The sequence below is a fragment of the Agelaius tricolor genome, unplaced genomic scaffold, assembly GCF_023055355.1.
Source record: "Agelaius tricolor isolate 1412-34295 unplaced genomic scaffold, bAgeTri1.0.p SCAF_10, whole genome shotgun sequence".
Classification (NCBI taxonomy): Eukaryota; Metazoa; Chordata; class Aves; order Passeriformes; family Icteridae; genus Agelaius; species Agelaius tricolor.
The window spans coordinates 27321747-27393563 of NW_027269270.1; the positions used below are offsets into that span (position 1 = coordinate 27321747).

A 71817-nucleotide genomic window follows, 5' to 3' on the forward strand; every position below is an offset into this window, starting at 1 on the left:
AGGATGACAAAAACACAAAGGATTCTCTTTCCCCCCCACCCTTTCTCCCCTTCTCAACTTCCCCGGTGCCCGCACACCGGCCCGGGGCAGGCCGGGACCCTCCCTCCGGTGTCGCCTCCCGGGTCCGGGGCCCGTCCCGCAGCCACGGCCCGGCCCTGGGGGCGCGAAGTGACAGAACGGGGAGAGAAATATTGTGGAGAAGGGCATGGGGCTGGGTTCCTCCCCAAAGCACCGACGGGGAGAGAGCCCTGAGCTGCCTGCCGACCGGAAGGGGAGAATCGGTGACATCCATGTCCCCCGACACCAGTGCTGTCGTTTGGACCTCGGGGTAAAAATCCTAAAGAACACCAGGTCTTTGCAGGAGAACCCCAGCTATCCCTGCAGGCAGGCGCTTGGGGAGGGCTGTGCACCTGAGAGCCGAGGAGAGAACTCCGTGCGGGACCATTCCTCCACGCCAAGAGTTGGGCAAACTTTCCACGGCGGCGAACCCTTTGCTCCCGGGCAGGGCACAGGAGCGGGGCTGGCAGGAGGAGCCCCTCGGGGCGGCCCTTGGGCAGAAGGGGAAGCCAGGGAGTAGTGGTGGAGGGAGGAGGTGCCCGTGTGCGATCTCCGAGCTAACAGCTACAGCCATTTGCACACGCGTGTGTGCGGAGCGATATTCCCCCACACGCCCGCTGCACACGCGTTCAGCTGCACAAATGCACCCGCAAACCCTCGCAGGCAAATACAGAGGGTGCACAAGGGTGGGAGACACGGCGGGGCTGCGTGGAGCTGGAGGCAGACAGCCCCTGCCCCTACAGCCATGGGTGGGCGCCAGTCCCGCGTGTGCCCCTTTGTCACCCAAATCTCCCGAATTCCGTGAAGGGAAAAGCTTTACTCCCGCGAAGAGGCAGCCCTGCACCCACTAGAGCTGGGAAAAGTCTCGGGGATGCCGTTCCCAGCGCGGGGACCCGGCACCCCGATCGGGCAGGGAGCCCCCCCTGACCCGGCAGAGCCCCGCGGAGCCGCCCCGGGCCCGGGCCCGGCCCCGCCGCCTCCCGCGGGGTCGGGCGGCGAAAGTTTTCCCGTCTCTTCCCGGGGCTCCACGGCTCCCGGAGCCGAGAGGGAAGCAGGGCGAGACATAGGTGGGAAGAGCTGGAGGAAATTGAAAACATATTTTAAAATGTAAACGGGTCCGAGGCAGCCCGAGCGGGCGTGCCGGTGACTAAGAGCACGGCGGGACCGGGACCGGGACCGGGACCGGCCCGGCACAGCAGAGGCGGCTGCGGACCCCAAACCCTCCGCGGAACTTTCAGCCCCTCTTGGTAACGTCTTTAGCGAAGGGACAGGGGTATCTGTCCCGAAGTGGAGTAAAGCAGCGCTCAGAAACATCCACAGTAACTTAAACCAGATTGTCAGGGAGCAGCCGGGGCCGGAGGCAGCCGCCGGAGCTGCTCGCCGGGCAGGGGATGCCGCTGCCCTCCGCGGGTGCTGCCCCGGCCAGCCAGCGAGGAACATCTCCGGGAGCTGGGACCTTGTGAGACAGCCGATCCAGGTGACTTGTGCAGCTCGCAGCGAGGTAGGGTGGGCTGCAGATGTGGGTGGGAGGCGGGAGGGGGCTTGGGAAGCAAATGGGAAGGGGTTTGCAGCCAGGCCACTGGAAAGCACCGAGCTCTTCTCTTTTCTTTTCTTTTCTTTTCTTTTCTTTTCTTTTCTTTTCTTTTCTTTTCTTTTCTTTTCTTTTCTTTTCTTTTCTTTTCTTTTCTTTTCTTTTCTTTTCTTTTCTTTTCTTTTCTTTTCTTTTCTTTTTTCTTTTCTTTCTTTTCTTTTTTCTTTCCTTTTCCTTTTTCTTTTGTTTTCTTTTCTTTTTCTTTCCTTTTCCTTTTTATTTTCTTTACTTTCCTCGTCTTTTCTCCTTTTCTCTCTTTTCTCTTCTCTTATTTTCTTTCTTTTCCCTCTTATTTTATCTTTTTTTCCTTTTGTTTCCTTTCCTTTTTCCCTCTCTTGCTTCTTTTCTTCACTTTCCTTCTCTTTTTCTCGTTTTTACGCACTTTCTTATTTTTTCTACCTTTTCAGGTTTCTTGACTCTCTTTTCTTTTCTTTTCTTTTCTTTTCTTTTCTTTTCTTTTCTTTTCTTTTCTTTTCTTTTCTTTTCTTTTCTTTTCTTTTCTTTTCTTTTCTTTTCTTTTCTTTTCTCGTCTTTTCCTTTCTTTTCCTTTTCTGTATTTTTGTTTGATTTTTTCCTTTTCCTGATAATTTTTTCTTTATTTCCCCTTTTTCTTTCCTCTTTTGTCTTGTCGTTTCGATATTTTCTTTTTTATTTCCTTTTTTGTTTTCTTGTAGGAAAAGAAACAAACCAATAATATCGCCAAGAATAACAAAGATAGTTTTCTCCCCTCAGAAACTTCTGCTGGGTGTTTTCGCCTCCATCCCACTTGGGAAGGGAGAACAGACAATGAAGTAAATAAAATTAAATCTTTACTACAGTTTCCCGTGACTCGAGAGCCGGGCTGCATTGCTGGGGTGGGGGTGGTCCTGGATGGTAATTGATTCATAACTCTACACCAGGACACCGGGGCACAGCATCCGCGGCTCCCCGGGAGCATCTCGGGGGAGCGGGGCGGCCGCGCTGCCCGCCCGGGCCGGGTGCGGGGCTGCAGCTCGGGCCGGCCGCGCCGAGCTCTGCCCGCAGCCCGGCCCTCCTTCCCACAAAAAACATCCCTTCCTCTCTCCCCACTCCCCTGCGTTGCTACAAGGAGAGATTTTGACTCTCAGAGACGTAAACCTGTGCCCCGAAAAAAGTTTCGAGCGGAGCTGCCTGCAATACCTATTTACCAACGAATTACACCGCTATTATTGCTTTCAATGAAGACTGAATCCCCAAGCGATAATTGAATTAGTCTATTGAAGAGACTGTCAGGTACAATGACGTGGTATATCCCGCGCCTTTCCCAGGGTCTATAGGCTTTGGGGACCCGGAATGTATAGTCTGACCTTACAGCTCATAATAATAATGCTGCACTTGTAGCAGAAATCTATTCGTATTCACTTTTAACAAAACCTCTGGTCAGCCAGTCCCTGTAGGAAGGATGAAATCTATTGTATTAGAACAACTCATTTATGTCCTTCAGCAAAGGCCCCAATGAGATCTGATCTAGACGTAGAAATAGGATTACCACAGCGTATATTAACCACGTTTCTATACTTCCTCCTTCCTATAAGGGCGCCGAGAAAACAAAAATGCAAAGGATTTTTGATCTAATTTTAACTTTATTTTTATTTTCAATTTTAAAACTTCCTTCCTTTGGCGGCCTTCCTCAAAAAGAAGAAAAAGAGAAGAAGAGAAGAAAAGAAAAAAAAACCAACCCAACAAACAAAATAAAAGCAAATACAACGAAATCGGTGAAATTATTCCGCCCGGTTTCCGAAGAGGCTGCGGGCGCCGCGGGCTGGCATCGTGAGCAGAGCAGCGCGGCCGCCTCCGCACAGCCCGACGGTGGGCACCGGGCGTCCCGGCCCCGCTCCCGGCTCCGCCACCCCCGGCTGCCCTCCGCCTCCCGGAGCGGATCCTCGCCTCCCGCCCCAAGCCGGGACGGCTGACCCCAGCCCAGCGCCGAGAGCCGCTGGGGACACCAACCTGCCAGGACTCAGACGGCACCGCGGCACTTCCGAGGGGCAGCAGAGCACGGCCCCGGGCCCGCAGCACGTCCGGGGAGCCCTCGGTGCCCCGGCCCCTCTGGACGAGCCGACGGCTACGCGGGAGCGGCCCCCCCGCCACGGCAGCGTGAACGGGGCTCCGAGGGACCGGGCCCCCGACGGGCGCCCCGAAACCCAGCGGCACCCACAAGTTACAGAGGGAACTTTTTCCTAAAAAGGGATTTTTTAAAGCTGCCGTCCTTAAGCCACCGTGTGTAGACATATTACCCCGATTACTGTAACTACCTGCGAGCCGGGGAGTAATATTTATCTATTTAGATAGGAAGGGGCGCGATGGAAAAAATATCCAGCCTGGAAATATACATCGTCTTTTCCTTTAACCCCTCCTCATTCATCCAGCCGATCCCCCACCCCCTCCGTACACAAACCTATTCAATTTATAGAGAAGCCTTTACTATCCAGAACAGTTTCTAGAAGAAGGGAGGACTCCAGATGAAATAATCCCCCTCCCTACACACACGTGTACACACACACACACACATGCACATAGACACACTTCCCCCCCGGGCGTGGTCAGGAAGGCAAATTAAATAGTTAAAGGCTTCGATTTCTCTCTCTCTCCCTTTTGTTACCCAATTTTGGAACATTTAAGGATGGGTGTGTGTATTGTATTCAATAATAAAAGCTATAGGGCCGCCAGGACATTTATCATCCTATTACTGTAACAAATCCGGGCTCCCAATACATGAAAGGTAAAATGAATTACCGACGTTAAGCCGTCAATAAAGTCATTTCTGTAAATGGTGTCTCCGAAGGACTGCAGCATTATTCAACTAGCTTTATCAGCAGCTGGGAAATTACGTGAAGAAGCTCGCAGCGTGTAATATGGCCCTGCTTACTTTGATTAAGCGTCTTGCCAGGGAATAGTGACAGTGCTTTTGACCAGGTTTTATTCGCCGTCCTGTGATGAACGCCAAGCTGATCAGGCGGAATGAAGAGTAATTAAAACCTATAAATTATCTTTTGCAGCCCTTCTCAAGGCGTCTCTTGCAGGAGAGATAAGGCAGCGAGCCCCCATTTACAGCTCTGAAAGGGACCGCGGCTCACAAAGGCTACGTGGCTAAATGGGATATTGATAGTGTCCTAATTAGAATTTAATTAAGTACCCACGCTCGCTTTTGGGATAAAGATTTCAATTTTGCTAACTTAAATATAAATAAACCCAATTTCGGTGCGAGTAAATGATATGATATTGTGAATGCAGGGGGGGTTTAACATTCATTTAATTGCGGATGAAGCTCTTGATTCCAGGGCTGATTGTGTTCTGCCAGCTATTATTTTAGGGGATTATTGTGTGGCTGGAGGTAACAATTCGGTAATGTTTCTCCGGTACAGAAAATAACCGAACGTGCCTCGGAGGTGCGGGCACACACACGCCTCCCGGGCAGCCGGGGAGCAGCTGACGGACACCCAGAGATGTCTCCTTCGATTCCCGGTGCCGGTCGCCTCCTGAAAGCGGAGCCACGGGCCGGGCCGCTTCCCCGGGGCTGCTCCCGGGGAGGGAAGAGCGCCCGGCCGGGGCAGCACGGCGGGGCGAGGCGGAGGAGCCTCGCTGCTGCCGGCACCGCTGCTCGGTCCGCCGAGGTGCGGACACGCACAGACACAGAGCTATAGGTGTGTTTTGAGCCCGGGCACATATAGGATCCATAGGCGGCGGCACGTGACGCGGCCCGGCCCCGCGGAGAGGCGCGGAGAGGCGCGGAGAGGCGCGGAGAGGCGCGGAGCCCCTCGGACCCACCGCCACCCGGCCGCCGCTTTGGGGAGGGGGTGAACGGGGGGTTCGGTTACGTCAGAATGGGAAAACGCCAGGAATTGCCCTTCCCGCAGCTCCGGGACTCGGCCGCGGGCAGGAGAGCGGCTCCGGCCGGAGCAGGTGCCTGCGGCCGGCCGGGAAGCGCCGCTGCTCCGCCCGAAGCTCCTCCGCTGTGTAAAATGCGGGGTGTCATGGGACCCCCATCTGCACTGCTCCTCCGTGTGAGCACCAACACTGCCCTTACCGCGGCCACTCGGCTCCCGCGGCCGGGAGCGCCTGGGGCCGGGCAGGAGACACCGGCTACGGCAGAGCCGCTCTCAGTGCGCTTGGCTGCGGCCCCAGCAGTCCAGCAAAACCAGAACTGGGACCACGGTAATTTTATTTATTTTCTCTAAATTCATTTTTAGACAGCTGCATCAATCCTGAAAAAGAAGCTTTATCTTCCCATCCCTTAAAATCCTTAAATTTTCCTCAACACACGTCCCGAAGTGCTCGCTCCCTGCCGGGCAGAAAAAACCAAAACAAAACCGAACACTTTATTTTTCACTCCGGTGCGAGTGAAAAAAAAAGAATCAAACCGAAACCAAACAAGCAAACATCAAAAAGCAGACGAGGAAACATTATACGAGTTCAGCTGTGAGCCGGAGCTGATCTGCTTCGTATTCCGAAAAAAAAACCCCAAACCCAGTAAAGGAAGAAACCAGAGAGAGGCTTCGGCCGTAAGACCAGCTCGTCCCGGCAGTGCCTCCTGCCTTTATTGCTATTTATTGTTGTTATTATTATTACTGTAATTTTTATTCCTCCAAACCAAAAAAGGTTCGATTCCAGGGAGCCTCCACCCGGCTCGCCATCTCCCCGCGCTGCCCAGCGCCGCCGCGAGAGAATAAAAAGCAAAAAAACCCAAACCAAAATAAAACAAACAAACAAAAAAAACCAAACAAAATCAGAAACCAACAAAATAACAGAGGGGGAAAGCGCACAGATTTGGAAGAGGGGGTGTTTATTATCGCTGGGACAACAGCAAAGTGGCCGATACCGAATCCCCGCCACCCGTGGAGCACACGGCGTGGCTGGAAGTTGTTGTTTACGGGGCTCGCAGGGGGCCGGGGAGGAGGGGGGGGTCCCGGTTCCCGCGCGTGGGCGCGGTGCGCTGCCCCCGCCCCGTCGCGGCGCTGCCGCCGCCGCCCGCCCCGTCCCGCCCGGTGCCGTCCGCCCCGTCCGGTCCCCACGCGGTATTTATGGCGGCGGCCCGGCGGGCGCCCATTGGGCGCGGCGCGGGGTGTCAGCGGCGGCGGCGCCGCGCCATTGGCCGCCCCCACGTGCGGGGCCACCTCACGTGCTTCCGGTGCGAGTGAAAAAAGTGTGGCTGAGGGATTTTTTAGGGAGAGTTTGGTGCACGGACCGGCGCTGTCAGAGATTTGGCTTTTTTTTTTTTTTTTTTTTTCTTAAAAAAAAAAAAAAAAGGAGAAGGGAAAAAAAAAAAAAGAATTAAAAAAGGAACCCTAAGCGGGCGCGGGCGGCGCAGCACCGGGCTGGCGGGGACGGGCTCCGGCAGCCCGCGGCGTGGGCAGAGCGGAGCGTGACAGCGGGGCAGCGCGGAGCCGCCGCGGCGGCGGCAGCAGGGAGATGGGCAGATCGTGACGGGTTTTCGGGGGGCGGGTTTTTTGGGGGGGCCGTGGTGCAGCCGCACACCTTTTTGGTTTTTTTTTTTTTTTTGTGTGGTCTTTTTTTTTTTTTTTTTTTTTTCTTTTGGTGGTGGAAATATAAGCTGATCGGGAGAAGGGGGAGAGAAGCCCTCCAGTATCTCCCAGGTTTTGGATCCATCCGTGAGAGGGAGAGGAAAAAAAATCTCAGCTCCAGCCCAACAAGTGGATTTTAATATTTTTCTTTTTTTTTTCTTTTTCTTTTTTTTTTTTTTCTAAATTTTTCCTCCCCCTTTTCCACCCCGCCACCCACCGTCAAAGTGGGGTGGGCGTAAAGTGGGTGGGTGGGGGGGAAAAGAGGCAGCGATCTCCGTGGCGGGGACTGAGCATGGAAGAGCCGCCGGAGGGGCACGGCCACCGAGACGCGGCGCCCGGCCCGGCGAGCAGCGGCAGCGGCAGCGATGGCGAGAGCGTGCCCGTGTCCCCCAGCCCCGCGCCCGCCTCCCCTGCCGCGCCCTGCCCCCTGCCCCTGCCCCGCCGCCGCCACCCGCCGCCACCGCCGCCGCCCCCGCCGCCGCCGCCCCACCGCACCACCAACTTTTTCATCGACAACATCCTGAGGCCGGACTTCGGCTGCAAGAAGGAGCCGCCCGCGCCGGCCGGTGGCGGAGGAGGAGGCAGCCGGGAGCGGGACGGAGATCGGGGGCAGAGCTCAGGTAGAGAAAACGTCAACCCGCTGCTGGCCCGGCCGCCCAACCCGCCCGCCCTCCTGTGCCCGGACTCGAACTGCCGTCCCGACGGCTCCGCGCCGCCGCCGCCGCCCGCCGCCGCCGCCAAAGCCGGTCCCGCCGCGGCAGCAGCGGCGGCGGCGGCGTCGGGGGCGGCCAAGGCCCCCGCCGACGGGGGCGAGACTCACCCGGCGAAGTACGGGGAGCACGGCAGCCCCGCCATCCTCCTCATGGGCTCTAATAATGGAGGACCTGTTATAAAGCCTGACTCGCAACAGCCGCTGGTGTGGCCTGCCTGGGTCTACTGCACTAGGTATTCAGACAGACCGTCCTCGGGTAAGGAACCGCGGCGCATCTGGGAGCTGTTAAATCGTGACAAGGTCGCCCCCCCCCCCCCCCCTTTCCCTCTTCCCCCTTGGCTTTGGCTCCCGGCTTGTTGAGGACCTCGCGTGGGGGGGAGGGCGGCCTGGGTCACCCGGGGCGAGAGGAAACGCGTCCCCCCCCATCGCCACCACCCCTCCTTCCTCCTCCGAGTCTCCCAAATTTGAATGTGACGCCGGGCCCCGATTCGGCAGCAGTTCGATGCGGAGAGCCGGCGGGAGCGACCCCTTCCCGCGCCCCCGCCCGCCCCGCCTGCCGCAGCCCCGGGTGTTCCGCGGCGCGGCCGCGCGGGGTGAGAGCGTTGCGAGAAAAAGGCAGCGGGGTCGGCCGCTCCCTTCTTCTGAGGCTTCTTCTCCCCTTACTTTATTTTATTTTTTTTTCCTCGCTGCTGCTGGAGGAGCGAGGGGGCGAAGACCCGAGGCACATGTTGAGGGGCTGCTGGCGGTGCGGGGGGAGGAGGTAGTGTTTTCTTGGAGGCGAAGGAAAAAGGGCTTTATCGAAGGTGGCGGAGGGGCTGTTTAGCCGGGCCTCTGCAGCGAGCCAGGCAGGCCCTTAGGCCGCGCATCGCCGCCGGAGCCGGTGCTCCGTGCTGCGGTCGGGGCCCAGCTCCGGGGTGGGGATAAGCCTCTGCCCGAGGTCGTCCCCGTGGGAGCCGCCGCCTCGGCCCTCCCGGCCCTGTTTTGCCGCCCCTTCTACTTTACATTCCCCAGGTGCCCTCAGGCACCCCTTTATTTATCACCGTTAGTTTTTGGTTTTCATTGCCATGTTTGTTTTTTTTTTAAGAAGCCGAGGATGAGGAGATGGGGTTCCCCCATGACACCTCCAGCCAGCAGCCAGGGATCGGCCAGCGCGGCGCGGGGCCGGGGTTGGGCTCCCCTGTGCCGGCCCGGGGCCGCTCCAGAGCGCGGGGAAGGCGGAGCTGCCTCGCCCCGGCCCCGCTCCGCACTGCCCGGCCTGGTGCTCCGAGCCGGCCGTCAGCGCGGCCGAGCCGTCTCCATCCCCCGTTATTGACACGTCCAGCGACTTCAAACTCAGAAAAGCCTCTTTGATTGACTGGGCTGATTGATGGGGTGATAGAGCTGTCAGACGGCACGGCCTCGCTCCCGGCCGGCCCGGCCGCGGGTGTTGTGTTGCCGATTCCCAGGGCCACCGAGCGCCCGGCGTTCTGCACTTGCGCCTTCATTTCCTTTCCTCCCCTTTCTTCGGGCAAAGGATCATTGCTGCATGTCCTCCTCCCCGACGCTCCCTGGTCGCTGCGACCCGGAGGGGAGAAGGGCGAGGGGAGGCTGGCTGGGCTCGGCCGCTCTCTTTGTTGTGCTCGTAGCTGCCCGCCGGCCCCGATTGCTTCTCTCGGCTCCAGGGACGAGCGGGCTGCGGCGGTCGGAGGCGCCGGCACCCCGCTGCAAGGTGCCGGGACTCAGCAATTCACTCCCCGCGCCCTCCACCCCCCTCCGGTCCAGCTCGGGAGAATCCCGCTGGGCCCCGTCCCTCTCCCCACCGACAGCCGCTGCCGAGCCGGGGGGAATCCCCCCGTTCCGGGGAAAAGCTGCGCCGGGAGAGGAGCTTTCGGCCTACTCGGCGGCAGGGAGGCCTCGCCGGCTTCGGCTCCGGCTGCTGCTGGCGGGGGGCTGCGGGCCTGGGACCGCCCGCCGAGCCCGGCAGCTGTCGGGGAATTTTCGTAGATCCCATTCTTCACGGTTCCCTCCCCGCTCCTCTTCCCCGTGGCCGGGCCAGGCCGGCGGGCAGAGGACCGGGAGTACCCCTCCTTGTCCAGGCGCTGCCCTCAGGATGCGCCCCGGGACCCGGTGGCTTCCCCGGCGAGCTGTGTTGCTGTGTTGCGCTTAGGCTGGCCCCTTTGCGGCCTGGATTTGGCTCTGCTTTTGGCTGGCCTTCGCAGAGGGAGCTGCAAACGGGGCCGTAGGTCCCCGGCAGGGATCGGCCGCCGGAGAGCCCAGGCGACCCGGGCGGTGTCGGCGGGGCTCCGGAGTGGAGGCGGAGAAGGGCCCCTCAGGACTGGGCTGGCTTTGCGGAGAGGGTCGTTGTCCCCCGAAAGGAGACCAGGGCAGCCTTCTGCCAGGCTGCTGCTGGCGGCGGCTCCCCGGTGCCTGGCAGCGGGAACCTTCGGTCCCCGCGCTGCCCGGCGGAGTCGCTGCCCGGCCGGCAGGCCCCGGTCCCGGGCCGTGCAGGAGAGCGGCCCGGCCCTGCAGGGCGGGCGGAGCGGTGCCCCGACGTGTGCCGGGACGGGGGGCGAGCGGGGCTCCGCTCCCCTCGCCCGCGGGGCCGGCTCGGCGGGGCCGGGGCAGCGGGTGATGCGCGGGCGCGCTCGGCCCCGGCCTCCCCGTTCCTTCCCCATCCTTCCCTCCGCCGTGCCGGGGCGGCGGTGTCGGGGTTGGGGGGCTGGGGGGGAACACACGGAACCAGCACAAATTCACCCGTCGGCCATTTTTCCTCGGCCGGCGGGGCGGGGGCGGCGGTCGGTCGGTCTGTCGGTCGGCGGCGCGGCCCTGCCCAGCGGCGTGTGTGTGCCCTGCCCGCAGGCCCCCGCACCAGGAAACTGAAGAAGAAGAAGACGGAGAAGGAGGACAAGCGGCCGCGGACGGCGTTCACGGCCGAGCAGCTGCAGCGGCTGAAGGCGGAGTTCCAGGCGAACCGGTACATCACGGAGCAGCGGCGGCAGAGCCTGGCCCAGGAGCTCAGCCTCAACGAGTCCCAGATCAAGATCTGGTTCCAGAACAAACGGGCCAAAATCAAGAAGGCGACGGGCATTAAGAACGGGCTGGCGCTGCACCTCATGGCCCAGGGACTCTACAACCACTCCACCACCACGGTGCAGGACAAAGAGGAGAGCGAGTGAGGCGGGCGGCCCCAGCCCAGCCCTGCGCCGCGGCGCCGGCCCGCCGGCCGGGAGGCGGACAGGTGCGATTTAAAAGCAGATCTATTGTCTATCCATAGTATAAGGACTCCGATTAAGAAAAAAAAAAATATGAACACTTAAGAAAAATTATCTCTATATAGCCAAACAGCATATGACCTTGTATATATTTAATTTCAGGTAAGAAATATGTGTAGCGATCTCTATTTGCTGGACAGTTTCTCTCTTCCCTTCTCTCTGTTTCTCCTTTCTTTTGTTCGTTTGTTCGTTTTGTTTGCTTTCCTTTTTTTTCTTTCCCCCCCCCCCCCATGTCCGTTGCTCCTGTTTTACAGTAAAGGTCGGACTTTTCTCATCTGTCGTTTAATCTTATTTTATTTTTTTGTGTGTGTGTGTGAATTTCTGTCTCTCTCTCTTTTTTTTCCCGAGGAAAAAAAATTCTGATCCACAGACTGCGAGACTGAACCCGCCGCTACAAGCCAAAGATTTTATTATGTTCAGAAATCTGTAGTCTGAAATAAAGTGTAGACTGTGTTCAGGATCCAGGCTGGCTGTAATTCTTTATTTTAGTGTATGGATGTTTGCATATATATATATATATATATATATACATAAAAATATAATAAATAAATGTATATATACATACACCATACGCTGTGTACATAGTGCCATTTTGGTGGCATATTTAGGTTTTGCTTTCGATAGATGCAGCAATTTTTGAACTACTCATCCCTTGTTCAAAACCCTTAAACCTTCGATATTTTAAAAATTATTTTTAATTTTTCTACCCTTTAAAAATAATTAATTCACTTTGGCAATTGCGGTCGTGCTTCATCTCCCGCATCTCCCTTTTTAACCAAATTAAAACCACCTCATCATAATGGTGATACAAGTTCCCGCTGAAAATTTGCCTGAAATTGTCTGGATACTTAGGGCTCCGGGATGTGTTGGAAGGATATTTGTCTGACAGCTCCTTGCCTCTCTCCGAGAGGATCTGCTCCCACGCTGTTTGCAGCGAGGACCTCTCCCGAGGCTCGGGCCGGAGCGATCGCCACTCGGCGCCGGGCGCTGCGCCACCGCTCCGGGAGCGCTCCCGGTGCCGGTGCCTGCCCTCCGCTCCCCCTTGCAGGGCTCGGGCTCGCGTTTGCCGTGGGACGCGCGGGGTGGCGGAGGGCCGGCGGCACGGCAGAGCTCCAGGGGGCTGCGGCCCCGCTCCGCTTTCCCACCCGCCCCGGTTAAAAGCCGGCCGTGCCCAGTCCCGGCTCGGCTCTCTTGGCCGCCGGCCGGAGGACACGGACGGGCCGGGACCGGGCCGTGCCCACGGCCTTGTCCTCGAGCCGTCGAGGACCGCCGGGCCCGAGCCCAGGCGGGCCTTGCGTGGGGCCGAGCCGAGCCGAGGGCAGGCGACGGGATTCCCCTCCGCCCTGACCCTGATGGAACCGGGCACCGGGGCGGGTGGAGAGCTGCCCGTCCCCCTCCACGAGGCCGTCTGTCGGCTTTCCTTCTCCTCTTTCTGCTCCTCTCTATCCCTGCCCTAGGCCCGCGGCCGGCAGGGCGAAGAGGACAAGCGAGCAGAGCTGGAGCCGGGGGGATGGACCCTTTCTCCTGCATCTCCCCGGAGGATCGGGCGATGCCGGGGCCATGCCCAGGTCAGTGGGACTGGGGGCGGCGGGAGGGGGCAAGCAGCATCACTCTCGGTCGGCGTAGCCTGCAGCTCCCCCCTCCTCGTCCCGTCGGAGGCATTAGGGGTTTTCCATCTATTTGAGAAGGGCAGCAGTGGGGATGATGGCTTCTGCCATTTTCGTGCTTTTTAACTTTCCCTGCTTAGAGCTGCGGTTCGCTATCACCGTCCGGGGATGGAGGCGCAGGCTGGGGACAGAGCCCCTTTCCCTACGTGCCCGTTGCCGGTGGGGCAGGACCCTTCCTACACCTCATTCCACTCCAACCTACCCCAGCGTATCCACCCCATCCCCGCCCAGCCCAGCCCGCCTCTGCCCGCCGAGGGCTCTTCTCTCTGCAGGCCGAGGAGCCGGGAATACTCGGAGGGCTTAAATAAATGTTGTACAGCGCCATCTAAAGTTGTGTATTTCTTTCTCTCTCTCTTTCTCTCTCTCTCTCTTTTTTTTTTTTTTTTTTTCCGATGGGATTGGAACGTGAACTCAAATCTTCAGCACTGAGGAAAATAAAGCCGTCCTTCAAAGTGCGAGTTCCACCGCTCGCAGGGAAAGTGGTCGGCGAGAGCCCGGACCGGCGGGGCAGCTGCAGAGTTCGGGGGCCGCATTCAGGCTCCCCCCGAGGCCCCCCTTCACTTGCCGCTGTCGGGGGGACACAGGGAGATTGCTCCCCTCCTCCCGCCCGCTCCAGTCTCAGTTCAATCCTCTGCCTTTGCCATACACGCCGTCTCGCACTCCCCTGGAGCTGTACAGGCGAAAAATGGCATTTCTCCTTAAAAACCGAGTAACGATCCTCCCCAAGAGCATTCCCGGGGCGGATCTGGCCCGGACCTGTTGAGGGCACCGACCCGCTTGGCTTCCCCTGTCCGCAGGACACGGGTGATGCTCAGGTTGGCTCTCGGCGTGGGTCGAGCAGGGCTGCCGGCCCCTCCTGCTGTCCCCCCCGCCGCCAGACCCCGGGACCTGCCCACCTGCAGCCGGGAGCCGGCTCCAGAGTGCTGGGGTTGCCCGGAGGCTTGGGGGCTCCAGAGGAAGAGGAAGATGAAGAAGAGTTTCCTCAGCCGCGGGTTGTCCAACCAGACTCAGTTGAGCTGGACAAGTCAGGAATAAAGCTGATGAGGGAAATATAGGGCAGATTAAAGGAAGCCTAAAGAGGATTATTTGAACAAATCAGACTTTTTAGCGTAATTACGCTTTTAGGATTTCTCATGGAGAGCAGCTGAGCGGGGCATATTGGTGAATCGGTGCAGGCCGGCGAGGTCCAGGTCTGTCCTCGCTGGCTCCACGAGTGACCTCGGTCCCCTGTGGGTGCCGAGGGCAAACAGGCCGGCGGGGAATGGGGGGGAAGACCTTCATCCGGGGCTCAGCACCAGCCCGAGCTCAGACATAGGAGCAGAAGGCGCAACATCCTCCCCGTAGGGAAGGGACCAGGTGTGCGCGGAGAGGCGGGGGGAGGCGAGGGACGCGCACCGGGCCCCGGCCGGGGAGGAATGCTGAGGGCTGGGCGGACGGGTGGGACTGGGGAGCCCAAGTGCCAGGAAGAGCACCCGCTAGCCCAGGCGGAAAAGCCTGGAGGCAAAGCGCTACCCTGCCCCTCCTTCCTGCGTGCCCCGGGGGTCTGTTCCCCCACACCCCGGCTCTCGGGAGGCAGCCGCGCCTTTGTGGGATGGGAATATCAGTGAACACCCAACAGACACCCCCCAGCACCCCCGTCCTCCCTCCGCTGGCGGAAGGACCGACCCTGATTTCTCCATCCAAGGCACCCCTTGAAAGGGGCACGATCATTCCAGGCCCCCGGCCCTGGCCCGACGACCACCCCCCGGCGGCCTGCTGATTTGCATATGCAAATGAGGCACGGGGGAGGAGGGGAAGGCCACGCGTGGTCCCCCCCGTCGGTCCCCTCCGGCCGGGGCGCAGATCCCGCTGCCTCCTGTCACGGAACTTGTTCCTTTGTGCCGCCTTTCGAGGAATCAAAGCAGACACGGTTGTGACACGTAGCCCGGAGGGTCAGAGGTCAGATTTCACAATCCCAATTACAATGATTTCTAATGATGTTTATCTTGCGGGTTCCGACGGCTGGGAGCTTTACAAGAGAGCTTCGCTCCCCTCCCCTCTGCTTGGAGGGCCGTGGGTGCGGGGGCTCTCGCCTCGGCTCCGGCCGGGGGCAGATGCGCTTCCCCCGGGCACGGAGCGCCGCGTCCACCCCGCCGAAGGGCGCTGGGAGCCGGACGGCGGTGCCGGGGGTGGGAGGCCAGGGGTCCGGCCCCGGCCCCGGGCTCCCTCCGTGCTTCCCTGCGGTGGTCGAGGCCACGCCGGAATTAAGCGAGTGAATAGCACAGTGGTTTACAGTGAATACTGCCAAGCACCCACCTCTCCCTCCCCGTCGGGTAAGGTCCGAGGCAGCGCTAGCGAGTGGCTGAGCGGAGGTAGGAGCTCTGCCCGTCGATCATTTGTCCGGAGTCGGTCGCGGCTGTGGGGGCTGTAGGGACCCGGCCTTGCCCCGGTCACCCTCCCGCCCCCGAGCCGCGTCCGCAGCCGCCGGCGGAGTCCCGGGGAAGGCGGCGGGCGGTCCCTGCCGGAGCTCCCTCCGCGCCCGGAGAGGGTCCTGGCAGCGGGAGCACGGCCCAGAACACCTCTCTGCCCCAGGGCTCCGACTTCTTGTCGGCGAACCGGTTCGATGTAATTTTTTTTTTGTCTTACAAGAAATAAACGCAGAGCGGCGATCGGATCAAAACACAACTCAAACGGTTTCCTTTTAAATCTAAAACCGTTTTGAAAAAGATTTGTCGAATGGCCACGGGCTGAAATTTTGAAAAAAGGTAATAAATGTTGAGTAAAAAGAAAAATCTTAACTTTTCTTCTGTTGGGGAGTTGGACACGTAGCACCCGAGCCCCAGCCTGGGGCTGGCTGTTGACAGAAGCGCGCAAGGTGCATCTTTATGCTCTACATCAAATGCCTTTGACACAGACTTAAAAAAGTCTATGTAAAGCAGCTAATGGTGCTCGCTCTTCCGGCTGAGTAAGTCGGGGAACCAGATTTTGCTGGAAGTAGGAGTCCTTTGCTCTGAGAACTGATCTTTACTGCATCAGGTGAGCAACCCTTACATTAAAAAGACTTTTCTTGTTTGTTTTTGGCCACTTGATCAGTTTGGAGATAACGAAGATGCGAATAAAAACTTTGGTGGCTGCGGCAGCAGCAGCAGGGCCGTCGGGGGGGCTGAGGAGGCAAGGGCTGCGGAACCCGGGGCGCTGCGAGTGGGGGGCCTCGGCCGGGCCGGTGCCGGTGCCGGTGCCGGTGCCGGTGCCGCAGACGTGGGGGCTCCGCGGGGTGGCGGGGGCGGACGCTGGGAGCAGCCCCGCTTTACCCCCGCGCTCTGCCGCAGGGCTCGGCTCGAGTACGGGAAGGAGCCGCTGCTCCAGGGAGATGCGGGGGTACAGGCGGGTCTGGGCACTTTTTGGTGGTTTTTTTTTTGTTTTTGTTTTTTTTTTTTTTGTTTTGTTTGTTTCTTTTTCTTTTTTTTTTTTTTCTTTTTTTTTTCTTCTCATCGGGGTCACACCAGAGGTAAAGGCAGCCCCGACCCCTCGAGTGCTGCCGGGGTACCATGGGCTCTGCTCTTCCACGGCGCGGGTGGGGTTGCAGCGGGGCCAGTTCCTGCCCGTCGTGCCTCCAGTGCCGACGGAGACGCTCCCCGACTCCTGTGTTTGCGAGGACATGCTGCCGCTCGAGAAATTACCGCAGGGACCCGAGAAACGGTGGCAGTAATGGGGCATTTTTATCTCCTCTCCCTTCCTTTGATTGCCAGACGAAAAGGGCACCCCACTTGTTACCCTGCCCCCGTCCATCACAGGCTCCCCCCGGCGGGAGCGAGGCTCGGGGACCCTGTGGGGACATCGGCTCTCTCAGGAATCCTCTCACGCCAACAGACCTTTTAAGAACTAGGTGGAGCAGAAACTGCACCTGCATGGCCTCGCCGGGCCCAGGACAGGCTGGGGTATAAGTTCAACTTAAACCCCAAATTTGGAGCAAATGGAGCCAATGAGGACTGTACTCTGGTGGGTGCCTTCAGTTATGAAAAGATTGAAGAAGGCATGAGAAATAATATTAACTTTAGGATCAGCCCCATTTTTTTTTTCCTTTGAGAGAACAATGCATGCCTTATCTCCCTCTGAATAAATAAATCATAATTGTCCGACAGTTACCCGTCACAATAAACTTGACCAGATCTTCCAACAATTAGTTACGCCTTCTCTCTGCTCTGGTAAAAGTCTTGTTAAATGTGATGAATGTTAAAATAAGCTACCCTTGAACGTACTCTCCAAGATCTTTATTGGAAAAGTACAAGTATGTAAGCCTCTTAAGGAGACCATAATGAAAGAGGGTGACTGGTGAAAGATAAGACTAGAGATAGCACTAGATATTCAGATACAAATGAAATACTGATTGGATCATGCCTTTTTAATGGGGTTTGATGTATTCCTGGTGCTGCTTTAAAAATTAAAGGAGCAAAGCACTGACTCCAGCAGCAGTTTTGCTGGAGAGCACTGCCAGCTTGGCCCTTTCCACGGGCAGGTTCAGCTGCCTAGAATATTGCCTGGGAGAATCACACCTCAGTTATTGCAGTGCTCTTCTCCTGCAGGGCTGCTGCAGCAGTACCTGGACCCCAGGTGAGAAGGTGCTTCCCATTAGGCCAGGCTGGGGCAAGCCCATGCTGTCTGTGAACCAGCCAGTGGTTTGGATAGAAGAGGGAGGCTTGCAAGATGTGAGGCTTCCCCAGCTTTCCTAGCAGAAAGGGAGTGGGAAGTGTTTTGAAGCCTTCTGACTCAGGCACCCCATCCACCAGATACCCACAGGAGCCCCAGGGCAACTTTGTAATCAGGGGCATCCAGAGAATCTGCCCCTAAGACATGGAATTGGAAGGCAAGAGCAGAGCAGCAGATTTGAGCACCTGCACACGAACAGCCCCAAGAACTGGCCCCAGGTGTATCCTTCTGGCTAAGGAACCAGGGCAGACCTTGGTACATCTGAGGACCTTTAATTGGATTAGGAAAAGGACCAATATATTTTTTGTTGTTCCCAAAAAAGGTCTGATCTTTTGCTTGGGATTGCCCCATCTGTGTGTTTCTAAGTGATTAACCCAGCTGTACCAGTGTGATGGGTCCTTGGCTGGAAGTGCTGCTCCTCCCTTGAGAAAAACAAGGAGAAAGCTGCACTGAGGCTCCTCTCTGCAGGTAGTGTGAGTCAGGGTCAGGCCATGGAATGGGCAGAGTGATTTCTTTCTGTCCCTATTAGTGCAGAGCAGGACGCTGAGAATTTCCCCTGAGCCAGGCAAGGTTCCTGGGCCACCTACACACCCAGAGATAGCACAAGGAAATTCCTTGTGTGTTTTCCAGCTACACCCTTTGCACAGTGATGGATGCCTTGGTGCAGCCCAGGTCTGGACATTTATAGCACTGTGTGCTATGATCTCCATGCTACTGGAGGAGCTGGTGAAGGTCCATAACTCCAGAAAAGCAGGTAGGGAATTTCATGGTGGAGGTTCATAGCTATGAGCAAGAAGGGATGTTAGAGTAACAACCTACTGGTTTCACTTGCAGCCTTTAACTTCTATAGGTCATTTTACATGCAGGCTCATATATTTAAAGTGGATTTCTGGATTAATGTAAGGTTGTTTGAGGCTCCCTCCCTTAAGTAAAAACACACGACACCCTTGCTTTCTTGTGGAAATGAACATAAATATGGATCCATTTCTGCAGTGGTTTAACATGCAGCTGAATTTACCCCAGAATGTCTGTTATAGGATGCATCATATAAATATATAATGAGTCACATTTTAGATACTGATCATGTCCTCCATAGATAATAATATCAGTTGGAGGTTATTACAGGTTCTGTGATGTAGCTGTTTCATATTTGACTTTTTAAAATATGTTCCACTTACTTGTAGACCACACAAGCTCTGTGGAGGACACCTGGTATCTATTAGATTGTTTCAGCCTGTGGAACAAAGCTAATCTGATATGACTAGGGAAGTTGGGAGTTTTGCCATTGATTTCAATGGCAGCAGGATGGGACTCAGAAGGCTGAACTGTAAAAACACAATTCCATATGATTTTATTCACATCTAGCCTGTCAGGAATAAAACCCCAGCAGCCAGAGGTCAGGGGAGCTGCACTGTGCTAAGTTGCACGCGTGCAGGATTGCAAGCACAGACAAACCATCTGCACGTGTGGATTCGCTGCTTTCACCTGAGGTTTAATTTAAAAATGAGCATCAGCTCAGCCTGAGCTACAACAATAGACCAGTGCCCTGAATATTGCTGTAGATGGGATAAATCTTGGCAAAAATAATAGGCACCTAGCAATGCCAGAGGAAAGTAGATCATTCCTCTTTGCCTTGCATATTGTAGCTTTCTGAATATCCAGGAGATGGTACAATTACTGTTCACAGTGCCAAGCACCTACTTCTCCCACCTGAGGACATTCCTGAGTGCTGATTCCAGCAGGATTGCTGAGCCCTTGTAAACTGCTTGTACAGTGTGGTCAGTCACAAGTCAGCAACAAGCTCTAACTTCCCAGGGAGTTCAGTAGCAAAGATGGAAGATTTTTCCCCAAAAGTGTGAAACCCAAGGTGCTGTAGAAAGCTTCAGGGTCCTGCAGATCCTCTTTATTCCACTAACTCTTGACCACTGCCCTGAAATTCCTTGCTGCGCCCCAAATCCATCGCAGAATTGCTTTGGAGGCAGTGTCCTGCATGGAGAGCTGGGTTAAGGTGGTTGAGCCCTGCTGGTGCCACTGCAGTGTGACAAGGTGCCTGCACACAGCACGGGCTCCCTTCCCTTGCACCAGCTCCACATTGGTCCCTGCAGTGCTGATGCTGAGACAAGAGCACCCAGCTCTGCCTTTCAGGCAGGCTTGCACCTCTGCTGAGGGTTTTTGTACTTGGATACACATTGCTCAGTCAGTGGGTTTTACTACCCCGAGCCTGCAAAGCTTGAAAAGTTACTTGTAAGCTTTATTTAAAATTACAGCAGCTTGTCACACTTCAAGCTCCTCTTTATATCTAATAAATTATTAAAAATGATTTATGAGAACACGTAAATGACTGAACATGAGTGACATCACTGTTGTTATTAATGCATATCAGGGGCCCAATTTCATTGTGGTTTTGTTTATTTTTTAAGGATTCCTTTATTTTAGATTCTTCCTAAATCCACACTTACAGCAGTAGTGACTCTGAGAATTGAACTTACCATTTTTTTATGTCTGGCAAAATCATCCTTGAAATCACCAGGAATTTTGTGTGTATGAAGCTAAAAGTAAATCAGGGCTTCAAGGTCTGTTTCCAAGCAATTCAAAAGAGTCTTAGGGTTTTTATTTAATTTGGATGGAGTGAACTTGAAGGGAAAGTTCAGTCACTAAAAATAAATATGGCTCTTCCCTATGCATTGAATTAAAGAAGATGGACTTGGAGAAAACTTCATGAGACATCTGACCCAGCCCTTTGCATCACACACAGTAAAGGTTGTACTAAGCCAGCCCTAAACTCCATTTTTATCTTGTGCATCTCTACTGGTGCCTTAATTATCTCAATAGGCAGTTACTGTGTTTGCCAGGAAAGCTGTCATCAACTGTACCACTGCAATAATTTTTATGTTTCTGTTTCTGCAAAGATTCTTTCGTTTAGAAGAAGTCACAGGAAAATGTTCATGTGTTAAATGGATTTTCTGGTCAGATAGATTTATAAAAATAATATGGCAGTGTAGGAATTCCAGTGGCTCTTTAATATTTAGTTAAATAATAGAATCAACTTGGTTCTAATTTTTGTCAGTGCTAAAGCATGCACTGAATGGTAAATGATTTAGAATGATTTCTGGGTAAACTAAGACAAGGACTAGAAGAGACTTGCATATCAAATTTATTAGAAATCCTTCTTTTGAACTATTTTGGGTAAGGGAGTATAAAATTAATCCAATTTAAGTTTATGTAAGAGTAGCAAACTAATTTCAAATTCACAAAATTAATTGCCACAGAGTTACTGAAATTGTTACATGACTATTTCAAATAGTCCTGGAAGGAAGAAAAGTCTCTAAAGCCAGAGATCAGAGCTGCACCAATTTTCAGCAGCACTCAGGTCCTGAGAGTACAAAGCCATCCCCAGAGCCAGCCCTAGTTCAGAATAACTACAGCTCCTGCATTCCTGGCACACCACAACAAAAGACAATAAACGGAGTCAGGTTTTGTCCGGTCCAGTCAGCCCTCGCTACTGTGCTCAATGCTTTGCTTCAGTCGAATGCAGGACTGGACTCAATATGTGCCTGCTTTCTTTTTTTCTTTTTTTTTTTCTTTTTTTTTTTTTCCTTTATCCTGCCCCTCTGTCCCCTCCTTTTCTTTCTAAATGTATGTAGAAAGAAAAAGTCCCTCCACAGTTTCCAGGATCAACCCCTCCCAAATTGCATCTTACGGTGCCTCTTGGCTGTACTGCGTGTTCCCCACCATAAATACATCCCCAGCACATCAGGTGCAGGGCAGGGGGGCTGCAATATTGGTGAAAGGGACATTACAGGAGAAAAGTTGAAAACCTCAGGGCCTGATCCTGACCCCTTTGAAATGAACAGGAGCTGTTGCGTGGGCTTCAGTGGGAGCAAGCTCGTGTGCTCTACGTGCAGAAGCATTAAACTTAAAAGCAAGCTGTTTAAAAGGCTGCATTGTTTCTTGCTTGTACTGATAGTTTCTCATGTAAAGTTCTATATATTCTTTCACAATAAATACATGAAACAGTTAATCCAATGTTATATTGTTTGGTAATATTTTACTTGCAAATGACCGTCATTTCTTCTCTGCTCTGTTTGTTCTTCTGAATGTCTGTTTTATATTCTGGAAATAGAAGAGCTGTTCTTTTAATGCCCATTTCTTTCTGATGATAATAGTTCTTTCTGGCAAATGCTGTGACTTGCAGCTAGTCTATATTTTCGATCAGTAAATATTGAACCACAATGGCAAGGAAGGTCTGAGCTATGATGCAGCTAAAACAAACAAATAGAAAGCAGCCCACTTTTTTTTTGGACTATATTTCTATTATTTTCTGTACAGATGTACCCTCCTCTAGGGTAGTTCTAACATATTGGCTGCCTTGTCCCAGAAGGGATGCAGGGCAGTCTGGTTTTGGGCAGTAGCTGCAGTGGGAGGACAGGAGCCTGGTGGGTCAGTGGCTAACACCCTGCCAGCTCCCTGCCTGCCCCGAGGGGCAAACAGCAGGGTCCTGGTGGCTCCATGGAGATATCAGGGTGGTGGTCCAAGGGGTGATGCTGGGCATCCTTCAGCACCCCACACTGTAGCATGGGGCTGGCACTGACAGTGGGGTTTTGCCACGAGCTTTTGGGGCTGAGAGGGAGGCAGTGCCCGAGGTCTGGGGCAAGGCAGACCCTGCTGCAGGCTCGGTGCTGGGGTAATCCCTTCTCCTGGTGATGCCCAAACAACCAGTGGGCCAAATCCCCAGCCCTCACCAAAGCAAAATGCCATTGACTTTAATGAGCGTTTGCAGGCAGATTTCAGATAAGTCAATGTGGACTTTTGTCTGCGTGAGGACTGAGGGATTTGGCCTACGGTCTTTTACAGTATGAAGTTAATCAACATGCGGGAAATTCCCACACCCTGTAAAGGGCTCTATTGTACCTCTGCTCGACAGAAATCTCTGTTAAATCACTGGATTCTCTGCTAAAAAGCTGTGGGTATGATATGAACCAAAGTAACTCCAAGTCAGTTAACAGGATCTTCCCAGGAATGTATCAAAAAAAAAAAAAGCTTCCACAAAAAAAAAGAACCTGGATAATTCAATGGGAGCCAGTGGGGAAGTACCCGCTCCTGCCCTCATTAACATCAATGGGAGTTTCCCCATTGATGGAGCCCATTCAGTGGGAGAGGAACTGGGCTTTACAGTAGCACTTTAAATTATATTCAAAGGTCACTTAAATTATATGGTCACTTTAAAACTGCTCTCCAGAAACCTGAGTAATATTCAGTTATGCTGGGCACTTGCCTGAAAGTGTCAATTAGGATCTCTTTGGATACATTCACTTTTGAAAAAGCCAGTTGGCATCAGCAGCTTGTTGTAGGAGCTGCTGCAGTCTAAGGTGCTAAAATGAAGCATTTGTTTTTGAAATGACCTATAAAGCCTGTCAGCATTTGCAATCCAGGTTGTGAGTGCTTGTGCAAGGCAGACTGTTTGATGTCCAGGCGGATAGTTTGCGACCTTGGGCAGGATCCAAGTTTTTCAGGGAGCTGAAATGATCACCAAACAGTATAGAAATACAGGCATTTGACAACATGAAGTATAGATAGAGACACCATCCTATAAATAATCTATTCCTCCTTCAGTTATATGCTATCCTGGAAATAATACTCTCTGTTATGAAGGAAAGGTGTCGAAGAATAGGCTAGAAAATGTGAACACAGCCAAATGGCTTACCTGCCAACACAGGCACAGCTCGCCCTCTAAGTTAGCTGCGCTTTCCTTGTCTGGCAAAATATCTACAAGAAGCAATAAACAGTCTAAATAAAGCATTAATTCTCAGCCTTATCACTTACGGATCCATTACGCCTTCATATAATTTACTAATATTTATCTAGATGAACTAAATGTTGCTGAAAATTTAAAGGTGGTAAACATGCTGTCTGCTGAATTATTCTGTGTGTGCTGGGAAAGTAGCTCATGGCAGAATTGAATTATTTAATATTATTTTCCAGTATCATGTAGACGAAGTATAAGCTTCATTTTTGGATTATGATTTGTATTATGAAATGCTTATCAAGTGTTTTGCAAAGATTAGTTTGGTTTTAATTAAATAAACCTTTCTCAGGAGAAAGCTCCCAACTACTCTTCGTACCCAGAGGCTACCGTACTTGTTGTTTTTAATTATTTTTCACTGTTACCCAAACTGCTTTGGGTACTCCTGCCCAATTAAATCACAGACATGGGCTTCTTATACACAATATGTTTAATATTTAATTTTAATTAAATTAATTAAATTGTTTATTTAATTTTATGTGCATTATTGTGCATGAAGCAATGCAAAATTTATGATAGGAAGAATTTGTGGGAGCTTTCAAATAAGCTAATTACTGAGGTAAAAAGAGACTTATTCTCTCTTTCTAGGGAATAGGCATTCGACCATAAGGAGATAACAGAAGTTGTTTGGATAAAATAATAGGTGGTTGCGCAGCATTAAGAATTATTTGTTTTACCTTACTTTATCTTGTAACCATTACTTGATCATATTATAATGGATTTGACAACAGCCTTCTCCTGCAGTTGTTGCAGGCAGGTAATCAAGAATTTATCAGGGTAAATAAACCTAAAGCTACAATGTAAATGTACTGGTAGCATTAAAAATCAGCAGCTCACGTGCCACAGATACACATTTTTGGTTACACCCCGAGTCTTTTTTCGTCCAGCAGAACAATTTATCTTCTAGGTAATCTTTATGAGAGCCTGCTGTTTATTAAAAAGAGTAGCAAATAAAAAGCCCATCCCTTTTTTACTAGTGCAGGTTGTTGTGATAGACTTTTTTTTCCTAATGAAGATTTCTTTCCCATCTGAAAAGGGGAGGCAGAGTATTTTTGATGCTGTTTTAATCTGGTGGTGTATTGTTTTGAGAAGGTCGCTGGTGCTGGGCATAGACAGAAAGCTGTTTTACATGAGTCTGATGCATGCTATTTCAGCAGGACATTAATAAGCAAGAAAAACATAAAAATGCCTTTTTGTAAGGTTAGTTTTTATTATTTGTATAAAGGTAGCTCACGAGCCTCTTTTGTACCCATGCAGAGGCTGTGGGGACCCATCCCAAGCCCTCTGGATTCGGTGGGGTCTGTCAGTGCTGGGGGGCTGGAACAAGCCCTGTGGGGCTGATTTCTTAACTCTGGAGGAGGCAAACCTGTGGCTGTGCCACAGCTCCGGGGACGAGGGGGCAGGATCAGGCCCCTGGGCTGCCAGGGGCTGGGAGAGGGTCCTGGAAATGCAAAACCAGGCTCGTGAGGAGAGCAGCCCTGCCTGCTCCTGCAGTTGCTGCGCCGATTGCAGCTGCGAGCATGTTCCCGGCGGAGGGAGATGCAGGTTCTTGTGGAAAAAAAAAACATTCAGGGAAGTTTTTTTGCTTCTCCCCTGCCCTCTTCCTGCCCCATGGAAAAGCAGAATGCATTTTGTGAACTCCCAACGTCTGCGAAGTTGTGGTGGGCATTTTCCCTTTCCTTGTTTACGGGTTAAAAGGGAGTTCAGAGTGAAATAGAACATGCTATTCTCTGAGTATTGTGACAATTAAAACAAATATAAATAAATGTATTCACAGGAGTTATTAATATAATAATTAACAAGTCCTCAGCCCCAAGAGCAGAACAGCTAAAAACAATTTTTCTTGAATGTTAGAGATATTCATAGAGCAATAGTTTTATTTCAGCAGATTAAATAGTATCATAAAAGTAGCTGATGATGCAGTAAATTAAAAATCAGACTGGGGTCGACTTTACAGCAGCTTTTTTTAGTCTAATACAATTACCCATTACTGGCTAAACATTAGTTTTAAATCAACAGCAGTTGTCACAAAGCATTTTCTCTTAAAATTATTACTAGAAGAATTTAAAATGAGAGCAATATTACCGGATACACAAGGCCTGAAGAGATCTTAATACTGAAGGAACACACATCATAAAGACTCATCTAGATATAATTTTTCCCCTGCAGTCTCTATTCCTGCACAGAGCCAGGCAGAGCGGTGCCTGAGCACAACACGCCTCCCACACCGGGAGAGAAATCCACTCGAATTCACAGAGATTCAGCCTCACCTCGGAGTGCTTAGACTTAAAGGAGAGCTGTGAATGAGGAATGAGGCTGGGGCCAAGCCCTGTGTGGCAGCTCTGTGGCACTCGGGGCTCGCTGCCTGCCCCTGGGTGCTCGGTGCCACTCTGGATTTCCGCGCGCTCGCCGTACGCGGTGCTGTTAGGGGAGCGACAGCACCCAATTATTTCCAGCCCTTTTCCAAGGTATTCTGTGCAGTATTGGAAAACTCCGAAGTTCAAAGCCTTTGCATGCTAATGGGAAGAGGGTTTAGCCATGAATAAAATGGGAAAGGGCCACATGATGCTGGAGACTGTCGGTGGGGAGAGGGGGGAGGTTTGGGGTGCCACGTGCAGCTCCCCGTAACCAGCACCAGCACAGCACTCAGATTGCCCCCATCCCCAGCTGCTGTGACAAGAATGGGTGCAAAACTGGCATTTTAGGTTGCCTGCTTTTCCTTCCCTTCTCAGGAAGACCTGGGTTCTGAGAGAAGGCTGGAGAAACAACAAGTGTGTCAAGGCAACGTGGCATATTTAGAGCGGGACATTTCACAAGGATAAATAAATCCCTTTTACCAGCCACAAAGACACACAGATGCTCTGCTCTGTGCTCCCATGCTTGCAATAAGGCGGGGAGAAGCTCGGATGTAAAGTTCATGATGTAAATCAGGGCAGGCAACTGCAAGGAAGAAGTAGCTATATGATTTACAGAGTAAATTACTGGCTCCACTAGATTTCATTATCTTCCCCAAACTGTTCTTTATATTTCAGCGTGTTTATATTTTATTCAGAGATCTTTTCAGGGCAGGAGGCTGAGCATGCACACCGTTGCCATTTCCTGAGATGCGTGCAGGGTTCCAGGAGTTATTTATAAAGGCAAACTTTGACTTTTATAGGCAGGGCGAGATTATTTTCCCTAGCTAAATATATGTTTTAGTAAGTGTGCTAAAGGTACTTTAATATATGTGCCTGTTATCTGATGAGCTTACTGCAACAGCTGCTGTTTATCCATGACGGCATACTGCTGTAAGATTGATGGGTGGAGGAGTCCTAGGAGCCAGCTCCTGGGAGCCCCTGCCCTGGCACCCCAGGCTTCCCCAGCTGGTGCCCCATGCATGGCAAACACCGGCGTGTCAGCCTGTGGGCACCATCGGACCACACAGCTCTGCTGTGGCTGTCCTCAACCAAAATGGAGCTGTGGGAACCCTTTCTGGCTGATCCCAACAGTACTGTTTTTTGCATGGGGTCTCCAAGGGAGCTGGTGATGGAGGGAGGGAGGATTTGTGCACAGCAGTGGGGAGAGACATGCTAGGAGTTCTCCCTAGGCTCAGAATTTGAGTAGAGGCCACTCAGGAAAGGAGGTGAGGCCAAGGGAGCATGAGAGGGCGGAAGGTTTGGTGTCAAATCTGGAGACTGTTTACTGCTGGGACAGCTCATGCATTTGTGGTGGTCACTCCTGTGAGCTCAAATACACCATATGCTGATGCTGTGTTTAATTTCTTTTTAATCCAGCACTGGCCATTTTCCTTCCCTTTGTCCATGGCATCTGCTGCAGCATTATCTTGCTTCACCTGCACTTTTCACAGAGAGATCCCTTGCCCCTGGCGGTGCCCATTTCCCCAGGCTCTCTTGCACCTACAGCTTCACTCCCACAGCTGTGGTCACTGAGGGGGTCACCTCCTGGTGCAGGAGCAATCTAAGGGACAGGGAGAACTTCCAGGCCTGTGCCCTGTTGCTTGGTGCCTCCCCTTCCCTTCCTCATGCTCTGGGATGTGAGGATGAAGGCAGACATCCTGGTGGTGGGGTGTCGTCAGCCACAGGCAGCTATTTTCTGCCACTCTTCATGGGGGTGGACAAGTTTCGTGTGACTTAGTATCTGAATCAGGAATGTAGGTCTTAAGGAAGGGTAATCTTGACCTGACAGAGCAAAACATCTCCAATTGTGCCGTTCAAAGCCGTTACAGGAGCTCCATCAGCTCCAGCATGGCCATCCCAAACTGTGTGGTCAAAGCCTGTGTGTTGTACCACACAGGAAGTCTATATTATTATTTTAACAGAAAATAGTAAGAAAAGAGAAAATAGAAAAGAAAAATGTAGTGTTTTTAAAGAAAAATCTGTTTGATGACTGTAGTTTTAAGAAAACAAACTTTAAAACTGGTTTAGAACAGAACTTCTGGACTTCAAAACACCCTGAATTTAGAGGGGTACAAGTCTCCCCTTAGTAGCTCTGTATCTCTCTGTCCAGCAGGTGATCATCACAGACACTTCAGTGCATTTTGTAGTGCATTTATCATTACAGGTGTTTGATGAAGTAGAGCAATTTAATTATTCCCATTTTTCAGCAGTGGAGCTGAGGAACAGGAGAGTTAAATGATTTGCTCAAAGTAGTATAAGAAACCTGTGGCAGAGAAAGGCTCTGCCCTGGGGCTTTCCTGCAAGACATTGTTAAGACTCAACTTCAAAGGTGGGACATTTTGATACATAAAAATCTGGCTACTGCTCTAGGATGGAGTTTTACCTTGGCTGCCTCAGCTTCAGGCCAGCATGTTGTGTGGTGGTTGAGTGTAAATTTGTCATTCTTGAGGAAAGGAAAAAAGTCTCCAAGAAGTAGAGGCTGAGATTTGTCTAAAACTGAGGAAATTGATGGGAAGGAGTTAGAAGATGGTTTTATTTCTTCCCTGTGCAAGCAGAACTTGTAAAATATATCTCATGAGGTTACTTACACGTGTGTAATGTGTGCATGTTTGCCAGCGTGTGTGTGCTGCACATGCATGTTGTGTTTCTGTTCATGTATTTGATCTATTTAACCATTATTTATTTGATCCATTTAACCATTATTTATTTGATCCATTTAACCATTTTGGACACGCTCTTTATATTCCCAGCAACAAATAAAATGTCGCCCCATAGGCAGAAGTCTTGCACACTGGGTCTGAGTCTAGAAGTAATTTTCCTTTGTTCACAGTGGAGTTATTAAGCTCTCGCAGTACAAGTTTACAGCCGAAGTGCTGACAGACTTCATTTCAAGAGCAATGTGATTAGGGCAAGGCACAAGGTAGTGCTGTACCAGTGCTTACCTTTATTAGCTGTGACAGTGGCATAAGTCCAGCCAGCTGAGGGGAAAAACAAAACTGAGGCAAACAAACAAACCTCCTCCAGCAGCAGAGACAACTCTGGCTTTTGGAGGCGTGCTTTAGGGAACGCGTGATTCCAAGCAAATTCCAAACTGGGGGAGACTCACATGTGCTTTTACTAATATTTATTTTATGACACATTATAACTACTGTGTGTTACTGTTGCTATGAACCCTTGGGAAATAAAACTGGGAGCCGTGCTGTGGTGAACCTAATAGTCCACAACTTTATTAAACATGGAAGGCGATGTACACGGCACGGGCAGGAGCTGTCCGTGTCCCAGCCGAAGGCAGGCAGTGGTGTGGCCAGGAACTCTCCCCAGCACCTCCACATCCTCCTTGCAGGGCCGGGCTGTGCTGCTCCCACGGGTCCTGCTTTGCACCTGCTCGTGTCCACTGAAAAGAGCCCAAATGTCACTGTGCCAATATTAGCTGCACGCAGGGAGCTGCACCCCGATCAGCTGGAGAGGGGAGATTACTCACAGATATTGCTCTGAGGAAAGCTGAGCAGGGAAAGGAAAATGAAAGAAAAACAACATTCTCTATAAAAATTCTCTGGCAGCAGTAATCAGCTGTGTGTTTGGTTCCCAGTTATTTGCCTGGCTCTTGCTCCAGGTTGTGTTTCTGCTTTGGCATTGCGAGGCTGCCAGGGCTGCCGACGCTTGGTGGGCACCTCCTCAGAGACACCCGTGGTGGGAAAGGGAATGCAAACATGAAACCTGCCTTCAAAACATCCTTCGTTTTTTTTATGAGATGGCAAAACCCAAATCTAATGAGTTTGTACAGTCTGAATACCGATCTCATTAAAATGCTCTTTTCCATTTCTTTTGGATCAAACCCTGCTATAGTCCTTCCCTAAATATTAATCATTTGTCTTTTGGGACCATGTTCATTTTCCATTTTCTTCTTCTACCAGCATTTTTAGGGACTGAATAATTGCTCTCTGGAAACAATTATAAACCCAGTTAACTCTTCCCTTTCTCATCTTCTCTTCCAAGTGCACTACATTGTCCTGGTTTTAAGGCACATATGGGTAGGGTTCCTTATTCTTTCTTTGTCTGGGATTGAGGGCTTGTGTGTAAAAAAAAAAAAAAAAAAGAGGAAGGTAAATTAATAACTTTTTCACCTTTTTTGAATTCAGTGGCTTTCTTTGTGAATTTCCATGAGATGCTGGATTGAGAAATGTGAGTCAAAACTAAACAGCATTCAAGGACTGAGTGTCTGGTTGGACTGGTGGGCTTGTGCTGATATTTGTTTCTAGGCAGGTGTGAAGAGTATGTCACAAAATTTTGAATCAAATGCATGGCCAGAAGGAGAAGATGTAAACTTCATCCTCCTGTCTTTAGTTTTCAGCTCTAATATAGACATATTTTCCCACAGTTACAAGAGAACAGCGATGTGAGGCATGATTTGGTGGAAGAGGTCTTTGCCTGAGCGATACTGAGAATATCTTGCTAAAAGATAACAGGTTATTCTTTTCTCCTCACTGTAGCAAAGGCACGTGGTATTTGTAAAAGTGTGGAGTTAAATGCCCAAAATGAGGAAGTGTGTAGCAAAAAGCAGTATGAAGTTTCTGGCTCTTCAGGGGTCAGACCTTAGAAGCCAAAACTCAGATCCAATAAAGGGAATTAGGAATTTCAATACTAATGAACTATTGTGGGACACAACAGCCAACTCCGGGGGTCCTGCTATCCTAGGGCATCAAAGGATGCTACTGCTTTAGTTTGTTGTCCCATTAGGAGAAGGGTATCTGTGCACTGACAGAACCTTCTTTTGATATTTTGATTAAAATTTATGAAGTTCTGTAATCATCTCTTCTTGCCGCTCATTGCCGTTTTGATCCCTAAATGCCCTCGTCTGTGATTTTCCCCTTCTCAAAACTTTTTGTGGCATTCAGATCATCTCTGTCTGACAAAGTGGGAGGACAGAACATTTGTGAAGGCACTCTAGCTCCTAATTGGAGTGATAGTAGCACAAAGGCTCTGGAGACAATGTGTAGTGCTTAGGAAGGAGGCCAAGAAGGGCTGCCATGCCCCTCAGCAGTGTCAGCCAAGTCGTGAACAGCACAAGGCTTGTGAGCAGTAAACAACCTGGCTCATCAAGGCTCTTCACAAACTGTGACAGTTGAGCTTCTCTTACTGTGGGGATTTTTCCAATTACTGTCCTGACAGGATCATTCAGCACCACACTGGCTTTTACTTTCTTTCTGGAAGTGGAATAAGTTCATGAAGATCAAATGCAGTCTTTGCTGCCATTTCAGACTGTAGGTCCTGCAGGAGGTCAGGCAATACTTGGGACTCTGAGACTCCTCTGAGCTCTGTGCAGATATCATGCAGGATCCAACACATGCCAGCAACTTAAGATTGTCTTTGGAAGAAGCAGTTGTTAGAATCTTTCTAACCAACTTTTCCTGCCTCCTTGAAAAGTCTCAGCTTTAAGTAAGACTTTTGAGAAGATTGTAGCAAAATAATTGGATAGCTTTTGATTCTGCTTCGTTTCTCCCTGACACTAGCAGGCTAGCCTGAACTGTAGTGGTGACACAGAGCTGCTCTAGCATGCTAAATTCTTCTTCAGTCTAGATGGCATTTTTGGCCAGCAAGGCAGAAATCGGTTCTAAGATCTAAACACGACTGGACATGTCACCCTCAGCTATCACCACAGTGCACATGATCAGCTCATGGCAGCAAAATATGGTGCTGGATACACAGACACAGGTAGAAGGGGTGGTAGGTGGACTTGTCAGCGTGGGTAGACCCAGGGGAGGTTGGCTAATTCTGCAGCTCAACTGAAGGCTTTCACCTGGCCTCTGTTCATATAGGTGAGACTATTTAGGGGACACAGAAGGGGTTTTGGGCTTTTGAAGTACCCATCTATTCTGGTTACTTGTGCATGGCAAGCACCCTGTTATTCATCACACCTTGCTTTGATTGCCTATGTATTTGTCACCTTAAAAAGAGAATTTTTATGAGGATCAATCTTTTTATCTCACCAGGGTTTGTGAGGAGCGTGTGATGTGGTGGCCTAGCCAATAACATTTCATGCAGAAAGTATTGCACTGGACTTGACTGAGCAATTTAAAAAGCTGAAGTTTGGTAGTGTGTGGTGCAGTCTTCAGCTACACAAGAGATCTGACCTTTTGTCTGGTAGCTGGCAGAGGAAACCTGATGGATTTGGTCAAACTGCTTTGATGTGGTACAACTGGGTAACAGGACCCTCTTTACCAGGAAGTGCTGGCATGGGAGTTAATATTCCCCTAGATCTTCAAACATCTGTCTTCAGTTGTCTGAAGTCTCCCAAATTTACCAGTGTGACAAGGATGGTGTGGGCACAGCCTGAGGACCTGGGGGACAAGAGGGTGGACAATTTATCTTTGCAGAAGGCAGCTCTGTGAAACCCTTGAGGAGGATCAGGTAGAGGGTTACAGATACTAGCAGGTACAATCCTGAGCTTGTCCAGTTACAGGAAAAACATTTTCAAAATCAGCTGTCTCACTTCAGCCTTCAAACCTGTTAACTGCAGTTATCTATCTAATAGATTTTGTAATGATTCTGTGTTTATGTGTTGGACCTGGAGAACATTGTCTCCATTGCTATGTGTCTCCAGAGCAGCTGAGGCGGTGCTTGCTCCCTTTTACTTGCTCTGCATTGTTTCATTGCATCACTTCCTGTTGATACTTTCTGTTCATCTTCATAAACAGTGACTTTCGATTTGGTCCCATATTTCCGTCCTTTTCCACCATTTTTTGGTGGAAGAATCAACAGTCATCTCTTGAAACTCTCTAAATTCAATGTATCTCATCTAGTACAGCCTGAATGCTTCTGCATGTGGGAAACCAGGGCCAACAGTACCAGTCCACAAATCCAAAAAAAGTTCCTATTATATCACATTATTTTAATATTAAAGAGAAATTAAAACTTGACATTCTTATTTACAACTTTGTTTTTTTCAGACCCCTTTAGATTTCTTGTTTGCCTAAATGGAATGATTTTATGGCTGTGAAACAACAGTGGGTAGTGTTGATGCCATTTATTATGAAATAGGTCTTCATGGATCATGTTTTGGGAGTATTTCAGTGTCTGTATCCATTCAGACTTTAGCTTCTCTGCAAGACTTAGAAGAACCCAAATGTTGGTTGTGCACACATAATAACTTATTCATAACTTCTTTATATGCCACTGTTCTTCCTCATAAATATACTAATAAAACTCATTATAGAAATCAAAGCTAGCTAATGCAATATATCTGATGGACAGCTGTCTCTGGATGCATGAATTATAATTACATGAAGCAAGATGGTCTTATTATGCCAGGATATCTCTGCTCTGAATAAATTCCTATTACTGGAGTGTAATCTTTTGACTCAGGCCAGATGATAGGACCTTGCCCAAGTAAGTCCCTCACAGCATTACTATTGAGCTGTGCTTTCACTGGTAGAATTACAATTAGATAAGTGGTGCTGGAAGTTGTGTCTTTGAGTACCAGTGGCCTGAGCGAGGTGGAAGGCTGGGGGGGAGCAAGAAGCATTTATCATCTGAGCTGGTCTTACCACTCCAGCTTTCAGGCTATAACTTAATGCCATACACTGATTTAGATGTAGCACTTGTCAGCCAAGAATAAGACTATAAGACACAGACATTCGAGGACTTGACCCACAGTTTATTGTGAATACGAGATTGAACTCTGAGCTGACAGACAGACAGAGACAACCACTAGTGTGAGAAAGAGAATTTGTTCTGCCATGTAAGATTTCAAAATATCTTAAACTCAGATCTGTATTTTAAGCTTAGACCACTCTTAGCGGATTTCTCAATAGAATTTGATGAGCTGAGTGCTTTTTCTAAACTTTTTTTTTTTTTTTTTTACTGCTTTTTGTTCTGTACTTTGCTAATAAAAATGGCAGCATCTATTTTTGAGACACCACTTGGGACACTCTTTATTTCAAGGGATTTCTCTCCTCACATCTCCAGCATTCATATGAATGAGAACAAACTGATACTGAATGTTGAAGGCACAAACCTTTAATGGATGCCTTTGCTCTAAATTTAAGATAAGTCAAGGCATTTACATGACAGCAATGCAATACCAAGTTTCTCCTTAGGCTGAGCTGCAAAGGAAAGGACTAAAAAAGGCAGACCATCCATGCATACTTTCATTTCTCTCCCTGAAAGTGTTCTGACCCTTCTTCAGGAAGCTGAGCTACCACTGGTGAGTTCTGGCATGAGAGACCTCATGAAAAAGAGTTTGTGTCCTCCAGAAATGCAGGGAACACATACAAATAGGAAACTTTGAAGAGAGGGAGTTTATTGCTATGCCTGACCTATCAGGGAAGGTGCAGCACATCATGACAGTCAGTTCTGTTCTCCTCTGATCTGCTGCAGATGTTGAAGCAAGGGAGAATCACAGCTATTACAGGACAGAACAAGAGTAAATGAGCATGCAACCTCTCCCCCAGTCCTACCCTGGGAGGTTGTCTCAGGTATTGGGCAGAATCAAGAATATCCAAAGGACTAATGAAATAGTCAGAAAGTAAAACAAAGCAGCAGAAGAAAAACCTCATTTCTTGACTTTTAGAATGCATTAAAATAAAAAACAACTGTTCTCCAATGCTTTCTACTCAAAGATGAATAATCAGTTTTATATTTAGAGATAATGAAGGCATCATATGCACAGTGAGAAACCTGTTCCTGTATTTATTATGTGTAAGTTTTGATTTAAGCTACTTCTGCTTCACAAATGTACTTAATATCAACAAGAGTACTATTTACACTGATTTTTTAATTAAAGGAATGTAGTCATCTTTTATGCTTGCAGTTTGCCTGCAAGCAGATTTTTTTCCCCTTCAAATTCATTCTGTCAAAATGGTTAGACAAATTGTTTCTGGAAATGTATTTGAATTATGGATGATTTGTGAGTCGTCCATAGCAAGTTATTTGCTGTAGCTAAAAGTTATGAATATACCTAAACTTGTCTTTTGAGCTTCTTGTGATTTAGAAATCAGTGTTTCAAAAAAGGTGCTTCATCTCTGAGGATGAAGAAGATGTGAATTCCTTTGGATTTTCCTATGGAAAAACTCTTGCAGACTTGGAGCCTAAAATTTTGATGGTTAAAGAGATCTGAGATATTTTGTGACTAGTCATGTTAATTCAGATACAGCTTTTTGTCCTAAACTAACAGATGTAGTATTTATGAACTCTGCTGCTTCTGCCCAAGCCAAATTTCAACTCTTGACAAAATTGTTTTCAACTTTAGGTCAAAATTCACAGTTTGGGAGCATTTGTATGGAAACATCCTAGGAAGCCTGGGTTGTGGAAAGGAAAGATAAAAGAATCTCTGTCCTGGTTTCTAGTTTGGTGCTAGGTTTGTGAATAGTCTGTGGACTTTGGCAATTCAGGGGAAATACGATGTTGACATTGAAGGACAGCAGTGCTATACACTGTTGGCAGTGGGCAGCGTGGGTCTTGTGACAAGAAATTACACAAGGGAAAATAAAAATAAATAAAAAATAAAAGGAAATCTCAGAAATCTGTCTGATGCTGGAAACACTAATTGATACTGGGCAAGCATGATAGTTTTCTTGGGGGAATAAAAGAAGAAAAAAAGAATCTAAATTGTCTTGATCAGTGAAACACCACTCCAAAAGTGCTCAGGGGAATGAAATGGGGACAATTCCTCAGCCTGGTGACAGTCAGGTGTCCCCCATGTCCTCTGGAGCACCCCACCCCTACAAGGCTACTGCTCCCATGCCAGGAATTTCACCCACAGCATGAAGGGTGAAGAAATGGGCTGATGGCTGTGATTCCTCAGGACATCTTTACCAGCATCCTTGTTTGTGCAGGAATGTATCTGAGCCACAATGTAAAGCACAGAGAAAGAGAAAGTGTTCTACATGTTTTTAAACACAGGAACTGCTGATACTGTCACTGCCTGGGTTTGCCTACAAACAACGCACCCAGCTGAGTAATTTATTCTCGGTGTATAATCTTTGACGGCTGGAAAGCAGAAAAGCTGCTCACTACATTTGGAAATGACTGCAGCTACAAGGTGAGAGAGCAGTATTTAATATCTATTTTGAAACCAATACTGGAGGCACCTGATAAACTGCCAGAAGATGGGGTTTGTAACACACAGAAAGCTAAAAGCTGAAGAACTAACAAACATTGAAGCCACTATAGGGGGATTTAAAATGCTGTGAAGTCTGGACTCAATTTATTTTGTCCTTATAAAATGCAGTTGTTTAAATCTCATGGGTCAACAAGTGAAGACTGAGAATTTCATAAGAGTGGGCATTTTTGAGTGGATCCTCCTTCAAGGGTATTGCAGTATATGGGACACCTGTGCTCTGATTCAGCCCACCATGAGAAGGAGCATGAAACACCAAAGGAGCAATGATAAAAACAAACAAGAAATCAAGCTTTTTAAAGCCTCAGAACTATTTGTGTCTGGTTATGTTTGGAGCATTTGCTGGTGTTGCCAAAACTCCTCTTATTCACGATCTCACTTTGAAAACAGGGAGAGAAAGGCTTAAAATGCTAACATTTAAAAAGGGCATCAATACCCAGCAGTATTTTGTTACTGACCCCAAGTTTTTGTGTCTCATCAGTAAAATGGATCAGGGCCTGCAGGAGAAGGACTCCTGTAGATTTTCCATCTCCCTTTATCCCAAGGCCATGTGCCATGGCCTGGTGGGTGCCATGAGGGTGGCCCAGAGTGACCCTGGTGCAGCAGTGTCCTCTCCACAGGTGTCCCCAGGAGCTGTGCAGCCACGTGTGGGCCAGAGATTGGTAGATCTCACAATGAAAGGCTTGAGCAGCAGGAAGGACGGGCACAGAGAGGAAGTTTGTTATCAAACTAGAGCTTGAGCTGGACCTAATCTCTGGAGTAGAAAGAGTTACCCTGCAATGGGCAGAGACTACAAAAAACCAAAAGGCAAGGGTAGGTATAAAATTATAATAAGTGTCGAAAAAAAATAGAACTTTTTCTTAGCTACCAGTTGTGTTGCTCCAAGGAGTAATGAAGGAAAGGGTTTAAGGGTGTTGTTTTATAGTTGATAGGAAAGACCTGGATCTACAGATAGGTGTTTATAAGTCAAAGGCAGTAATTTTACTGTAGTGGAAACAAGAAGTGAGACTTTTACTGCTGCACCACAGTCCAGGCTATAGCTATCTGCCTTGGGAAGGATCTTTATGGTGAAAATATAATCTTGGCAACCCCTGTCCATGTGAAATCAGCTGTACAGCAGCGTGTTGCATCTCCAGCCTGGTTTTTGCTGACATCCAAAAACAGGGGCAGGACTTCTCTGGATGAGGTATCATCTAACCCCATAACCAGGGACTATCCCTGTCCAAAAGCAATCAGGTTAAACCAGTCCCACCAACCCCTTCACCCACATGTCAGTCCCTGCCATGCTGCTGCTGATGTCTATAGGAGACTACTCATGAAATTCACCATGCATCCAAGCACTTGTAACATCCTTTATTAATATGAGCAGCAGAAAAATTCAGACAGAAGAAGCAAATGAGTGATGGGCAAGAGGAAAAAGGAAATTACAATGGCAAGCTGACAGCTGTGAAGGCTAGCAATGTGCCCAGCTGATGGTACTGCAACCAGAATTTTTAAAATGTGTAATAGGAGATAAATAAACTGATAAATAAAATCAATCTCAAAAGGCCACATGGGAAAGATGCACAGTCTTGATTACCTAATTACAGAAGGGATATTGCAGAAATGGAAATAGTACAACAAAGTCCCATAATGACTTAGAGTCTGGAGACTCCAAAATGCTTAGTGAAACTAGGTCTGTGTCCCTTGCAAGGAGAAAAGATTGAGAGGGGACCTGGCGGAGCTGCCAAGGGCTCTGGGGGGAACCGCAGGGAGCAGTGCTGCTGTTATTAGAGCTAATGTCAAATATGAGGACGAGGGACACGGCTCCAGCGAGGTCTTGCACTGTACAAATGTAATACATTTTTTTTTTCCAGAGGGTATATATTATAAGCTACCAGATGCTGCTCTAGAAGCAACTGATCTGACCAGATTTCAAATAGAGCAAGAAGCATATGGAGAGAGAGGGGGAGAAAAACAGTATATTATGGAGAACAACTGTTAACTGGAGGAAAGGACAGGCCTAGCTGGGCTTCCTGGCCTCCTGCCATCTTAAGATTTTCTTATGTCCCTGTGTAATCTTCTGACTTTTGATTTAGATGTTTCCTAAAAATGTGGCCCAGTGGTTGGTACATACTAGGCATTAGCCCAAGAAAAGAATGAAAAAAAAATGCACTGTATCTCATTAAAGAATTTTTAAAGGGAGACTTTGAGGCGCCATTTGCTTCTTGTTACTCATCTTTGCAAATGTCTCTTGTCTTCCCAGGCTCTGCCCTGATGTGCTAGTGTTAGCAGCCTGTGGATTTCTGAGCCAAGCTGAAACGGGGTCTCAGGGCGGCCAGCCTAAGTCGGGCAAGAAGAGATGGCAGCGTGAAGCAGAGGAGGAAGACAGAAATAAGATCAAGTGAAGTAAACGATACAAGATCTTTGCGTGCACATAAACAGTATCAGGTGAAAAAATGCTGTCTGGTAATGGCTTTTCAGGCTGCTGTTGAGAATAAGGATCGCGCCTATATTTGAAATATTTACGGTTCAATTAACAGCATTTGTTTCCATAAAATATTTTAAAACAGAGCAGTATTTATCTTTAATTATTTTTCATTTTCTTTGGTGAAAGATTCCAATATAGATATTGCTGTAGGCACAGGGGGCACTGAACACCAAGAGGTGGATTCCGTAAACAATTTCTCTCAAAGCGCTACAAAGTTTAAATATTAATTTGTCCATAATTGGCAGAGAAGCAATTAAAAATGCTACAAAGCTGACTTTCTGCCTCCTTTACTTTCTCCTCCCTTTTCATTTAACCACAGTATAGAAAGTAGATGTAAAACAATAGGACCCTGAGCTGTACGGCATTCTAAGCCTAGCTTGCCTTAAAGCTACAATATGGATTTAATTTATATGCAAATGTAAGCAATAAAAAGCCAGACACTGTAGAAATTATAGTATTTTTCATAGATGCTTCAGCACCGGCACACAAGCCAGCAGTGATTTCAAACAAGGAGCTAATTATTACTGGTCACTAAGCTACCTTTTCCTTTTAATATCTCTCTTTCTTCCTTCAACTCCCCCCCTGTTTTTTTAACAATGAGTAAATTATTTTCTTGAGCGGGGGGGGGGGGGGGAGAGAGAGAGAGAAAGAAACTCGAATATTGGGGGTGAGTGAATGAAAACAGCCAGAAATATCTCCTGTGAGATTCAACATCAGGATAATTTCACAGTCTCGCTTTTTGACTGCTGTGTCCTGAAGCTGACCAGCACCATGCAAGGCTGATCAAAGGCCATCGGAAACATCAAGTAAGCCTAAATGGGGCTAAAGTATGCTAATAGAGAAGCTAAATGTACTTTAATCCTGTTATAATACAAGGTAACTTAGAGGCAGTGAAGGGCCTTGTTGCTTTTCCCTACTGGGTCCAGGACCCCTGCAAATCTTGAATAGAAGTTGCTTCCTATTCTTCGCGGGCCGGGGTATGGCTTTCTCAGATGCACACACAGTCCCCTCCTCCTCCGTTTACTAAGTGTCAACAGTCGGCTGAGCAAGACTTCTCCGCTCCTTAGATCAGCACCCTGTGACCTTCCACATTTAAGCACAGACCATTAAGCTAAGCTTTCCAGCTGTTGCCTGAATTATGAGAGCTTTTTTTTTTTTTTTTTTTTTTTTTTTTTCAGAGGAGGGCAGAGCTTAGAGGAACACAAGGCAACAGTTTTACATTATGGACCCGCTGCCACCCAACTTGCTATGCAGAGCGATGCGCTTTCCTGCAAAGGGCTGTGGCAGACGGGTGACGTTGGCTGAAAACAGGGGCTTGCTTTGAAGTGATTCAGGCCCTGGGTTGTCCAGCTTTGGCATCATTGTGCTCGCTCGGGGAAATGTAATCTAATTTTAGGAAGAGGAGGAAACAAAGTAAACGTGACTGAACTGCGCTGCAGCAGCGTACACACCGTCTGCGGCCGTGTCCCCAGGAATGCCCCTGCTCCCCGGGCACCTTTCTTCATGTTCCTTCTTTTTTAGACACCAATTTTGGTGCATACTAGCCAAGAGAGGAAAAAAAGGATGGTAGTTCTGCCTGTGAAATTATATGCTTTGGTGGATGCCCCAAACTAACTACTGCTTGCAAACCCCAGATTAAAAAAGAAGGCTGATGTAATTTTCAAGCCAGCCAACTGCCTTAGTGACTGTATCAGAAGATTAAAAACAAAGGTTTCATTGAAGCACTACCTCCCACTGTGCAGCTGAAAGTCTCATGGCTGAGGCAAATGGTCCTAAATATCTTTCTGTTAAGTACAAATTACATACTGGATATATTAAGTTGTAATGGTGAATTTTTCAAGAGTCACTTTTCTTGTGTGAGAGCATCAGTAAAGACTCAAAAAATGCTGACTGTATGGCACATGGAAACAAAAAGGAATCTGCCTTTTACAAAAAAATGTTTTGTTCGTATCAAATCCTATTTTTCCTCCATCTCCCCCCATCCCCCAGCAAAGCCTGGAATTTCAAATGCCAGAACCAGTATGTACAGTAAGTCCTTTTGAAATCCATGGCAGAGAAATAGTATCCTGGCCGAGCAAACTATTATCTGCACTTACATTCCTAAGCCTTACCCCTCTGTGTTAGTGCTGATAGGAGTCCTTCAGATCAGCTGAAACCTAACTGAATAAAGATGCTCCAGAAAACATCTTTTTAATGTGGAATTATCTTTCATTTACATAGGCAACATCCCTTAACTCGGCACATGTGCTAGAATGCTTCATGCAATAGAAACATTCATATAAAACTTAATGATTAGCATTCATTCTGCTCCCAAATGATCAATAAAATGCTAAGTTAGTACACAACGTGCAAAGGAGTCTGCCAGTGTGCATAAACTTGCATTACTGTGTGGGATGTATGGGAGCAGAGGAGGAGAGCAGTGCCCCACCTGGGGAAGGGACAGTGGCACCAGGGCTGTCCCTGCCAGTGTTCCCAACCAGCCTTGGAATGTTGTGTGTCACACGTGCAGCACCACACGTGCAAACATCCGTGTGCACAGACACACGTGCACAGTTACAGCAGGTAAAAAGTAGGACAAAGCAGGCAAACACAAATTAAAAAAAACCCATCATAACATCTTCTCTTTGCATTATCAGTGAAGGCCCACTTGTGAGTGATTTCTCCACAAAAATCATTTGCAACTAAATCAGACAGAAGTGGCATAGATGGGAACTATGGATAAAAGTTAAACTAATGGAGTGGTGCACCTTTGCCCAGATACCTTTATGTTGATTGTGTACAAATGGTTTATTCCAGCAAATAAACTGTGAAGGATTTGAGAGAATACAGCTGGGCAGTACAGAGTTAATATTAGCAAAATGTTTTTGGCAGGGACAGGCTTAGCGTCTGCTGAAATATTTGAATTCTAATCTGCTCCTATTTACCACTGCTGGGAATAATGTTCTCATTTTTAGGTGTTTATCTACCTATCTAGTCACCATTCACCACTTTTATTGTTTGTCTGTCCTTCCCTTACAAGATTAACTGAATTGCAGTTGTGTTTTAATTATCAACAAATTTTGAGCTGAAAAGCATTTGCATGACTCTCTTCAGTTCAGCTGTAATTTTCTGGATTTGTTTTTAATTAACAGAGATCCTTCCCAACACATATGAAGCTTGATGGAAATCTTTTTGTTCGTATAAACACCCATATAGTGTTTTTGCTGCACATTATCTTTCCAATTTCTCCATCACTCTTTTAAAAATAAAAACTTTTAAAAATTGAATGATCAACTGAAAGTGGGCAGTTTCAGTCCACAAGAGCTCCAGTGACAGCCTTTGAAATTGTTAGAGGGTTACTAGTTGAGAAATACTGCATGAAAAGACTTAAGAGATTGCCCCCCTAAACTTCATTCTAAATGTAGGTGTTAATCCTTTTTTCAGGTGCTCATAATTTACAATATAATGGCCATTTGAGGTCATATAACCACTCAAATATGTTTGTACTAAAGTTCAAAAATTTTTATTTATTATTTTGACTTATTTACTTCTAGAATATCAGAATCTCTGTTGCCACCACAAGAAAACACCATAGCCTGAATATAAAAGAGCCACAAAAACCAGACCAACATGAGCTGTACGTTTACAGCAATGGTGAATCGATGTGCACAGTTTGTTTTGCTCTTTTGCATTTTTTGTAACTCTTTGCGTCATCTATGTTTATCATCAAAATGTCTGTTTCTTCATCAAGCACTTATAATTTTGTGAGGACAGATGATTAATGTTTTGTGTAGTTATTTCCAGACCTGGCAGCTAGTGTCTCTTTCCCATACAGAGAATTATCAGAGGCTCTGGCAAGGGCAAAAGCCGCTGGAAGTGCAACTCTGTGGCAGCAGGAGGGGTCAGGAACACAGCTGAGTAGCTGGAATTGTTAGAGCACATAGCAAAGCTGGGAACATGACTCAGTCATTAGTTACCTGTTCAATTATCTTCACTTTATTAACAGAGATGGAGCAGGTGCACTGCCCATGCAGGCCAGTCCATAGGGAACACATACACCAAGCACACTCTGTGTGAAAGGTACTATGCTTTCCCCACACTAAATGTTTTCATCTTGAAAATTTATTAAAAATATAAAGAAGAGATGTGATGAGGTTGTGGCAAAAATCCCACTTGTGTTATGAATTAGAGTATACATCACCCAGTTTTGATTCCAAATCTTTTGTCCCACCAAGTTTCCCAGACTAGTTTTGAGCTTATTTGACCTTCCTGTCTCCAAGAAGATGAGGCTGAAACGTTGGCAATGCCTCCTCCTGTTCTGGTAGCCAGATTTGAACAGGCTTGACCTTGCTGCAGAAATGCAGTTTAGCATGCTGTGTTGCATGGGACTTTGGAAACTTTATTAAGATATCCCTCTTCTGAAATGAAAAAAAAAAAAATAAATGGAGAAGAAAACCATTTGGTAACACTAGGCGAGTTTTCTTACCTGTGCTCTGGACTGGGAGTTGAGCTGCAATGTTTACAATTCAGATGTGAGGTAAATTCTGGGAGGAAGCCACAGCTGATTGTTTTTCTGAATCATGCTTGGCCCCAAGTCTGAGATGAAGAAAGAGTCAATATATATTTGCCTGTGGAGTAGCTAATTAGAACAATTAATCTGAGAACCAGAACAAGCTGTGAGACCATGAGCTGATTCAGGCACGCCCTCCACTAACTTAAATTTTGATCAATGTTTAGAGCACCATGGGAAGGAGTGGGGTGCTGAGGCCCAGTGGCTGAGATTCAGGCTCACCATCCGTGCCCCTGTCGCTGTGGCAGGCGCTGAGACCTCGGGCAAGGCGTTCTCCTCTTGTCCCTGAAGCAGGCCAATGATATTCACTGCCTTGTCGAGCTTTGTGGATACAAGCAGCATGTTGTGAATGAAATGTTAAGTACATCTCAAAGCCAGCCAAGACAAGAACTGCATTTTTCTTCCCAATATCTATTAGCTCAGAGCAACGGGAGAATCCCACTTGCCACCAGCTCCCTGCTCTTGTTTGAAGATGTGGAGCTAGCCAGATCATATCCATCAGATATTTGCTTTCAGGGTCGCATGAAAGTGGAGTGAAAGAAAGATCTTTTGTGGGGATGACATGCTTGGAAATATACTTGTCCAAAGCAAACAGCTCTTGCTCTTTCTCCAGCTAATTCACTGAAAAGATACTATTTTAGTCAAGAAAATGGTATCAATTCTCTTCCTTTTTGGCAGGATGGTGGCAGGTTTCCCATGTAGATTTGTGGAAGGTATAATTTTGACAGGAGCATCTGGCTCCTTTGTGAGCTGCACAAGGAATTGTGTGGCAGTGGCTTTGGGTCGGCCTCTGGTTGAGCCATGTGGGCAGCCCTTTGACATGTCTGCGCTGCTTTTCCTGCTGCACTCTGTTTTGTTTTGACTCCCTTTTGAGCTTCCTAAATATGCAGCCTTGCTCTGCAGATTCTTTGGGACAGTTTCATTCATGGGTCCTGACAAGGACTGAGGTTTTGCCAGGGCTCATGGATCCATTCTTACAGTGGTGCTGTGTGTTACATTAGCAGACAGCTGCTTTTGGCAAGGCTTTTTTTTTAAGAAATCCTCTTAGAGAAGGGAGAAGAGTGATCTCTGGGTAGTGGAGCTTTCAGTTCTCAAAATAAACCGTGCCAGGTTGTCTAAGAATTTAAAAGCAATTGTGAGCTTTCCTAGTACAATAATATGTAGTGTGGTCCTTCTGCCCTCTTTAAGCAGCTGATGCCTGGCTTTTATCTTCTAGGTGTATTTACAGTAAAAAAAAAATCCCTGAATTTTTTTTCCTTCCCTGTGAAGGGTGTGACCTGAAAATGTGTTTTTAGCCTTATTTACATGAACACAATCCCAGCAGATGTTCTGTCATCAAGAATGTGCCAGCTTGTTGCATTTGGCATAGAACAGTGCTACAAGGGTGCAGAATACCTCGACTTCTCCTCTCCAGATCCTCTGGGTGGTGTGGGCACCATGCTCCTGACACGTGCTGTTGTGCCTGACACTGTGAGTGACCAGGAGGTGACCACTATGAGTGGCTGGAAAGTGACCACCAGCTGTGCTGCCACTGGGTTTGTCCAGCCATGGGTGGTGAGAGCAAGGAGCTGGGCAGGTAGGGAAGCAGCAGCTGGGAAGTCCAAAGTCTGCCAAGCTCTGTTCTTTCTTTGCACGTCCTTAGGCTGTGTGAGGAATTCACCTGTGCTGGATGCATTGATGACACAGCAAAGAGGGTCCCTGTCTCCTCCTGGTGAACCTTTCCCTGAGGCCAGCCCTCCATCCCTTGCCACACAGGGCTGGATGGGCTGTGAGCCCAGGGGGTGGCTGTGACCAGCTCATCACGGAGACGTGTGCTGTGCCATACAGACTGAAATCACCAAAAATGTGTTCAGGAGAGATCTCTTGGCTAAAAAAGTATATAGTGAGCAGGGAGGATGGAGTAATTTGCACCTGAATGTTTGGACAAATTTGATGGCGTCGGGAACAGTTCACAAATAAGGAAGCTTAGCTGTTTTAGAACAAAGTAGTTAATGTTTATTCAAATTAGGAAAAGGCTTGGCTAAATCAGGGTTTAAAGAGGAGCCCATGGCTGAAGCATATTTAGAGATCATCTGGAGTCCATGGCATTGCTGCAGAGAGTGTGTTGGCTTTCCTTGCCATGAAAAGCCATAGAAGCACAATAGAAATGCAGAAAAAGAGCATGTGTGTGTGTGTGTGTGTGTGTGATAAGATGGAGGGAGAAGCCTTTGTATCTAGCAAAATTACAACACTATCAGAAACATCAAAAACATTACAATGTTATTGAGAAATCCAAAATAATACACTAGGGAAGGTGCCAGCCCAGGTACAGTATATCTGATTTTGCAATGCCAGTGGAAAGGAAGAACAAAGCAACTGGTTCATTTGCAGCAAACCAGTTGAAGGAAGAGATATTACCAGAGCCTTTCCATGTGCTGACAGACTCCCCAAAGTGCTTTATCAATCAAGCATCTCCAGAGCCATCACAGCTGTTTCTCCACAGAGCAGAAGCACTGCTGGTGCACGACACATGCAGCAGAGTGTGCCAGCATGACCAGCAATGGAAATGTTGTTATCAGGCAAATGGAGCTGCTCCCCCACTCCTTGGTTCCCTCCCACCAGCAGAGAGTTTGATTTCACATTGCTTTTGCTTTCTAAATTGGTCTAACTAATGTAATCAGACAGAAACATCCTGTTCCAATGTCACTAATGCCTTCCAAACTAGATGGCCTAATTAAGGTCACTAATTTCATTGTCTAAGACAATTTCTTGAGAGATATCTCAGTGGATACTAGAATAGGTCATATCACTACATAAAATTAGCAGAGAAAGGCGTAAGAAAACACCCATGTCAACTGGAAAAAAAGACTTTGGGTCTTCAAAATTTACAGACAACAAAAACATAATTACAAATGATGATGAGTGAAGGGAGAACAGAGAAAGCCTATTCCCAAAGTGGAGCCTTTTGCCAGACTCAGGACCTGTGGGCAATTGAAAGATTTGCACAAAATCAACACTGCAGGGCCAAGTGAATAAATGTGATGATGCTAATTTTTGTACTGTTTTGGAGCCTACATGTTGTTGCTAGAAGATAAAGCAGATCAAAGAAATAGTCCTAATCTGTATTAATGGGCCACAGTGGAGGCAGTGTGCAGTCACTCCCTAAGCCTATTTGCTTGCCCCAAGATGTGCTTTGCAAAAAGGAAGATGAAACCTGTGGTGGGATCTCTGAGGTTGCTGTTAAACCACCATAAAGCTCAATGGCCAGAGGGAAAGTAAAAGTCTGATGAGTACTTCACGTCTGCTGTTGAATTGTTTTGGTTAGAATCGGCTAGGAATATCATCTTCACCTTTGCAGAAGCAGGAGCCATCTCAAGCATGGTGCTACCAGGAAATCATGCTGGGATAAAAATATTCAGACTAATCAGGAGCCCCAGCAGTAGAAAGACCTCACCTCACAAAACCCCCTGACACTTTTATGACATATCACATAGAGAGGTGATGGCTGAAGTGGCCGTGCTGCAGTCGGGGTTCTGTGAGTGATGTCTGGCCAAGGGCTGCTCCTTGGGCTGCTGCTGTCTGTGGTTTCTGCCTGGTAGGGCATGGCAGGGCAGGAGCACCTGCTGAGGCATAAACTCCCTTGGTCATGCCCAGCCTGCCCTGGTCCCTGGCAGAAACAGGAGTTGCAGATGCAGGAAGTCTCCAGGAACGTTTGCTGACCTGGGAGGAAAGAGTGTGCCAGTCCTCAGGATGTCCCACGGGAGTCCCTCTGGGATCGGCCATCTGATCTGGAGGGGCAAAAGATGTGTGGGACTTGAGTCCCACAAGCTGAAATCTTTCATTGGGACTCAGGGAAATGAGGACAAACACAGGGAAAGATATGCAAGAGGACACCAAGTACAGCTAATAATTTCTGTAAGTCAAACATTTTTTTACTCTATCATATTTGAAATACTAAAGATAGGATGCATCTCTGTTATCTAATATTTAGCAGCTTTTATTTTTATAAGAACAGTATGTATTAAGGTTTGGACAGCATCAGTTCAAGACAGGGAGACTGAAAATATTCAAAAACTTCTAGACTATTTCACAAGCACAGCTTCACCTTTGTCCGACATGCAAGAACAGGTTTCAAACTAAACTAACCCTTAGTGCACAGCTATGACTCCTCTCATGCCCACATTCACCATTGTGGTGAGATCTGTGGATGCAAATAAACAGAAGAACAGCCAGTGAAATACCTGGTAGTGAAAGTGGGTGTGGAGGTGACCCAACCACAGAGGACTTTTGGCCATCAGGAGGATTTCGTGGTAGCATTGGCCACACTTGCAGTTTGCTTCCAGTTTATAGCTACCAAAGTAGCTATATTTCAATCCCTTAATTTGTCCAAGTTAGTCATGCAAAACCATAAATTGCATCTCTGGACATTTGCAGTGAAGCCTGTCCTCTCTCTGAACTCAAAAAGCAATTTTCTGACATATCATATTACAGCCAGCTTTGAGATAGGTACCTGGTTAGTATAGAGCATTGAATATCCAGTACATTCTGAATATATGTTAATGGTAAACTGGCTAATTTAATTTCCTTCTGTAGGTGTGTAGCTCTGGACATCTTGATAAAGTTTTCACATTAGTGCAGAAGTTAGAAACCCAGTACAGACAACACTGCTGAGGTCAATATCAGTTAGATTTTCTCAAAATACATCTAACTAGGAGTGGTAGGAATGACTTCCAGGGGTAATGAGCTATATATTACATGGTGCTAATTTTGCTAAGGAAGTTAATGCCAGAGTTGTGTGAATATTGAGGAGTTTTAGCAAGAACAGGATATTGTGAATAACCCCATAATTTATATTTTAACTGAATGTGTAGATATTACTTGGGAGTAATGCTCATGATTGAAGTTATTTAATGAAATTTTGTATTCCTTGCATGAAGCTCACTAATTCATCATCTTTTGCTGTAATAATTTCATGTCACCTTCACCAAAAGAGTATTACCAGAAACATCACTTCCATCTATACAACACAGGACAAAAGTTCTCTCTTTATTGCCAAAAGCATATACAAAGGGAAAAAATATAGGAAGTGTTATGAACAGATCAGAGAAAAGGCCAACAGTTCCTCCTAACCCCAAATGTCTCAGATCTTGTTTGATTATTTGGACCTTGAACATTTCAATATAACTTTTTAAAAAGTGACTGCAGTCTTAACTATTTCTTTGGCTTTCACTAAATTCCAGCATGTGCCAAATAACACAGCAATTTATTTCCAACACAAAGCACCCTACAGCATGAGCTTATTTTTATCTTACAAAACTGCCAAAGATGCTTTGAAGCATTCATCTCATGACCATGACTTTTCAAACCCTATTTTTCAATTATGTCATAAGGAAAACTTCCGAGAGCACTTAAAAACATCTTCAGACTTTTTAGATGCTCTTTGTGCCCACAAGACCCAGCCAGGAACAGTCTCACAGTCTCAGTGTGTGTCAGCAGCTTTATTTTACATTAAGATTTTTCACCAGTCAATCAGTCTGATAAGTGAAAATATGCTGGTTTGCATGTGTGAACATAGACATGATTTTAAACAAACAAATCTGAGACCACTCTTGCCAGTAGCCCCGTTAAATTGTTTTTATCAGTCTGGTTGACTGGAATGTTCGAGTATTTACAATAGACTCAAGAGTATTAGGCTGAAAGTCTGTCTAATGCACTACCAAATTAGACATGGCTAAGCAGTTGTGTAGCAGTTCTCAGCTGCATACTCCAGAATAAAAAACTGAAATGTCAAGAAAAACCTCATAAAACTGTATTTTAATTGACAATCTTTAGGACTTCCCTGCCCATCTTGCTTCCTGAGGGTGCTCTGAGAAAACAGGGAACCAAGCTGTAACTCATGTGGAGCACTGTGCTCATCTTCAATCTTCTTTCTTTGGAGGCTGAGCAGCTTTTGGTAAGCTAGTACTTAGTGAGGAATGAAAGCATGTAGCTGGGCTACTCTGTGGCTTGCTGCTGTGCTGCAGTGGTGGCTTGTTCATGGCTCATCCATCCCCTTGGTGTTGAAGGCACACATCTGGTCCTGCACACTGTGTTTGTCATTTTTCCTCCTGTAACAGGATGCTTCCCAGAAGTTAAGCTGGAATGGGGAAAATAGTTAATCATGTGCATGAATTTGGTAGGAAAAACCCCCCTTAACAACATTTAAATAGGAAAATATATAGGGTGGTTAAATAGAACATTACAAGTGATTGAAACTGGAGGAACAAAGGAGCAACCAGGTGTACAGTTTAGTCAAATGATGCAAGAAAAGACTGAGTCAGGAATGGGGTTTCACCTCTGGAATTGTTTGGGTTTGCCATTACAACTTGTTTACACTGGACTGTTGGAAATTAAGAAAATGTCTAACTAAAAAGCCAAAGAGATATTTGGGATTCACTGTATCTATATCTATATCTATATCTATATCTATATCTATATCTCTATATCTATCTATATCTATATCTATATCTATATCTATATCTATATCTATATCTAATCTATACCTATATCTATATCTACATATATGTACACAGACACATAGACACAGATATATTTATGATTCACTCCTGGAATGAGAAATGTCATTTTCCCTTCAGTCTAGGGTACAATCTAGGGGGAAAGCCCCCTCATTTCAGCCCAGGATAAACACCTTGCTATTGTCCCCAAACATCTCCATTGCACACTCAGGTGCACAGGGGTAAATCTGTTCTGCAGCTGGGGCAGCACAGGTTGCACTGGACGTGTCACAGCTACTTGTGGCTTCCATTACCTCAGCTGAGGTGCTGCTGCAATTAGCAGTGTAAGTTAGCATAGCTTTTAATCCCCTCTTCTGTCTTTCTTTAGAGCTACATTCACTTTTTCTTCCATCCAAGTTTCATCTTTGAGCCCTGACTTGCACTCAGATAGGAAATGTCAGCTGCCAGCTCGGTTTACAGACTTGGATGAGGGTTTGGAAGAAAGGGACTCCCCAGAAGACTACAAGCTGTAATAATATTAAGCCTCTTGGTCAAGTGACTTCACTGGACAATTAATTTATTGGTAGCTTGAGGAGAGAGAAGGAAGAATCATGTCTACTTTTGATTATGACCTGGCCATGGGCCACTTGCCCAGAACTTGGCAGGAGGAGCCCAGCTTCTGACCAGTTTGGCTCTTGCAGCCATTTCTCACAGTGATCAGACTGAGCCCAGTCTGGTGGGGAAACAGGGAGCTTTTAGGAGGGCCTGCACTTGTTCAGGGAGCAGGGGCTGTGCAGGAGGCAGGTGGGCAAACTCTTCACCCAGAGAAGCATCACAGCACTCAATTGCACCTTGCATCAGTTTGCAATTAGCTTGTGTGCAAAATTTCCCTCATCCCTCATAGGGAAATGGTGATCTGTTCATGGAAGAGTCATAGAGGAAAAAGAAGCATTGCTTAGCTTGAGATCTGACATGACCTGACTCTTTCTTTTCTCAGTTCTTGCAGAGACTGCTTGTGAAACACGGGAGCTGGAGCTCCTGCAGTGCAAGGATGGGAGCTTTTCCCTGTTTTCTATGGAGTCAGGAATTTTCTCTGCCTGGCACCTGGGTGTTGGTGCTTGCTATCAGGCAGAGCAGGGAGCTGCCTCTGAGGCTGCCATTGATGTGGTGGCTGGGAGGAGGTGTGCAGGAGGTGCCTGGCATTTTGCTGCTGCAGGTGGTGCTTCAGTCTGGGCGCCGTCCGCCACCCGATGTTTTCTGGTTTGTTCTTCTGTTTACATCAAGTCTTCATGAAAGGGTGAGGTGCTCTCATGCAGAGCAAGCAAAAGAAACAGAAACATACACACACACACAAGCTGGAAGAAATATGGGCACGTACTTGGGCCTGAAGCCAGCAGGGGTTTGCTCCACTGGTTTGCTCTGCTGGGGAAAAAGACATTTACAGAGAGAGATGTCCCCAGACCTCCCATCACAGCCCTCAGCCCTGTGGCTTCTTCTCCTTCTGCACACTCCATCATGCCATCAGGAGCTGGAGCACACACCAGGCTCTCCAAATCCATTCAGATGCTGACCATGGAGTCTGAATCCCACAGAACTCATCTGAATCCAGCACTGCAGCTTTCCCCGTTGTTTTTGCCATCATTCTAGCAAGAGACAAAGCCAAGTGATCCTCTAGGCAATTCCACCCCACATATGCTGTTCATTGAGATGGTTGCTAGCCAGAATATGATAGAAATTGATTTAGAAAAGCTCTGTGTAAATACAAGTAATTTTTCTTCCAGTTGTGCTGGTATTGAGGGTGTTTGTGTTACAGAGGTGTTGGGACACTCTGTCTTAAGGACATGTACATCTGTAGAAACTGAACTCTGGACTCAGCAGTTTACAGAATGAAATTTTTCTCTCTGTTTATTGATGCAAATACCTGCAACAACCATGCTGAGCTCATCCAGTGTGTAGCTAGGAATAGCCCCATGAAACAGCCCCTAAGAGATTTTTGCTAACTTGCAGGAGATAAAAATGTAAAAGAAAAAGGAAAGAACATCCTGAAATGACAAGTTATATAGTAATAATAATGAGCAATTTTAGGGAAATGGTGATCTGTTCATGGAAGAGTCATAGAGGAAAAACAAGCTAAATTAGTCAGATGATTTATTCATTGTGAATGATTCACTCCATTACTGGCTGCTTCCTCCACAGGCCATAGGAGCTAATATATAAACTGGTAGAGGAAGGGTGGGATCGATAGTAACCTCTCCCTCCTCTCCAGGGAAAATAGGTCACCTATCCCTGCCATGCTGCTCTCTGGGCACAGGGCACACCTCAACAGACTGAGCATTCATTTTCAGCTAATGAAGTTTGGGCTTTTCAGGGAAAATTTTTCCTGAGGAGCGTTTCTTTTTTTTTTCCTTCAGCTCTCAAGCCCGTGCTCGCAGTTTGGCCGGCTCCCTTCCCCCATCCTGACAGCTCTCATTGTTCCCAGATGATGGCTGTTTGCTGGCCTGTGCAAAAAAAAAAAAAAAAAAAAAAAAAGAGATTTTGTGGTCTAAATGCAGTGTCCTTTACACAGTTGGTGCTGTGGAGGAAGGAAACCAGCCAGCAGCCTTGGGATTTGCTCAGTGTGGGACTGCCTGCTCCTCAGGTGAACCAGGCTGGAGCAAACCTCTGGTCCAGGCTGTGACAAGCTGTGGGTGCTCAGTAGGCTCACTGGGGCTCCTTGTGTGGCCATGGTGACACACACAGTGACACACACCCACCCCCTGCCTGTGGGATATGGGTTTTCCTGCCTGCTCCACATCCCCTGCCAGCCCTGGCACCCCTGGGAAGGCCAGCAGGGAGATGCACAGTGCCTGTGCAGGAGAGCACTGATCTGCAGAAAGCTGCCATGCTGGGAAATGTTCCTCAGGCTCCTTTTAGCTCCTCATAAGCAATAATATTCTCTGTGGTGGTGCCTCTGCTGAATTTTCTCGTACCCAGCACAACCCACTGTTTATCATGTGACTATTTATAAACTGCTGCTGAAGCTTCATAAATGCTTCTTGCTCCTCGCTCAGACTGGAGCTGAGCAGCTGGAAACTGTGTTGCAAGCACAGCCTGAAAGACAGAAATTGTGCAGAAAACTCCTGTGGATGGTATTTATTAGAGAGCTGCTGGAAAAGAGTTGCCAGCTCTGGATACTGAATGTATTGAAAACTTTGAGAGTGCAGGGTTTACTTGCCAGTTCATCTTTAATTAATTACAGAGGGCAGACAATTAGGGGAAGAGGCTGCTGCTGGACTACCTGACTCATAGGGCAGCTCTGATGGACATTGCTGACGTGCTCCCCTGCCAGCACTGTTCTGTGGCCCACACGAGGTCAGGCCCTGTGTCCAGTTTGAGCACTTTTGGGGAGTCAAACCCCCCAAAGCAGTGGGCACATCAGGCAGGGAGATGAGGAGAGGATGGGCTTGGGGATGGCAATGCTCCTGGCAGCGCTTCCTCCACACTGCCCAAAAGGAGTTCTGCAATGTTGCACATTCCTGGTGGATTTGTTTGTAGGTAAATGTCAGTCTTTAGGCTTCCAATAAGCAATATGCATAAAAAACCCTCCCAAAAACTAAAAGAGTACAAAACAGGTTAGTGGTTAAGTGGTTGTGAACAAACAGCTCTGTTTTTGCAGGTGTAAGGGCTTTTCCATCTGAAGAAGAGAATTTTAAAGATTCTGTTAAAAAAAAGAAGGAAAGAATAAAAGAATGGAAACATTGCAATTACTTTGTAGATGACCACAGCTTTCCAGGCAGCTCTGGTGCATATATAACAAAGAGTCTCAGGTTCTAAAGACCCAACTCTGCATGGAGTCCGAAGAGAGTGTCTCGTGTGAAAACATTGGTCATGAGGTCAGATCTTCAGTGCCAATGTTGTGCAAACACACAACTGCATCTGATGGCCACACCTCAGCCACTAGAGAGCACTTCCCACTCTTAAGCCATGATTCAACCTGAGTTTGGTTCTAGAGACCCAGGGCAGATGCTCTAAAGCCTGCTGCTGAAATGCAGGACAGAGGAGTCATCTGTTACAAGGAGCTTGAATCATGCCCAATTTGAATAAGATCCAGACCCAAACCAACAACCTAACTGCAGTCTTTGGGAAAAATGCCTGGATTTAGTGGCCAACATCACATTCAAACTTAAAAGATTTCTGCAAGTCATTCAAAATGTACTCCAGAAATCTGTCTAATAAAACATGATCACTCCATGCTAATTTGGTTCGAACTGCAAAGAAACAAGCAAACCAAAGGTAGAACCAACAATGGACATCAGGATTTGCTTTGCTTTGGTTTTACCAAATTCTGAGTAGTTAAATATGTAGTTAAATAAAGCAGATGTCAGTCACAAGGTGCACTGAGCCCAAATATGGACCAGCACAGCTCATAGCCAGCTCTTCAAGTCCCCAGAACCCTTCTTGCTACCACACAATGGCTTGGTCTGCATGTTTGCCATGGTATTGAGTCTCGGGCTTGTGGGGAAGAAGAAGAAGCAGGAAAATGGTTAATGTACATGATTTTTTTCCTGCATTCTTTTTCTTTTTTTTTTTTTTTTTTTAAACCTGATGTAGAATAAGCTGCATAGGGAGAATACAAATATGCAGTTATAATACACGACAATGCAGCAAAATCCTGGACTCTGTCAATTACTGTGGCACAGTATATTTTTATTTTATTCCTTTGGGGAAATATATCATTCAAGTAAAAAGTCATTTGGACAATGCAACTGCACAGAGAATGTCCAGTGCATGAAGACACTCCTTTGCAGTGAGCTGCCCATGGAGTGATATGGAAAATGTAAAGAAACTGAGGGAAAACTTCCTGGTCTAATTGGTGATACAGTGCTGTCAAATGAGTGTCCCTCTAGAGCACACTTGTTGCTGTAAGTCACCTTCAGAGATCCCTTGAAGCTACAAGGGACACAGCTGACTCCTTTTGTAGTAACAGTGTTCTGAAGAAGTGGAAAAAAATCCATCAAAGCAGCCAAATGGGCAGCAGGAAGATTAACACCTGGGAGGAGGGGCTGCTTGGGAATGTATGGGGCAGGGCTGAAAATCACTTTCAAATTATTTTGTTCAGGACTAGAAGAACTGCCCAGTAACATGCGGTAGAGAGCCTTGGATTGTTCAGAGTGAACTGTTTCTGAAAGGAAGTCAAAAAAATGCATTTTGCTCACCTGGCAATAACTTCAAAATTAAGACTGAATTACTTTGAATTGTATTGTTGAAGATTTTTGAGCAAGTTGGGAAAAAAAAAGAAAATAATCAGGAGGTGGCTTGCTAAGTTGGGTTTTTATGCTCATTAGCCCAAACACAGAGCCAGGGAAGGGAGACCTCAATTCCTTCCTCTCCCTGTGGGGACATGGGACTCTGGGCTTTGCTCCTGGGGGAGGTTCTGAGCCCAAAAACTCTGACAGGGCTGCTCTGGACCACTTCCCACCTCTAGAAGTGGGAGCTGCATGAGGGCCTTAAGCTGCCCCTTAATTGTGGACATGTCAGTCTACAATGAGATGAGATGAGATGAGATCTTGGGATGAGATTTGCTTTCAACAGAATACTGAGCCAATTCTTTAACAGTGGGGAAAAATCTCCAAGTAGTGGGATATTAGGCTTGAGGATTTCATTTGGGGTAGATGTCACTTTTCTTCTTCAGCAAACACTGCCAAGGAAGGATCAGACTATTCCCGTAATTCCTTTAACCATATTGGTCTATCATCTCCATTGATCTTCATATTTTTTAATTAAAAAATAGGCCTTTTGCATCAAGAGGTATGCATGAATGGTGAATTACTGACTATAATATTGCATGATCATCTGAGTCTGTCCAAGTTTTCTGACCTCAGTATCCAGATCTCTATCCAACACATCAGTTATTTTGCCCTTTAAGTAACTACTTTTTTTCCTTTGGGCTTGTACAATATATTATTAAAAATTTTGAAGGAAATTAATCTGTTTTTCAGGTAATAAATTAAATAGAGATCACTCTCGAGAAAAAGTAGTGCATTATTTTAACTGCAAAATAAATCACAATGAAGAGGACGTGTTTTCGGGCATGTAGATCAGTCAGCATACATAAAAATACACCCAATCCTTTAATAATATCTAGGCTTTAAGCAGGCATTTCTTTAATAGCAATCAAAATGCTTCCACACACAGAAAAGCTTTCACCTTTTGAAGAATATTTCCTTTTGCAAATCTGGGTGACCAGCTAACCTTCATCCTGGGATAATTGATGGGAAATGGGTGGTGGTGGTGGCAGGGGCTGGCTGCAGGAGAAGCAGGCTGTGGGCGAGGGTCGGGCTGGGCAGCTCTTTGCAGGGGAGGTAAAGTTTCCCTTGTCTCCTTTGCATATTCATGTGGTGGACCTGGCTGTTAAATCACAGTTTTGATTTGCTTTCTTAACAGATTTCACTGGGTTAATTACGTGGAAAAATTGGTAGCAGTGTATATAACACATATCCAACTCTCTCGCAATAAATTAAAATTCCTTTAAGAGTCACAATGTTTTGTCATTTTCAAAAAAAGACTCAAAGTTAAATGTTGATTTTAATATGGTTGCAGCTATTCCCTCATAAGTTTAGTGGTTAGAATACCAGCATATCTTTCAATGAATACTTATGAGCTATTGATTAAAAAGGTAGCTGCAGAGCTTGTGGTGCAGGATATGCCCTGCATTTGGGAAACTCTATAGACATCTTTATATTAAACATATCCACAGCACCTCAAAAGATCAGGCTGGAACTGGAAATTGTAACCCTCTAGCAAAAGTTTAATGTTTGTTTAAATGGGGCAGCTTTCTATTACATTGTTTGAACAGATCTCCTCAGACAATGATCATAACCTCATTCCCTTCTCCTTCACACACAGGCTATGATATCTATACTCTCCTTATCATATGTGACTTCACTTTTATCACCTGTCTCTGGCTCTCACCCGATTTTATGCTTGAAGCCAGTGGGGATAGTGTGGAGCCCTGAACAGAACGACAGCCTCAGATTTTTGAGAAGTACTTGCAACAGCCACATGTTTGACCCTGGGCAGGGAGATGGGGTTTTTTTGTTGTAGTTGTTGTTGATGCAGCCCCGGCGGGCGGAGGGCAGAGCTGGGAGGTCCCCGCTCGGGGTCAGCCCTGCCCGGAGCTGTGCGGGTGCAGGTGCGGGGCTCGGGGATGCTGCGCTGTGCCCGGGCCCGGCGGCCTCGAGCGGGGCTGGCTGCGGGCTCCGGTCCCTCCGGTCCCCTCTGGCTCCGCTCCCTCCGGTCCCCTCTGGCTCCGGTCCCTCCGGCCGGCTCTGGCTTCGGTCCCCGGTCCCGCTCCCCAGCCCGGGCAGCCGCGCCCTGCCGGGGAGAGCCGCGCTCCGCACCGACCTGCTTACACACAGGGAGGGACACACTTTCCCGGGCAGAAATATCGGTGATTTTTCATGTACAATTTAGAACCTCTGCTTGTGAAAACGTGTCTTGTGGCTCTCGGGTTTTCTTTTCTTTGTTTTTGTTTATTTTTTTTAATTTTTAACTTTTAAAATTTTCATTGACAATGCCTTTTAGATCTGTTATTGCCTATAACTTCAGCATTTTGTCCTATAACTTTAGCATTTGTGAAAAGGAGGCTGAAATCCTATACATTATAGGATCTATAATCCTAACCTATGCACTATAATCCTAACCCAGACGCTTTATCAAAGACGAGCCTGCCAAAATAATTCATCAAAAAGTTCACACATTAAGTTGGTCACTGAATGGCTGTTCCAGCCTGTGTAAAACAGCTGCTGTCCACTATGTGACTAAGAACTAAAAAATGGCTCCACCGTCCTGAAAAAACAAATTTTGATACCAAAGCTATTCAAAATTAACAACGCTACCCTTTAAAAATGATCAGAGATGTGTGAGCAGGTTTTTATAGAAAGCATATTTGGACAAGAGGCAATGGCTCAGCAAGGAGGTAAAAAAGATCTCAGTCTGTACATCTTTGTGTGTATGGGAAGGGCACGTAGGATCTGGTTCCCAAGCCCAGCAATTCCCCCTCAGTCTCTGCGTTTGGTGAACCTGCAAGGGCAGCAATAACAGCCCTGTGCTACAGAGACTTCAGATCCTCCTCTATCTCGGTTCTCGTGCTGTGCTCTCATCACTGGGGTTTTGCACCTAGGAAGGGCTAATAGGTACTAATTATGATTGTAGCAGCAGCTATTTTTGCTATACTTAGTGTGGTCCCATATGCTTAGGATTCTGGAAGACAAAGGGGACAAATTGAATGATTTTGGATGTGAAATTCATTTGCAGTGCTTTAATTCCTTAATCTAAGACTAAAGAGTGCATTGGATATGCTGGCCTAAGAGTGAATATGCACTGAGCCTCCTGGGATTTTGTCTTATGTGAACTGGCCCCAAAAATTTCAGAAAATAGTAGAAACAAGATTTTTATTTTGTCCCCCCTCTCCCCCTTTTTTTTGTTTTGCAGCAGAGTAAAATACAATTTTGCTGTATTTGGCAATGTATTCTATAAAAATAGGAAACTAAAGGGCATGCATCACATTATTGGAGATTTGAAAAATGCACACAGTAATGAAGAATCAAATTCCGCTCTGAAATAATTCCACTGATTTCAGTGGAATTAGGCCAGTAGGGAACTTGATCCTAAAGAAACTTGTTCAAATTCTAGTGAAGTTTCATGCTGGAACATATTCACAAACATCTAGGATGACGTAGAAATGAAAAATTTATTAATTTGATTAAAATGCTTATATACTGTTTTTCAGTACATAGCTTTTTGTTGGTTTCATAAATAATTTAATATAAATTCTTGAAAATTCTTTGGTATTTTTCTAAAGACACACAAATAAAGTAATGCTACTTCAAGCTTAAAAAGAAATTAATTAAAATTTTTAAATTAATGTGACTAATTCCAAATTAAGGCATACTTATAAAAATATTTTGCCAGGCTAAAACTAGCCTAAGGTTCCATACTTATCCACAGCTTCACTTTTTTCTTTATCTTTCCCTTTTTAATTTTTTTTTTTCTGCAGGCTTGAGTGCAATCCTCTAATACCAATAAATGAAAAAAATGCATTGAGGGAATCAATATACTGATTGTATGACTTTTTTAAACAAGGTTCATCTTGTGATAGCAAATTAGTTTATGTTTTACTTAACATAAAATTTTCTTTAGCCTTAATTCAGAAGTAAATTGTTCTTTTAAGACACGGGATTTTGTTTTTAAATAATTAACAGAGAAAAATGAACTTCAAAACTGTTCAATTAATTTGATAACAATAGCTTTTGAGGTATAAATGCAACCATTTGGTCCATTCAAGCAATAAAATTAACAATAAGCGTACAGTGTGAAATAGATTTTAGTACATATGTCTCAACCGAGGGACATGCCATCCTCACTGCAGCAGGGAAGCGCTCACACTTCCAAAGACCAACTAAATCCCAGGAATATTCAGGTTTCCTCAAAAGCCTCTATTACTGAGCAATAATTTAAATTACAAGTAGCTATTAAAAAATAGCAAATTAAACGTGGAGAATCCTCCACTTACTCAGGAGGCGAAGAGATTTTTAAAGTTGCCTTTCCTAAACCAGATTTTGCTTTTTATTTACCTTCCCCTTGTCCCCCCATAGAGTTCCTATGGAATATATGCATCACAGCTACTTAAATGTTCGACAGTGAGAGCACAAATGTCAGCTAAAGGACATTATTCAGCACGAAACATCTGCACCAAGTTGTGGAATCACGGTAATACTATAAGGAATAAGCTGAGCAGAAATTCCTGTGTCTAATATTGTTACACAATTTTATGTGATAAATAGCCAGAACAAATGCTCGTCAGAATTAGGTTTTTGTTCTATCTTATTCTGCAAAACTAATTTGTGAATGACCTCAAAGATAGATGATTTGTTAATTTGCAGATGTCTCTTCACTTTCCTCTCCATCTCTGGCTGTTTTGGGAGATTACGCATTTACTGACTCTGTGTGCATGTATAAAATATCTCTCTCCTAGGCATTTCTCAATCACTCATCGTCCCATGTTTAAGTGCTAAATATATGTATTAGGCACACACATGCCCACCCACAAATGTGAGATACATATACATATCTGCTAACTAGACATTCAATTAAATATGTATTGTAAAAGGCATAAGTGATTTCAAAGATTTGAAGACAACCGTGATGACAGTATATATTACTGTTAAATTCACCAAGGCACATCTGCAAAACAGACTAGGGACTTATCTGTAAATCTTCTCTAGGAAGCTGAAGGTAAACATTATTTGTTTGCCAGAACAGTGTGGAAAAAAATATTTATGATTTCAAGAAATAGTTAGTGAAACCTTTGCTAAGGGAGTAGCAGTACATTTGCTTTTTAAATGAATTCATCTCAAGTAATCAGGATTTAGTTAAATGGACTAATGCCACTGAACGTTTCAGTCTGTCATTTGGGGTGTGAACACTGGCACTCAGAGGATACCTTTTAAGCACAATACATTTATGAACTCATTTCTTTTTCCCTGAGGATTAAAAAAATAATTTTTATGCACAGTATCAGTGGCCTTCTTTAATAATTTCCTCGCTGCCGCAGCTCACCTTTAGAAAAGATGGAGAGTTTAACCACATATGGTAAAAGTTTTAGCCCTGGGGGGTTTATTATAGCAATATTCCTTTTCAGTGCACTGTCCACCACAACGGGTCTTAACATTTCCTCACCAGGCAGACAGGCAGAGCAGCACAAAAATGAAACAAGCTATGTTTAGCAGAATTTTTACATACCATAATCTCTTTACCATGGTCAGGCAAGGCTGGAATTTTCAGGATGATCCCTTATGGCACAAATCCATTGCAGGACAGAGCTGATTTACAGCTTAGCACCATTCTCCACTCTTCACTGAGAGTAAGTTAAATGACCCAAGAATAACATTAATATGTACTATAACTAGATAGAATGGTGGTCTAAAGGGTGGTCTAAGGCATTATCTTTCACCCAAGGAAACTCAAGCTCATATATTGCCCAGAAATACTAATAAGGGTCAAGTATCATTACTATTTTAAGAGGTTGACAATGCAGTGAGTTACGGGGTATGATAGTGAAGCAGGGCTCTTCTCCTGCCTTCTAGCAGCCCTCTTGTCTCCCCTCTGTTATGTTTTGAAAAAATCTTGTCTAAATTCAGACTCATTATTTTCCATACTCTTTCATGGCTAACCTGGTTTAAAAATACCTGCTGACAATTTTTTTTTGCTTGGTTGGGCCAATATGCTTAACTTCAGTGAGTCCCACAGTAAACTTTTTCTTCCTTTTCTGCCTTTCATTAGGGAAGTAATTTAGAATTAAAAACAAAACAAAACAAAACACCACAAAAACAAAATGGAAGAAACTGAAGTGCAATTTAAAAATCAAGTTAGGAGGGGCACTAAAATATTTCCCCAATAAAAAGAAAGGTCTGACAAAACAGTAAATAGAAAAGTAAGATGTTGAAATTATTTTAAGACAGATGCCTTTTTAAACTGTATTAAGAACACCTATCATGGAGCCTGATTCCAGCAGTTCCTCACACAGGAGGTATTTTATCTTCACAACATCTGGCACTGTCAAGGAGGTACAGTTGTAGACCTTACCAGATGCAGACACTCCATACATAAAAGTACACTAACAAATCATACCATTAATAGCAGCACAACACAAGTGTTTCTTATACATCCATGAAGAGAACTATTCCATGGTTATGGGAAAGCTTAAAGAAAAAAAAAATGCCACAAAAAAAACGCAACAACCCTTAACAGAAATTTCTTGTAATTCTTAAAACATAAAAATAACTCCGAGAGCTTTATTTTCAGCTTTTTTTATAGATGACTGACAAGAAGGCTTTTTTCTTCAGGGTGAAAAACTCCTTGTCCCATAAATCTGTGTGGTTGACATATCTAGGTAAATTTGTATCCTTGCTCAAAGGGATCACTGGTTTTATTCTCTATGGATTTTTCACTCACTCTGTTGTGGAAAGTGATTTGAGGCAGAGAAAAAATTGCTTGATATTTGAAGGAAGGTTTACATTATTTTATATCATCCACACTACTCTGTTGTCACTTGGTTTCTTTTATGAACTGTTTAAAACATGATAGTATACTACATAAACCTTGCCCATTTTTGAATATGTAGTTTGTTCCACACCCTGAAGGACTTGAGCTCAATATTCCTCTCACGTCCTCGTCTGTTAGTTGGACATAGCTACATTAATCCCCAAATAAAACATGAAGGCATTTGGAAGTTATATATTATATTTATATAAAACACATGCTATGTTTCCTACTTTAATATTTTATTTATTTATTTATTTTTCAATCAAGGTGTCTCTGATAGTCTCTAATATAGATGAGCAGTACTTCGTGGTTCAAGTAAGACGCCCTTGGAAGCAAATCTGAACATCAGTGGCATTAAGGTAATTGCCAAAACCCAAGGATTTAGTTTGCATATGCAGCACTTGATCCTTCCCCTTTATATTTCACCATCAGGGATCAATAACCCATAGGACTCATCAGTGCAATGAACAGGACTTACAAGAGAGGCAGAACTTCTTTTTCTGATCTCTTTTTCCTCTGGCAAATAAAGTCCCCACCCTTTTATTAAATGGTTAAGTAAAATAAATAGGTCTCAGTGAAATAATCTTTTAAGATCAAAGAGCTGCTCCATGTTTTGTACAATATTATTACAAGAAACTGCATGGAACAGCAGCGAGCTGCAGTCCCGATGAATTATTTTAGTATATATGATACCACTCTTCTCAAAGCTGGAGCCATAACATGTTGTCAGGACTGTGTTTTCTATTTCTGCAACATGCTTTAAAATTTAATTTTCTCCAAAACGCACGGTGCTTCTTGGAACCAAAGTGATTTTCGGAGCCTGTGCTCTGTTATGACAGCGGTGATGGTGGTGGTGCACGCTTGGCAGAGGGATTAGATATGGGTCAAATGTTTGACCATCTGGATTTGCCATGAGCTAAACCTTATTTTTGATACCTCTGTTTAGACTAAGTTGAAAGCGATTCCTCCTTCGCCCTTCCCAAACTTTTCCTTCCCCTCCGCGGGCTGTTGCGGCCGTGGAGCCGCACTTCTCCTACCACCCTGTGGCAATCGCATGCCATGACACACGCCAGCTCAGCCCGGGCTGCTGGCAGCGAGCGGCGGCCATCGACAGAGTTATTTGTCTTCTGGTGATTAATTCTAGAACAATTAACTTCGTTTCATTTTTTTTTATTTATTTTTTTTTCCCCAATGCAGACAATAGACACGTAGGTGCAGAGTGATAAGATGAGATTAAATCTGTAAAAGAGATTACTTCTGCTAAACACTTTTGGATGTGTAACTCAAACTATATAAAAATAACTTTTAAATGCTGGCAGGGATAGACTCTGTTCTGTGTCTGAGCAATTCGTGCATTATAGAAGATCTTAAAGAAAATGTCTGGGCAGTATTTTCGGCACATCTATTTGCTTACTTAGCGTATCAGGAGATGATGAATGCAAGAAGTTATCTTGATCAAAAAGAGAAAGGTTAATACAATTAAAATTTTCTCACTGCATGCACATTTCACAAATTCCCTGCATTTTATATGTAGCAGATGGTGTTCAAACAAATCAAGAAGCTGAAGCTAAAAAAACCACCCTGATGGAGAAACTCATATATTTCTTCAAACGATAAGATGAACTGCAGATGTTTGTTGAAGAGTACTGCTGACGCAGGCGACCTAAGAAGCAAAGGCTTAAAAAGAAGAGTCCAGTTGTGTTTAGCACTGGCCAACCACTCTAGCTGTCACTGCATGATTTATGAAGCTTGCTTGCTAGATTTTATGTCGACAGAGAAATTGGGATTAAAAAAAGCCCGAGCGGTTATCTACGCCAACAGGGAACGTGGCAAACCCTGGCTGCAGCATACCTTGCACCCCTCTTGCAAGTTTAGCTCTTCTGGGCAGACAAAGATATTTAAGCAGCATAACTCACTTCCATCAATCTTTCAGAGTTTTGACCAACGTGCTTTCATGCTTCTGCATTTTGTCCACATGGTTCTTGGTAGTGCTGCTGGAATACTGTGCTTATCTGACACCTGCAGTCAAATTAATCCCAAGTTAAGCCTGACAAAGTCACTAAAAGGAAAACAGTTGTCTGTTTAAGACCTTGGGAATCAGACACAAAACCAGCTGCTTGATACGTGCTGAAAAGTCATTAGCGAGCACTTAAAAATTAATTTCAAGATTATGCTTGATAATGTTTACAAAACCTACAATTAACTCAGTGTTTTACTGGGACAAAGTTGCACCCTTATGTGTCAGTGTTTCCACACAGAAAATCACATGTTCTTAGGACTTGTTGCAACTTGGCTGTAAATATTTACTTTAGACAGCAGTTTAGTAGTACACAAGGTTACAGCCCAAAAGCAAATATTTCATACCAAGTCTCAAATATATGGATTTTCCCATTTGTAAATGATTCAGGCAGCCTTTCCCCTCCCTTAGAACTGCTAACTCAATCTATAAACATAAATGCAGCATTTCAGTGGAGAAAGGATACAAATCACACATCAGTACAGTAGTCCTCAGGGAGTTTATTATGGGGTAATTGGACCAAACAAGGGCCAACTTCTGGCCTGATTTACAGTCTCAACAAATCTGTTGACATCATCAGAGGTCTAAGGCAAGGAAGAATTTGGCTTTGAGGGGTGGGAAAGACTTCTAAATTACTCCAGCTTAGCCTCCCTAGGCTATCTTCTGCTCAGAAGGGCGCCATTATAAATGTGATTTGCAAGCAACTCAACTTGCTGGCTGTGCATGGGTGTAACTCAGAGCAAGGCTTTGCCTATCCCCAGCAATGCTTACTCATCAATTCTGAATTTGGCTTCTCCAAACAATTATAACCCTCCACAGATATTGCATAACATCACTGAACATGTGTGGTTTTCTTATATAATTCCTGGTTGCAAAGCAGAGCTCCAGGCTAGAAGCCAAGTCACACAGGGCATTAGCAGCTTCAGAAATAACCACCATTCAGGTTTGTTTACTGCAAGGAGCTCTTGAAGGAAACCATCAAATTAAGGAAAATAAAGTAAGTAACCAGCTTGTGTTGGTGCAGTTTTGATATATCCTTCCTAGGACTGCTCATGTTCCTGTGGGGTTGGGAAGAGGCTGTGGGGACAGGTTGGTGTGGACAGCAGCAGAGATGAGGGGCACCACCATGCCCATGCAACAGTGAAAAGGCATTTTGTAAGGTTTGCACAGGAATTTTGGGCTGTCAATGAACATTCATTCAGCTACAGCTGGAACTGGAAGTGACCCAGAGTAAGTGTTTCACAGGCCATGGCAAATTGCTTGGAGATTTCAATGCATGTGACCATGTAATTATATCATACATATCTTCTAAATCACTGGTTTTGTGGTTCCAGAATGGTTACCACTGACTAAAGGGCAGCAGTGTCTTCATCTCAGGGTTGATATGAGGTAACAAGGGGCATAAGGTCTCTATTTCAGATTAGCATGTGGGTCAATGTCTCTGAACTGGCAGCTAGAATTTTTCTCATTTATTTTTGTGCCTTGATATTTCTTCCAGTAGCTGCTCTGCTTCTGTGATTTTCACTGAATTTACTGTGGAAACAACACTGGCAGTTGAGTCTGAGTCAGATGGTGGTTCTGCCAGCCATGGAGTTTATGAATGTGCCTCATGACTCAGCTTTCTGCAGTTCTTGAGCAGTGTGCAATCAGGAATAAAAGAGATGTTTACAGGGTAGTTATGGTTATTGTCAAACAAAGGAAATATTTGCAAGCATGTCTTAAAATCCCAAGGAAGGTGCCTGGATCTACCCTGTGGGTGGGCTGTGTCTGTCTGTCTGTCTGTAACCACTGTGCAAGAGGACAGGTTTGTACTGATCTTCTTTGGATGCTCTGGGAACCATTGGGTGCTGGACTGGCAGCAGAGAATTAAATCTGGTGTGCAATGGGACTCTCCTACCTGCTTTATGATAGATTTCACATCCAGTTATGTCCTAAAATTAATTCAAAAAGATGCTGCATAGGACGGGATTGGAATCTCTGCCTTGTGAACTTATGCTGTTGCCTGCCTGGAGATTTTCCTTTGCTTTAGTGTGTCCACTTGGGACTATCTTTGTGCCTCATCCTCCACCTCTCCCCAGGGCAAAAGATTTCTTCTACTTTTCTGTTTGCATAGGACTTCAGAGAAAGGGACACTGGTGCAGTTAGAAGAAGAGGCCTCAGTTTTCCTCAGGGTATGGGTGATGGTACTGCCAGGACGTGCAGTGGCACCAGACAGGGATAAAACTCACCTCCAGGGAATGCAAAATATGCAAAAGTGACTTAGATACAGCTACAGCTTCCAGCACACTTTCCTCTTTCCTTCTTTCTTTCCTGGAGGATGCTATGCCAAGCTGCTCTCCTGCCTGAGACAGTGTGAACACTTGTCTTCCACTCACTTCTGTGGGACAAGCACAAGGCAGAATCTGACTTTACAAGCTCTTACCATCCTTGGTAATGTCATTCCTTTGATAAGGCACAATATTATATACCTTTCTGCATTTCACATGTCATTAGGTCTTTGATCATGAAAAGTCATAAATATAAATAAAGTATTATACTATCCCAGCAAGCAGCAAAAGCATCTGTTTAGTCCCTGAAAGTGCTTGCAGAACAAACAGTGCTGTGAAATCATTGTTGGCAATGCCTGTGTTATTCTTGCTCCTGATAAATGCACTATTGAAATAAACCAGCTCTCTCAGCATTAATGATCATTTGATTAAAGAAAACTTTCTAGTTAACATTTTGTAACAATGTAATAAGTAACTTTCAATTAAATTTTTCTATATGTGGGGAAAATGTGTAATGAATAAATCAGTAAAGACCACATAATGGAAGCCTATTAGCAGGGTGAATATATTCTTGTAACTCAAATTTCTATACCACTTTAGTATTATCTTCTATCAGAAGAGAAGGCACAATTACCAATTTTATCTTATCTTAGACTTATTATTAAAGAGTAGTAAAGGAAACCTCATTCCAGAAGCTATAATGTGATTTTTGATTAATGGTGGGGTTTTTATGTGACAAGAATATTTCTCCTAGGCAAAGCAGTCACTTGTATCTTTGCCTGAACTGACTTGTTTCTGGCAGGCTTTTCACTCACAGAAAGTTTTGCTTCTCTACAGACACATGTATTTTTCTGTATGTATAGCAGATCTAGGTGTACAGGATCTAATGCAATCTGAACATAATCTATGCTACATGAAAGGAATTAAGCCTTTACTTCACATTTTAATCCATTTAACAAGACTCACTAAGCAATAAACATCTTCCACTTTATCTTATGAAATGTCAAAGTTGTAAAGTGAAAGGTTACAAATATGAGCAAAATTCATCATCACAGGAAGTGTTGCAAGTAGGTCTCACACTTGTAGGAGGGTGCAATGGTTGTGGTTACTGGAAGCTACATGTAAATAATGATGGCCAATGGGGTGTCCAACAAATTATTTGAAAATTTTTTCCTAGATTCTCCTTAGTTTTAAATACCATAAATGTTACTTTGATTTCCCTTGCAGTATCTATTTTTTCCCTGCTCTTGCATCTTCTTTCATATAAATATACATAAATAAATTTATATACATTCATAGATATAAGTGCTTATGTCAATTGTCCTGGTTTCATCTGAGATAATTTTCTTCCTAGTAGCTGTGTTTTGGTTTTAGTATGAGAACAATGTTGAAAACACACTGATATTTCATTGCTGAGTAGTATTTATACCAAGATATTCTCTCCTCCATCCTGCTGTGTGGTGCTTAGTTGCTGTCTGGGGTTAAACCACGTTAATATATAAAAATACACTCATATACATATTTATTTGTGCATATGGGCAGGTATTTAGATGGTAACTCCAGGCTGGCTTATGTCTGACAAGTCCACCAATAAACTGGGACTGACTGGCATATTCTTCTTTGCTTCTCTTCCAATTTTTTAATGTCTATTGCCAATATAAATTTCATAGGTCATTGAAAATGCATAGGGTCCTGATGCATGATACTGCTGTGTTGAATAAAAGGTTTGCTTCAAATTCTATACAATCCAGTGGGCATTATTTCAGGGAAAATAAGGGTTTGTGTCAGATGAGGCATACATGCAATTCACAGAATCCTTTAAATTGTTTGAAATTGGTGTTTTTACTGATCCCTTCAAATGCCAATGGGTTGCTTTGGAGTGGGACTTCTGAACAGTTTTAACAAGCTGTTTTTTCCCCTCCCTTGGAAACACACAGGCAATCAGAGTCATGTTCACACTCTTCATTCAGTAAACGCTGGAAGAGTCAAAACCATTAAGCCTGTGCAACCAAATGTCTGTTTCTGCCAAACTGTATGGAAGCAATATCTTTTCAGGTTGTACCCAAATTGGCTAAGTGAGCATGGCCAGCAGCGTTTCAACATCTGTGTTACTGCACATAAACCCTCGGGTGATTCACTGGCTGCTCCTGCTGCCTTCTCCACGGTATCTGTAAATATGCACAACATATGAAACACCTCTGTAAAGGCTCTTCCAGCTTGGAGGCCTTCTTCTGCCACAAAAACCCCCCTGCTGTTGATTCAGGTACAAATGGGCCACCGGTATATTTTCCAGGGCAACCACAGGACTTATGAACTCCATTCAAGTTTGCAGCAGCACTGTGGACCCAGTGCAGATTTTATCCATCCCCTTCAAAACTCGAAGAAAAAAAAATGGGCCTTTCAATTAACCTCACATTAGTACAAGAAAGATGATGGCATAATTTTAAATGTGTATTATCTTGCATGAAATATAACGCCTGTGCAGAATGATTTCCAGTTTCCCCTGCCACTAATCTCTGAACAAATACAAACAAAAAACAGTAGCAGGTCAGAGCCTCCATAATTTATTCGTTTTCCCTTCAACTGAAATATTTTACAGTCCTCCATTTATTTGCAATTTTTTGTTCTAAAGCAGAAATCCCCTCGAGATCTGGCATCTTGTTTGCAAGAGCGTCTGCAGGGAAAACAAGGCTGATGGCAGCTGCGAGAACAAAAAGGCTAAAATGAAATGGGATATGACATCTTCAGTTGTTGCATGGATGTCTGCAAACAGATTTAATGAGAGGCACTGGTTTTTACTGTAAAACCTCACAAATGGTTTTTCATCATGCAGAGCTCGCTCCTGTGTCCCTGCTGTTTTGGCCCCTGTTTTTCCCTGTGGTGCCTTCTGCCCTTTGGTTTCTGCCTCTGCCCCACCCCAGGCTGGTGGCTCTGCCCTGCTGGTGATCCAAGCTGATGAACTGTGATTCTGAGCAATACCCAGGCAAGACAGGTATCCCCTCAGTCACAGGCATGAATTACACAGAGGGCAGGCCTTTTCTCATCTCAGGGTTTCATGGGGGAAGGGGAGCAGTGATTATGATCTTTTAATTAACACTGCATTTAACATAGCATGAAACAAAGGTGTTTGTTCTGGGGTTGGCAAAACAGACTCCGAAACAAACCTGAGATAATGGGAGTTTTAGACTTGGAGTTTGGGAGGAAGGAACATCCAGTGGGGTCATATTGTCCAAAGTCCCTGCACAGAGGATTGCAACACAAAGGAAAGGGTTTAGACACCAGTAACAAATGCTGCTGAGCTTCACTGCTCATCTGGCAGCTCAGGAACCAGACCCTCCCTTGCCATCTGCAATTTCACAGAAAATCTTTGCCAAAAGAATCACCCTCAAAAAAATGAGGATGCACAACCCCCTGCATCTTTTCAATATCTTATGCTGCTCTTACCTTCATTAGTGTTCAAGTTTTCAGCAAACTGTGTAATGGATATGAATCCTGAGGTTTCTTATGCTCTGCTTTGAGGCACTGTTAGTGTGAATTGACGAATCTAGTGATGGTGGGCATGGTCCAGCCAGGTTATTCAAAGTAATTTCACTGAATTAAAACTTGACACTGTTCCTGTTATACTGAGCAAAGTGCAGATTCTGGGGACATTCCTCATACAAGTAAGGGTGTTCATATGAATAATTGCTTTGGAAATGATGCCTATGCTTTTCTTTTCTTCCTTTCCACCATTATCTCAACACAGCCCTAATTCCACAGGACTTCTGATCGGGCTTCCCATCGTGTCAGGTGCTGTGTTCACAGACAGATTTCACAGGTGCAAATATCTATGCAGGATTTGGGATTTTCAATCATTACCTGAGCAAAAGCAGTGTCCAGCTGAAATAAAAAAAAAAAAAAAGAAAATTACTTTAATGAGGTTAGAAAAATAAAAGCTGAAGGGTTCTGCAGTCCCCTGGTTCAGACTGCACCTCTTCCACGTGCGCACAGGACCTCACACACCTGTAGCAGAAAAACCCTACAACAGGGTGGCAGAAAAACCCTACAACAGCCAAAAGCAATAACATGGGTTTCAGAATAAACTGCAAAGGCAGAACAAACCATAAGGCCTGTGAACTATTACACTGGGTGTGATCCTCCTCTAACTTACAACTGGTGTAAATCAGTTTACAATTGATGTAGGACTGATATAGACCTGATGTTGCATAGATTAAACCCCTATTGAAATCAATGAAGTTAGGCAGGTATAAAACTTGAGGCAAAGGAGTGGAGAACTAATCTGATTATCTCAGAGTTATGAAAACACCATTTATTTTCAGAATTGACATACTTTGTGGTTTCTGCTGCTCGGCTCTCCAAACATTCCCTTACACTGAAAGCACACTTGAAAACTTTAAAGATTTATTGCACTTCTCTCAGTTTGGGTAGGTAATTAATTGTGATGACTATTTATTTTGGAGTTGCTTTTGTGTATTTTTGGGGGAAGAAGGAAGTTTGCTGCCAGGCAAGAAGGAATCTTTGTTTTGCTTCTTATAATTTGTGGCTATGTCAGTGGCTGACGCATGAAGTTATAGGAGTAGCTGCAATTGCTTTTTCCCTTTGTGAAAATGAACCGAGCATTTCCTAGTCCTCAGGTTTTTGTTATTTTTTTTTTTTTTTGCCTCCCAAGACTTTGGCATCTGTTGCTGTCAGATAATTTGTGGCACGGCCCACTTGACCCTTGGTTCATAGGTCGTCAGAATCTATATGAAGGGGGTTATTCTCTGCTATTGTTGAGCAAGGGATTTACATCCTAACTCGTATTAATGCTTGTAAATCTCTCATGCATCATTGAAAAGAGGAGGCCTAAATTACAATCATATTTGCTTATGAATACTACCAGACCCCTGACACAATCCAAACAGGCATGGAAATGGAATATTTGAGGAAGATGAAGTTTCAAGTGAAGTCTAACAGGAATCTGAACCTGCAAACCTTGCAGGAGTGCAACTAGTTAGGCACTTAGAAATACATTATTAATTGTTTTAAAAGAAGCAAAATTTTTAGCAGAGGTATTGCAGCCTTGTGGCAACTGAGTCACACAGTGGAGACACAGCTGCCTGAGCAGGGTGGGTGAACAGAGGCAGCTGCAGCAAGCCCTGGACCTGCTGGAATCAGGCAGGGAGCTGAGAGGAACTCATCACCACAGGCAGTTAAGCTGTTGTTGATATGGCTTAAGAAAAAGAGCAATGTGAAATCAAATACACTTATAAACACTACAGGCAGGCATGCTGGAGTCCACTCTCTAAGATCTATTTTTTATTGTAACCATGTCCATCTTGGTGTCAGGCATTTGAAGTAAACCAGATATTTATTTTGAAAATCATAGGAAAAGCTCCCTTTTTTAAACTAATGCTTTTAAGAATGTCACTGGCAATCGATATTCCCTTGAGGAGAAATCCTTGAGTAAGATGTGCATTTCCTCAAACAAGAACAAATCCTGTGATGAATTCTGTGTTGCCCTGCCTTTACTTAGTTATCATTAAAACCAAACTCATCTTGAATCCTTAGATTATGCATTGAGGAAGGAGTTCAATATTTGGCTAACAAATTGATTGTGAGTGATTTAATCACCTTAAATATGGAAGAGCTCTTGGTAACCATAGAAAAAATTATCTCAACAAATAACACTTCAGAATTCAAGCTAAAGTCTAAATAGTTTTGCTAATTCTGATAATAATATACACTTGTCTTCCAATTGTCAAAAGTAAAAATCAAAGACAGTGCAGTCAGTTAATCTGCAATTAAAAACAGTGTATGCTTGCATATTCAATGATAAAATTAAGATATCTGATGACTGAACAAATCAGAACTCCCAATCTTATCTCTGATTTTACCTTGTCAGAACTTTTTACTGCTTTTTTTCACCCTGTAGGAGCACACCTGCACAGAGTCTACACTTCCCTGGATACAACATCAAGGACATTTTCCTCAGGTTGCTAAACTGAGGGACTGAGGGCCTGAAGGAGAATTCCCCACTCATGCAATGGGTCCCTCTGGCCCACAGGAGCTGGGGTTGCTGCATCAGTCCATTCTCTGTCACTGCATTCATTGCCACAAACGTTACAAGTTCAAAAATGGAACAAATTTCAGTAAGT

General features: G+C 45.8%; 1 protein-coding gene across 1 annotated transcript; it reads left to right on the forward strand.

The window, feature by feature from the left end:
* Positions 1-6758: 6758 nt before the first annotated feature.
* EN1 (engrailed homeobox 1) lies at positions 6759-11611 on the forward strand. The gene is made up of 2 exons (XM_071434263.1): positions 6759-8156; positions 10739-11611. The coding sequence occupies exons 1-2, from the start codon at positions 7481-7483 to the stop codon at positions 11053-11055; spliced, it is 993 nt and encodes a 330-aa protein (XP_071290364.1). The 5' UTR covers positions 6759-7480; the 3' UTR covers positions 11056-11611.
* Positions 11612-71817: the final 60206 nt, after the last annotated feature.

Bases quoted from the DNA above. Each gene is read 5' to 3' on its own strand.
- EN1 (XM_071434263.1), top strand. From the start codon at position 7,481: ATGGAAGAGCCGCCGGAGGGGCACGGCCACCGAGACGCGGCGCCCGGC. The intron at 8,157-10,738 runs GTAAGGAACCGC...CCCTGCCCGCAG, and splicing joins TTCAGACAGACCGTCCTCGG to GCCCCCGCACCAGGAAACTG.